The sequence below is a fragment of the Heterodontus francisci genome, chromosome 17 (genome assembly GCF_036365525.1).
Source record: "Heterodontus francisci isolate sHetFra1 chromosome 17, sHetFra1.hap1, whole genome shotgun sequence".
NCBI lineage: Eukaryota > Metazoa > Chordata > Chondrichthyes > Heterodontiformes > Heterodontidae > Heterodontus > Heterodontus francisci.
Genome location: NC_090387.1, coordinates 44,192,315 through 44,255,448, shown reverse-complemented (window position 1 = coordinate 44,255,448; position 63,134 = coordinate 44,192,315). Strand labels below are relative to the sequence as shown.

General features: G+C 42.9%; 1 protein-coding gene across 3 annotated transcripts; it reads left to right on the top strand.

Moving 5' to 3' along the window:
* Positions 1-2,721: 2,721 nt before the first annotated feature.
* vstm2b (V-set and transmembrane domain containing 2B) lies at positions 2,722-41,512 on the top strand. 3 transcript variants are annotated; one of them, XM_068049904.1, is made up of 6 exons: positions 2,722-3,553; positions 4,261-4,445; positions 5,987-6,019; positions 6,641-7,007; positions 12,782-12,816; positions 40,500-41,512. In XM_068049904.1, exons 1-6 carry the CDS (start codon positions 3,481-3,483, stop codon positions 40,548-40,550), a joined length of 744 nt encoding a protein of 247 aa, XP_067906005.1. In that variant the 5' UTR covers positions 2,722-3,480; the 3' UTR covers positions 40,551-41,512. The 3 variants fall into 3 exon arrangements, with proteins under 3 accessions (XP_067906005.1, XP_067906004.1, XP_067906006.1); XM_068049903.1 differs by having other exon boundaries at positions 2,723-3,553; positions 12,782-12,811; positions 40,500-41,511; XM_068049905.1 differs by lacking the exon at positions 12,782-12,816 and having other exon boundaries at positions 2,725-3,553; positions 40,500-41,510.
* Positions 41,513-63,134: the final 21,622 nt, after the last annotated feature.

Sequence of the window (63,134 nt, the reverse complement as noted above, 5' to 3'; positions counted from 1 at the left end):
TGTTAAACAGATCAACTGTGGCTGGAAAAGACATTGACATACTAACAGACAGTACTTGTGGATACAAAGGACCATTCCCTGACACATTCAACCCACAATGGGCTTTGGTTGCCAGACATTGAAGGTGAGGAAGCTCACATTCCAGGGTGACTGCTAAGATGGCTGAATCCACAAACAGATGTGGTCAAACCAGCTAGTCACATAACTAACCTGCTGGGCAACCTGAGTTTTTTGAATTGTACAAACAGTTTGAATGCAGAAAGACTGTTTGCTTTTGGACTGAGAAGACTTTTCCTGTCTGCTCCCATTTCTTTCTCACGGAACTCCAAACCCACTGAAGACACATTACCCTCAAGAGAGAAAAGTCTCCTACATTAAACAAGGTTTAAGAAGAATACTGGGTCCCAATGAAAAGCAAGACCAACCTACAATCAAGGACCCTACAGCAAGCTCTAAGAACAGTAACCATCTTTGGATATTGCCTCAAACTTTTCCACTTTATTTCTTCTGTTCTTTTCTGTCTCTATCTGCCTGTGTGTATCGTGTATGCATGCTAGCGTGGGCGTGTCACATATCCATAGGCATTAACCGAATTAGAGTTTAAGTTGAATGAAGTTCAACCTTTCTTCTTTAAACATAAGAAAACCTGTTTGGCTGGTTTCTTTGCCTTACAATTGGAAAGCAGTGAACAAGGATTCACCAAGGGGGAGCTAAAAACACGGTGTGTTTGAAATTAAACCCTGTTCCGGTCAGACCAGGTGAAGGATGTCAGGAAACTCTAGGTCCCTTATCACCTGGTCGTAACAGTTTCTATTATCGAATTTATACTCATGGGATTAGTTAGTATGATATCAAATGGCAATGCAACGGCCTGTACATCAGCCCATTATACTTCTCCCGACATTAATTCAATCGAAGTCCTCTAAAGTCATAACCCTCCAGGGATTATCAAAAGATTATACTCTCTCGCATATAAATATAAAGTACCATGAGCTTTACGAGGGGGGAAAAAAAGCAAAACAGCTTACTTCAGAGCGTTTAGTTGCAGAACTCCCATTGTATTGATAAATCGCAGCAATTCCAGGTTAACGTTAAAATAACAGGGGTACAGTCTGCTTCCAGCACGATTCTAGACATCAAGCGGCACAGTGGCGCAGTGGTTAGCACCGCAGCCTCACAGCTCCAGCGACCCGGGTTCAATTCCGGGTACTGCCTGTGTTGAGTTTGCAAGTTCTCCCTGTGTCTGCGTGGGTTTCTCCGGGTGCTCCGGTTTCCTCCCACATGCCAAAGACTTGCAGGTTGGTAGGTAAATTGGCCATTATAAATTGCCCTTAGTATAGGTAGGTGGTAGGGAAATATAGAGACAGGCGAGGATGTGGTAGGAATATGGAATTAGCGTAGGATTAGTATAAAAATGGGTGGTTGATGGTCGGCACAGACTCGGTGGGCCGAAGGGCCTGTTTCAGTGCTGTATCTCTAAAAAAAAAAGCTTGTCATGCTTTGCTTGAGAAACATATTTAGACTGAGCTGAAATAAAAGCAAGAAAATGCTGGAAATACTCAGCAGGTCAGGCAGCATCTGTTGGAGATGACCCGGTGTGATGTGAGTTATTATTGGACAAAGCGTGTATGCGGAGTCTCAGCCAGCAATGTATCAACCACTCAAATAAAATGCAGCCAAGTGCACCCAAAATGTGAAGCAAGTCATTGATGCAAACTAGTAGCAAGATTAAGTGGGAAAGGAGCTCTTTCCAATTGAACAACTTCTTCCTTTTACATGCAGAAACTTCTCAATGACGTTCCCGTGTGATGACGAGAGTAACATTTGTGACATTATTATAGTAATGGCTAGCCCACTCCAAAATAATCAGATATTCCGTTATCCCCTTAGATCTCATTGTGGTTCAAGACTTTTGAAACAAAGAACTGGGAAATGAGCAAGACGCCCTACAAATAAAGTGCGGTTCAAACGGGAGGTTTGTGGAGACGCACAGTACATTCTCAATATTTTTAAAAGACGTATAACTGGCATCATGCACTTTAAAGGAATGGGACGTGTTTAGAACATAATATTGCAGTTTGGACAGTGTGATATGTAATGGGTCCAGACACGTACAATACAGACCATGGGCAACTAATTGTATGGACCACCGCCCAGGGTACATGGCTAACAAGTTGCGTTCATTAGAAAAAATGCTAGTATCAGAATGGTCTGTATTATACAGTACTAACATCGTTTAACCTGAAGCAGCATTTTAGCGGGTATCTGATAACTGGGAAAGAGTTGAGACTGTCCAGTGTGTCACCAAGATGCAGAAATCACACATATTACACTCACCGGCTTGTGGATTGGGGACAATTTCCTAATGAGTGTTGTTTGCTATTTTCAAACGCAATATAGCTGTCTCTTAACACTACTATCCAAAACAAAAATTCTCCCTCTTAATCCTTGCAGCTAAATTAATTTACGATTTTAAAAACATCCAGGCGGAGGCACGGGTCTTATTTATTATCCCCTGGGGCTATCTGATTACAGGATCCCTAATGCATCACAATTCAGGATTCACCTTTCCAAGCATCTGTGTATTATATACCACCCCTCCCCCCATGACTGAAGGATATTTACAGTGAATGTGGTGCTTGCTTGGGGCGTATGGCGCAAGCGACAAAATTGGCAAACTCGGGCTTTCTTTGGGCTATTTTGCTGGTTGATCCATTACGTGAGACGTCAGTTGGACTCATTGTCCCGACAGGTTCAGGAGGGTGTTGATGTGGGAGCCGATGAAGCTTGTTTGTGTATGTGTGTTTTCCCCCTTCCTGCCCGTTGGCTGAGATTGTCCTGCCCTGTGTTTTGTGTTGCTTGGTGCTGTGTGGAAGCGCACGGTGCGCACACTGCCGCTCCTCCTGCTGCTGTTTGGAAATGCCCAGAAGCCCTCTTCGCCTCGCCTTCCGCTAATCCATAAAGTCACAAGCAGCAGCAAAAAAAGGCAAGATCTGATTCTGTTAGACGCACATTTCCCACAGAACACTGGAGGATACGCGGCTGTCTTGGTGAGCTTTTCCCGGGGATCAGGGGCTGGTTCACACGGGAATGGGTGCTCGCCAGTCCAGCCCGGAATCATTCCCCTCCCTCGTCCGTGCAGCCACTTCCAATCTCTTATTGTGTGAAAATAGCCGGTGCTCTGATCACACATATTTCTGAATATGAATTCAAGCAAGACGTGTTTGTGAGACTGGGAGGCATCTTGGTCAAATATCAGAGGCTGCGTTTTGCCACCAGGAGTAAATAGAAGGAAGGGGTCCGAAGTTGTCGATCGAGTTGTTCGTTTTCAGCCAGACAACAGAGTCTGGTGTTCCACATTTGTAACCTTGGAGAGAGATATTTGAAGCTCTAGCAACTGGGATGGGATTGCAGCACTCCAGAGGGCTCCAGATCTAACACTACCTGGCGTTTGTTCTGTACATTAAAAGTCTCTATGAAATGGAAAATCGCGGGATCGCCAATATTCTCTATTACTTGATGCTAAATGCACCACTTTTGCTCTGTGTTAACGGTGAGTGGTGTTTTATAACTGATTCAAGTGTCTTATAATTGTAGAGCTCGGTATCAATGGCTTTGATCAGGTTGAGGCCACGGAAACCACAACTAATTAGCCAAGAAGGAAATAAGTGGTCGTGACATCTGACTAAATGGTACAAATGACTGGCAAGTGTTGACTGCACATTTTACAGAATTATTAATTTCAATCTCGCTGCACTCGGAGCTGAGAGTGCTGGAGAAAGCCTCCGGAATACGTCGTCACTCAACATTCTCTAGTTTTCAGAGTTGCACCATGCCCTGTTTCTAACTGCTCAGGACTGAGTGATAATTCTATAATACTTCGATGATGCATCAATCATTTTTATAAGCATTTGACTTCCATTTAAAGTTGCATTTGGAAAAAAATGGAGCGACCTAGAGGGATTTGCGTGGGTGCCTTTCATTTTTAGTTATATCATATTGTGATTGTTTTTAAATGCCAGTAACGAAAGCTGATATATCTAAGGATGGATGCGCGGTGTTTAACTGGAATTGGGTGAATGGCGTGTCAGACCTGTTGTAGGCAAAGTCAAATTATTACTTAGATAGGAACAGAAATAAGTGTCACCTACACGATGTAGGCTTTCCATCAAACCTGCATGTTTCACTGAATTCAGGGGAAATTAGATGCGAAATCTTATCTGTTAACCATCGCTTTGTCATATTCTCTCTTTCTGCCAGCAAAATTTCTCGAAGTCCCCCAGGATGTGATTGCTAAAGAAGGGGACGACATTGAGATGTCTTGTGCGTTCCGAGCCAGCGGGACCACCTCGTATTCCCTGGAGATCCAGTGGTGGTACCTGAAGGAAGCCCCCCGAGAGCTGGCACACGAGCTGGCACTGGGCGCCCAGGGAAGCAGGGCCAAGGTGAGAACAAAACTGGACGAGGGGAGCTTGGCTGAGGGCCTGTAGGATATTTATGGAGCGTTGGCGCAAATGCCGTAACTAAAGAAATGGTGAATCTATGTGACCGTCAATGATGAGAAAAGATGAGAACTAAAAGATCATTTTCAAGGAGTCGGCAGCAGCCAGTGTCACATAACACAACACTGAGAGGAAAAGGATTTGGGAAAGCTTATGGTAGAGATATTCCGTTCGAAAACCAAAAGGCAAAATTCAGAGCAAAGCAACAGAGAAATGCAACAAGTGCTGAAATAAATACACGAAAGGCGACATTTCCAAGTCCCAATAGAGATTCATTATAGGTCAAGGTTTGAACTGACAAGGCGATATCTGAAAGACAATCCCTAGTAGCACCGTTCTAGAGTAAAAGTAAATCCTAATGATGAAGACTAGGTGATGTGAATTCTAGTCGGGTCAAGTTGAGGGTTTCTTGTAGAAAATCGAGGTAGATGGGAATGTTCTTGGGTAAATAATCAATAATTAGGGAACAGAACCTGATAGGTTTTCAAACCCAGTGCAGGATATATCTGCCACAATCGGCTTAACACTAAACTGGGACTGAAAGGTGTGCGGCGTAGACCTGAGGAAGTCAAATGCAGACCGCCTCGGATGGGTGAGATAGCAAACAAGGCGTAGCGTGGAAAATAGAAGGACTGGGGTGCACTCGCCTTTTGTCAGGACAATTCCTTGGGTTGAACTGGGGAATCAATAGCATCTGAATGGAACTCTTGGCTTTGATTCCGCTCCTAATCCTACCGGGCGTAGTCATCCTGAAGGTGCCCTGAGGACAGAAGGGCTTCCAGGTAAGAGTGCCCCACACAAGGTGCCAGGAGTAAAGTAAGTGTCGACTCGGAATGGAATCTCCCGTTTGATTCCAGTGTCAGTGCAAATGCATCACCTTTGGACAAAGAGACAGGGACCACGTTTGGTGGGGACTTTGGGACAGAGGTGTTCCAGTGAGAGGCACGGGGTGTGGGACTGATCTGTAGCACGGCGTCGTCAGTCTAATCTCTTTCATTTATTTTTCTACGATGGGAAACCTGCCACATGTACGGTGTCAGATTCCTGCAGATCCGTATTAATCATCCACACACCGAGTACACAGTGAAGGGTAACGCTGTCTGTGACACTGTAATACATCAATTATACATTTATAATTGTACCAATACATTGTTACATGTTATAGAATTGATGGCGTCAGTTGATAGCGGATTAATAATGTTTTCAATGTGCTCTGAGTCAGGTGCGTTAATTACATTATAAGTGCTGACGTTATAGCATTCTAACTCCAGATGTGGCAAAAAAAACATAGGCTGGAACCGAAACACGAGTTAAATGCATAATTTATGACCCAGAGCAATCCGCACTATAAGGGAAAAAAATCAAGATCAAGAAATGACATTCCACTCTTGTTTCTAATAACCTTTTCCTCCTGCTGTTAGCCAGGTTTGACTTTCACAGTGGCTTCTTTGGGGAATTTGATACAATCTCTTTACTTGTTTCAGGTTCCATTAAATAAGGATGCCACCAAAATAAGCGTAAGTGCCATTTTCCTCTACGTGTTATTAATAAACAAGACCTTTCAATATGAAGCAAAAATTGTCCTAAAATAATGTGGAGGCGAACGAGCCACATCATCTGCTCTGTACTCCCTTCTCATCGTAATCCCTAAAATGCTTGATTCGCGAATTTACAGAATTCCGCTATAAATTCCGCCCAATAGAAACGATAGCGATATACTTCAAAAGAGAAAGCTTACATCCTCGGGCACTTATATTTCTTCGGCCACAATTGTTATTATTTCCCTTAATTAAATAATTGCATGTTTGGCATAATTAATCCCATTCATTATTTCGCCATTATTTTGTACTATTATAAAAACTATTCCATTACCTCTGGCCTTTTTTTGTGAAAAAGCACACACATATATAGTTTTTTTTACAATGCTTCAATTCGGATTATTAATAGTGTTGGCACTGTAGCTTTAATTGTCAATTTACTTTTGTTTCCTGCTCTGTCCTCCCATTCTTCATGTTGACTGGTTTATAGTTTATAGTTTCTATATGTTTCAATTCTATCATTTCCCTGTTCGTGATGCTGTTCTTACTCTGGTGTATTTGGAGCCCCATGTTCTGAGCCAGTCCTTTCCGTGTCTGCAGACTGTCCGGGTGATGGGCAATGACATTTCGCATAAGCTGCGGCTCTCTGGCGTTAAGAAGGAGGATGAGGGTATTTATGAATGCAGAGTCACCGACTTTATAGACGACGAAACTCAGGAACATAAAGCCCAGGCCACCTTACGGGTCACAGCCCGCTACAGCCCAGAGATGCAAGCGGCCGAAGCTGTCTCCCACATTCAGAGTAACGGACCCCGCAGGAGCAGCGTGCGCTCCACCCCGGTGCCCGGCTCAGACAAGCGGCGAGTGGCAGAAGCAGGCTCCGGCAGCGAGGCAGGCTCCTCACCCATCCCCGCCTCTGTGTCCCCACCCCCGGGCAACGCAGCCATGATCGGACAGCATACCTCCGGTAAGTGGGGCGACATTGCCACCGTGTGGGCAGTCAGTGGGATGTACAGGGCAGGAGTGTGTGCTGATCAAATCAATTTATACTATAGCCAAACACTACGGATGCTGGAAATCTGAAATAAAAATGGAAAATACCAGAATTACTCAGCAGGTTAGGCAGTATATGTGGAGAAAGAAACAGAGTTATCACTTCAGATCGGTGATCTTTTCATCAGCATCCGTTTATATCCTGGACAAATAAACGTTTCCAACTGGGGTTTTTTTTTACAGGTTTTACGATGTAGCCTTACATTTCCATAATAATCAACTCACTATCTCACAAGTTCTGCTACTATGTCCGGAGTAATCGGGATTGATCAGAGTATATCTGAACAGTTTGCTGCCGGTTACTTAAAAAGGTCTTGCGTTTGTATCACACCTCTCACAACTCCAGGACTTCCCAGACCATTCACAACTAACAAAGTGCTTTTGAAGTATAGCCAGAGGTGTAACGTATGAAACGTGCACAGCAAGATCCCGCAAACAGCAAGGGGATAATGAATAATTAATCTGTTTTACTTATGTTAGTTGAGGGATAAATATTGGGCAAAACACTGGAGAATTCCCCTGCTCTTCTTCAAAATAGTGCAATGTGATCTTTTACATCCACCTGAGGGGCAGACTTGGCCTCAGTTTAACATTTCAACAGAAAGATGGCATCTCTGACAGTGCAGCACTCCCTCAATACCGCACTGATAGTGCCAGCCTAGATTGTGCTCTCAAGCCTCTGGAGTGCGACTTGAACCCAGAAGCCGTCTAACTCGCAGGCTGACACCTAATCGGTAGTTTGTAAATTTGCCATTGATTAATTTGCATTTAAAAGCATGAAATATAGTTTCCACCAATGATAATCACAGTTTGCAGTTTTGTACTTCTCTATAATGTCAACATTTGGAAACTTGCTGAAATAATGTGTCAAATTTTTATCATGTATATTTGTAGAAAACATCTGCTTATATTGAAAATCCTCCAGGAACTGAGACTGGATAAGAACGGCAAATTTCCTTCCCCCCCAAAGACTTGAATGAACCAGATGGGTTTTTACAACAATCCAGTAGTTTCATGGTCACCATAACTGTTAGTAACTTTTTATTCCAGGTTTATCTAATTACACAGCTGCTATAGTAGGATTTGAACTCATGTTACTGGACTACCACTCCAGTAACAGAGCCACTCTGCTACCAAATGCCATAAGGTAGGGTATTTTTATGAGCTTCTGTCATGGAGGAGGAGGGGCAGCAGCAGCACAGGTTGGAGCTAAGGAGAGACAGGTACCATTTCAGGATGATGCAGCATACTTGGTATTCCCTACTCCCACCCCAGTGAATACGCAGGCAGCAAAGTTCTTATCAGAGTCTTTCCTATGAATTGTGCATAAGTAATGTGCATTTCAGTAAAGAACCAATAGATCAACTCTTTCTGCTGCAGGATGTGCTCAAGCCCTTGAACGCTCAGTGGCTGTGAAGGTGGCACAGGATCATTGCAGGCAGCCACAGAGGATCTACGTAATATCAGACAGCATACATTACAGGCATGAATTCGTCTGGGCACTGTCACGAGAGCAGGCCAATTTGGCAATATAGCAAGACAGCAGCGAGAGAGAGCCATACAGTTTTGCGGGTTGCTGACTTCCTCAAAATACAGGATCGAATCAATGGCGCCCACATTGCTTTGAGGGTGCCGACAGAACACCCAATCAACTATATCAAGAGGAAGAGCTTCCACTACCTCAATATGCAAACCACATGTGACAACAATGAGAAGATTCTGAATGTCAATGCTTGATATACAGGAAGTTTTCCTGATGACCTATTCTTCACAATTCAGCCCTATCTGGCCTCTTTAGGGAAAAGAATCAAATCAATGGATAGCTTCTGGATGGCAACATCTACTCTGCTCCCATGGCTAATGACCCCAGTAACAACAACAAGAACAACTTAGATTTATATAGCACCTTTGACATAATAAAATGTCCCAAAGTGCTTCACAGGAGCATTATAAAACAAAATATGACACTGAGCCATATAAGGAGATATGAGATATTAAATCAGATGACCTAATGTTTTGTCAAAGAGGTAGCTTTTAAAGAGTATCTTAAAGGAGGAAAGTGAGGTAGACAGGCGAAGAGGTATGGGGAGGATATTCCAGAGGTTGGGGCCTAGGCAACTGAAGGCGCAGCCAACAATGGTACAGAAAGGGACATTCTCTCACTCTACTGCCCATCCCACCACATGACAGCACATCAGCCTATTTGCCCTGATATGGCCAAATTAGTGATAATCATTGGAGTAAGTCAGCACTAAAGGTATGCATCCTTTCCTGTATGACTAACCTCTATGAATGCCAAAGCACCATGTCAGTGTATAGTCTATTTTAATATAATAGTTGAAAACGCATACAATAATCCAAACAATTCCTAATGCTGTACTTCCCCTGGGTGCTTACTAGTGCCTTTCTATATCTGTTTTCATGCTTTTGCTGAGTGCCACCTCAGGGCCAGGATCATGGGTGAAGGTTGACTCCTCACTCTGTACAGACAACTGAGGTGGCCCTTGTCTCATGTCAGTTTTCTCTTTGTTAGTTTGGTGTCACCTCCCATGTTCCATTGGTATAGTTCTGTGAGGGAGTTCGCTCTGAGGTCTGGTAGTATCCTGTGACTGTGATTGAGGCGGCTTGATCCTCATCATTTGCTTCATCATCATCATCTCCCTATGCCACTTATTGCTGTGATGGATCTGCAGGAAAGAAGAGCAGAGCTAAAAATGTGTGTGCATTACCCTTTTGGGATTAAGGAGATTTAAAAAGAGGTGGAAGGTTTTGGCTATATGGAATACCAGCATAATATGGTAGGTGCTCAGTCCATAATATAGCACTGCCAAGATGCTGTCAACCTCGCCATCTTCCACAGTAAGAGCTGAGTACTTCCTCACAAGTAAGGGGGTGCATTGCCTGTGGTAGGCCTTTTGCACCAACTGGTCCTGCATGAATATCTAGTATAGGTGGCATAGGGTAAGGCTCAGCAGTTAAGGAATCTGTGAGAAGTGGCATGGGAGGTATGACATAAGGAATGTGGGGATATGAGGCTGTTAGAGGGAAGATTGTGCAGATAAGTTAGAGCCCTCCTTAAAGAGGGAGTATTGTAAAGGGTTAGTTGTGCACATATTGCTTTAAGGTGGTGAAGAGTGTGTTGGTCTCCAGGTTGGGCAGTGAAGGAAAGGTAGTGTCTGATGTATTACCTTGCCTGTCCTGCTGAGGATGTGGAACTTTTGGGGGCACTGTTCTGCAGTCTTGGAGGTGAGGGAGTTGGCACTTAGTGCCAGTGCAATCTCTTTCTAACTGGCATAAATTATATTTCAGTGTTGTTTGGTGGCACCCACATCCAGGGGCCTGTTCTTTTTTCCTTCAATCCCCTGTCAGAGGGGTTGGAGGTTTGAATGAAGTTTTATGTTCTTCTCTGGCTTGGTGCTACAATCAGCTGCTGGTTTTAGTCCAGTTGTGATGTTGTTATACTTCTTGAAATGTATAATAAAAATCTTGATAAGACATGAAGTTATGTGAAAGAGCCAAGCACTTACCTGGTTGTCCCCCAATCTGCTGCTGAATTATGCAGGTTAAAGTACACGTAAGTTTCTGGGAAATAGGACAGTACAGGACTTCCCTACAGCTGAAACACCATACAAATATTGACATTTTGGATACATTTCTTAGCTCAATAATTTATTCCAAATTATTTTAATTATTTGACTTGCTATTTTATCTATGTAGATGTTAACTCCATAACAGTTGGTCCATTGTGCCACAAATTGATCACAAAGTTGATCATTTATTTTCAAATGTAATTAAATTCAACAAAATATCCACAAATCTATGGAATTACTTGCAGTCTATCAACAGATGAAAATAGATTATTAATTGTTGTTGCTAGCTAAAGAAATAGAGTCATCAAAGGTAAGAGCTGATAGCATACAGCACTGAAACTGGCCCTTTGGCCCACCGAGTCTGTGCCGACCAACAACCACCCATTTATACTAATCCTACATTAACCCCATATTCTCTACCACATCCCCACCATTCTCCTACCACCTACCTACACTAGGGGCAATTTTTAATGGCCAATTTACCTATCAACCTGCAAGTCTTTGGCTGTGGGAGGAAACTGGAGCACCCGGTGAAAACCCACGCAGACGCAGGGAGAACTTGCAAACTCTGCACAGGCAGTACCCAGAACTGAACCCGGGTCGCTGGAGCTGTGAGGCTGTGGTGCTAACCACTGCGCCACTGTGCCGCCCCATTATTATTAGATTTGTGAGGGATATGAGTAAACTGTCTTTGAAAAATTCCTATGCTATTCAGTGTGGGGTCAGCATAGCCGAGCCCAGTCATTTCCTCACCTGATGTCCAGAATTGCTTCTTTTTTGGCAAGTGTTGCTCAATATTGACCCTTGCTGATTTTTCCCCCTTCCTAGCCCAGGGGTGTTGAGGCCAATTGTGACAGCTGTATTGTTGCCCTGGCTAAGATCAGTGGAGGCCTGGGATCAAATGTGGGGTGTTCCTGAGCTGTATGACTCAGTTCCACATTAGCCACAGATTTACCACCAGGGAATTTAAAACAATGCTTTTATTTGCTAGAGTAAAATGTTATCTGCAAATGTTTGATATAGCTAGCAGCTTAGAACTTTGATACTGAGGGCTTTTTTCTAAATATTATCATGACTACAAGAAAAATTGAGATGCTCTACATTTATTTATGTTTAGCTTGAATCTTGTGAGACCATTGCCCATTCTATCGTTTCTCTACTTTACATTGCCAAATTGGTTCCCTCATCTTGGCAGCAGAATCGTGGATCTACATTTTCATGAATCTACAATTCTGCCCTCAGAATAAGGAAGCTGGTTTAGCAATGTAAATGCTGCACTTGTGCCATCCAAATTAAACAAGCAGAAATGCAGAAACACTGTCAGATAGATGGAACTTGCTGTGGTTTTGAGAAAAAAAAGTTTGCTGTGAGGCCTAGTCCTTTGGCGGCTGAGATAGCTCCATAGCAACTTTTATGCTAAAGTTAACAATTTTCACTGGAAATTATGTAGCGATTGTTTTACATGGCTGATAAAAAAAAGTGATTTAATGGGTTAATGCACTGTTCTTTCTCCTGATTTCTCCTGGATTTGAATCCAGCCCAAGCTGATGGCATGATAGTCTCTCTATGCTAATTATAATGGCCCCTTAATAAAATGGATTTCTGAAGATTATAGGCCCACACCACAAAACTGTGCACAATCCAGCATTAATTAGCATTAAATTGGCAATCACACTCAAAAAGGCCATAATGACGATTGTTGTGAGAAATTGAGATGTGTTGATGAGGTAGGATTTTTCTTTTTGCTAGGGGTAAGGAAAAATAGTTGAATTAAAGTAGATGGAGCTTTACTCTGTGTCTGACAATATTCGACCTCAACACTTGACCATGTGTGCTTGATACTGATAAGTAAAATATAACAACATTCCACTAAAACTCCTCCTGCCCCATCCTACCCCAGTCTGACATTCTCTACGAGAGCAAAACTCACCAAAAAGATTAAGGAAGAGCATTTGCATTTTTCAATATTGCTGTACTCAAAATGGAAGGTATTGAATATGGAAATCTCGAGGAAAAGGAAGAGGAACAATGCAGCTCTGAGACAGTCTGAGAACACAACAGCTGCTTAAACATTGTCATGCATTTGCTTTTCATACAGGTGGGAAACCAACGCAGACACTAACTTCAGGTAAGGTGAATAATACAAAACTGTTTGATTTCTTTGAAAATAACATTGTCTGAGTTTAAATCTTTTCGTTTACCCCAGCCAAAGTCAGTAAATGTTTTTCCTTCATTTCTCTGCTATGGCGTTGTGTAGCCAAAAGTTACTGACTGGGTCTTACATTTTCAGTAAAGCAAAGTTAGTCCTTTGGGACATCTCTGTGTAGGCACATGCTCATGTCTGTATGTGTATGTGTATGGGAATGTTATAGAAACCTATTCATTTTCAGTCATTAAAAGATTTTTTTAAACATTTAAAACATTACATTCTTCTCAACTGAGGTAATTTTCTTTGTTTTCTCAACTTTGTCTACTTTTCAAACTCTCTTCCACTGTCTCCCCATTGCTACCTTTTCACCTGCAAGAGAATAGGGAACTCTAAATCAGAGTATCCCTCATAGACATATCTCTTTCACATAAAATGGTGCGGTGCTTGCCATCTACAACTAAGAGCTGTCAAAACTGTAAAAATTTGCTCAAACCGGACAAGCAAATTAAGAACATTTAACCTCAATACTAAGATTCATACACATGATGCTCAGTGTTGGGAACTCAATGTTCTTCCCTTCAGTCCTACCTAGCTACCTAAAAAGATATTTTCTAAATCAAGAATATATCGTTTATATTGGGATTCCTGGATTTTTACTGTTGTTTCATGAGTTTCACATTGTGCAATTCCATTCAGTTTTTATGAAAATGGAAAAACTGGTCTTGCCGATAAAAGTCAAAGGGTTGCTCTTTCCTATAATTGGAGCCACTGGTTTATGATAATTAAGTCACATTCCATTTTGGAATTTTGGGATTGTTACTCGTGTTTTGGGAATCACATTCCACAATTCCATCCATTCTCCACAAAAACAAAATAAAATAATTGAAAGAATGACATTTATGTGGCTGCTTTCGTGACCTCAGAACATCCCAGAGTGCTTTACAGTCAACAAAGTACTTTTAATTTGCAATCACTGTTGTAAAGTAGGAAAATATCAGTTGCCTTGGTCATGATGAGCTGTGAAACACTTTTTATTTTTAGGCTGATCCAACACCTCAAAATTAACGAATTTACCAGTGAGTTATGGTCAGCCTCACCATTGGGAATAACATGTTATTCAGTGCTGTCCATGACATTCTCTTTCTGACACTTCTTTGGACATATATGGGGGCAAATTTTCATCCATCATCTCTGTCACAGAGGTTTCTATTTTGAGAATTTACCTCTTAAATTGTACATCCTGTCTAGGAGTGATCAAACACATTTGCTATGCAGAGTGTATTGATGCCTAACAACTTCTACAATGTGATTAAAGCTGGACCCTTTGCAGGAGTTGTCTCAGCTGTTTAGATGGGAGGTGTAGTTCTTATTAACTGAAGAGTAGATACCGTTGACTTGGATCTGGCTGGAAGAGTTTGTGAATTCAGAAAAATGTGAGATGATACATTTTGAGTACGAAGAATGGGGAGAGACAATATATGCTAAATGGCACAATTTTAAAGGGGTTGCAAGAAGAGAGAGTCTTGGAAGTGTTTGCACGTTAATCTTTGAAGGTGGCAGGACAGGTTAACAGAGCAATTAATAAAGGACTTTATAAATAGAGGCATAGAGTACAAAAGCCAGCAGGCCATGCTAAATCTATATAAAACACTAATTCAGCCGCAGCTGGAGTATTATGTCCATTTCTGGACACCACACCTCAGGAAGGACGTGAAGGCTTTGGAGAGGGCACAGAAGAGATTTACTAGAATGGTGCCGGGGATGAGGGATAATAATAATGTGGATAGATTGTAAAAGCTGGGATTGTTCTTCTTAGAGCAGAGAAGACTGAGAGGAGATTTGAAAGAGGTGTTTAAATTCATGAAGGGTTCAAAGAGAATAATTAAAGAGAAACTGGTTTCAATGGCTGAAGGGTTGATAACCAGAAGGCACAGATTTAAGGTGATTGGAAAAGAACCAGAGGTGACATGAAGAAAACATTTTTACGCAACGAATGGTCAGGATTTGTAATGAACTGCCTGATAGGATGGTGGATACAGATTCAAAAGTAACCTTCAAAAGGGAACTGGATAAATACTTGAAGCAAAAAAAGTTACTGGGATATGGGGAAAGAGCGGGGGAGTCAAACTTACTAGATTGTTCTTCAAAAAGGCTGGATGGGCCAAATGGCTTCCTTCTGTGCGAGTAAGAACATAGGGCTGAATTTTATCAGCCCTCTAGGAACAGGCAGGGAGATAGGGGGGTCCATAAAATAGCAAGGAAAGGCGGGCGGGGTGGGGGGGATGGTATGTAATGCCCGTTTCTTTCCTGACACCATTCAATTATGTCAGGAGTGGGAAAGGCCGAGGACAGCTTTTCCACCCAAAAGTCAATTGAGGCCCTTAAGTGGCCAATTAATAGCCACTTAAGGGCCTCTTCCCGCTGCCGCTGGCATCTTACCAGCAGCAAGGGGGGGCCCTCCGCCACATGGGGAGGCTGTCCAGTAACACCATTCGGCCTCCCTGTGGGCTTGCGGAGGGGAATGGGCCCTCTTATTTGGGCAGTCTGTGGCCCATGGAGGGCCCCCGGCAGCAAAGGCCGTCCCTGCACCAACACCCCTTTCGCCACCCTTTTCCAGGGCCTGCCTGACTGACCCCAGTGAGTCCACCCCACTTACCTGTTCTCCAAAGCTTCATGGCTGCTCTTGGTCCCGGGTCTACTGCAGTCGCAGCAGTGGCCAACACTCCTGGTGGTGCTGCTAGGACTACTGAGCTGCCAGCCCTCTGATTGGCCAGCAGCTCTTGGAGGAGGGATCACCATCCTTAAAGGGACGATGATCCCGGCACCAGGCAGTTAACTGTCTGAGTGCCATAAAATGCAGCCTGGGGTCTCTAAAATGGCCGACGCAGGTTCCTCTTGCCTGTCTAGCCCGGTGTTGGGACCCCCCACCACCTACATAAAATCCAGCTCATAATATAAGAACATAAGAAATAGGAGCAGGAGTAGGCCATTCAGCCCCTGGAGCCAGGTCTGCCATTCAACCATATCATGGCTGCTTTGATCTTGGCCTCAACTCCACTTTCCTGCCTATTCCCCATAACCCTTGACTCACTATAGTTCAATAATCTCTCAAGGGCTGAATTTTATCAGCCCCTCAACATCGTGGGTTGTGGCAGAGGGGCCCGTAAAATACTTGTGGGAGAGGCCTGCCACGACCCTTGACGCCGAGAAGGCCCCGCTGCATTTTACCAGCAGTGGCGAGGCCTCGGTGCGGCCCACCACCACTTGGCGGTGGGGCCTTCATTTAAATATTACAATTAATTAAATAAAAATACAAATCAACTTACCTGGTCCTGGTGGCCGTCCCACGCCGATATTATGCTTGCCTGCTGCAACTCGCGCGCCTTTGGAACTCCGTTCGGAATTCCAAGGCGAGTCACTGGTGGGGAGGGTGGAAGAATGAAATTAGCAGGGTGGGAGGGGGGTAGGGGGGAAAGCATTTTTTATTGCCTGTGGGGATGGTGGGAAGGGGTTGAAGGGCAAAGAGTGCAAAGTTTGGGGTTGAAAGGTCAGGACTGTCAAAAATGGTTTTTCGGGGGGGGAGAGGGAAATAAATATATTGTTTGATTATTGGGGGAGTGGAAGAAGGGCTTTGATGTTCAGTTTAATGTTTTTATTGACATTTTATGTGCTGGTCTCTTTAAAATTTTATATCCACTGTTGGGGCTTGATACTCTTTAAAAATGGCGCCGGATGCCATTGCCAGGGACAGAGTGGCCGCCCCCTCAATGTCATCGGGGGCGCCATTCCGCCTCCTCCATTTAAATTAACCCCCACTTGTAATATCGTGGGGGCTCAGCGACGGAGAAGTCGCACATGATACGTGCCTTTCTTCAAGGTTGCCGCCAAGAATGGCAGTGAGCGGGTAATATTCAGCCCTCTCTCGCAGCCTTGAATATATTCAATGACTCACCCTCCATAGCTTTCTTGAGTAGAGAATTCCAAAGGTTCATGACCCTCTGAGTGAAGAAATTCCTCCTTATTTCCATCTTAAATGGGGGAACTCTTATTCTGAAACTATGCCTCCAGTTCCAGATTGCCCCATGAGTGGAAACATCCTCTCAGAATTTACTCTCAAGCCTCCACAGAACCTTATAGGTGTTAATAAAATCACCTCTCATTCATCTAAACTCGAATGAATATAGGCCCAACCTGCTCAACCTTTCCTCATAAGACAGCCCTTTCATCTAATTCTAAATGAGTGTCTTTTTTTTTAGTTTTTTTTTAGGTGCAGGTTATCTTATTGCTTCATGGGAATTCGGATAGGAAAGGAAAGAAGGGGGATATCAGTCAAAGATGTCTTGGAGTAGTGGAGATATTAAGTCTCTGTTAAAGAGGCAATACCTTAAACATACTGAGGGAAAGAGACAGAGAACACCTTTGGTGCATAATGATATCAATACTTTAGGCATTTCTTTATCAGCTTAATTGTTTGCATTTGTTTCTTAATTATAGAATAATTATTCACCATGCTGAGAGTGATTAGTAAACGAGGACACAGTTTCCATGTCCACCTCAAAGGTAGCCTGATCATTATCCAGGCATGAGTTGAGCAGGGCCTAAATAATATTTCACTCACTGCTGATGTTAAACCCCTTTGGACAAACATGGGAGATTTGACAACGTGTTTGAAGTGTGACTGAAATTTGCAATAAAGCCTTTCTAGACAAGTTATTTCTGGGAGAAAGGAAAGCCATCCAGGAGGGAGCAGTCCCATATCATTCAAGCATATCTCCTTGTGGTATTAGTCCAACCGAACCATTGGCCAGTGCCCGTGAGGTTTTATTTTGACCTGCTGCAAAGAACTTTGCACATTTGGAAGATGACTTTGTCGGCTTTTCAATTATATTTTGTTACAGTTATATTCAGTGTTATATTATTTGCACAGCTGGAACAATCTAAGAGGAGCAATGTTGCTGTCACATTGTAAATATAATCACTTTCAAAAGCATATGTTCAGTAGCTCCATTAGTAAAAAGACAGTGAGGACCAAGCTTCTTATTTTCCTGGATAAGTTGGTTTAACCACACCACTCCTTTATTAATGACTGAACAAATGTTTTATGTTGTAGAGTTTCCATTTGTTCTGTTTCTAAATGTCAGAAGTATTGACCGAGCCCCACTCTGAGCCAGTTTAATCTAGGTATACAGGAAAGTTTCTTTTTTACTGTACACATTCACCGACATTAAAAGCAAACATAAGAAAGTAAATGTATTCTGCAAGGTTTCTTTGGACCAATCCAGAATATTAGAAAACAAACTAAAAAGTGTTTGTTCAGATTGAAATGAGATAATGGTTGATTATGGCTGTGTAATTCTAGGTCTGATTCATGCCATCAGTATGTCGTGAAGGGGGAAGAAGACTTATTGTCCTTATTTGGATGTGAAATGCATCAGGGATCATCACTACTTCAGTGACTGTGTGGTCATTTCTTATTTATTTGTTCTTGGGATGTGACTGACAATGGCAAGGTAGCATTTGCTCAGAACAGGCTCGAAAGGATGTAAGACCTACTCCTGCTCCTAGTTATATATTTATTGCCCATCCCTAGTTGTCCTAAGGACATCCTGGGCTGCATTTTAAGAGACCATCGCCAAAGTAGGCGGCGGATGTAAAACAATTCTGCCCGCCTGCAATGGCACCGCGTCACGGAGCAGCCGCAATATCAAACACAGTGGCTCATTAGCATGGCCGCGGCGCCTGCCCCCCACGATGATGTGGAGGGGGCGGGCGAGCCGCCACAGTCACCATTTTTAAAGGGCTTAGAGCCCTCAATGCACATTTAAAATTTAAAGGGACAGGTAAGTTTATGTTTCCTAAAACTAAATAAAATAAACATACCATGCACTCTCCAACTCCCCAGTGGCAAATCACAACATTCCTGCCCTTTTTCCTCACGAAATACAGATATTTAAAATTTGACACCTTTGCCCCTTCCCATCACCACCCACCCCCGACTAATCTGCAGCGTTTTAACCCCGCTCCCCACTTCCGCACAGAGAAAGAAATCCTCCTCTCCACCCCACTCCCCACAGGTGTCGTGCCACGTTTCCCTGAACGGGGATTTGAAGGCGCGGCATTGTCGGCCACCCGAATGAAGATCAGTATGGCGATTAAGGAGGCAACAGGGCCCTCATTAAATCAGGTATGTAAATTAGTTTACATATTTAAATAGGGGTCCCATCGCTGAGCGGCAGAGCGGCTGCCACGAAGCCTCACCGCTGCCGCCAAGATCGGCACGGGGCCTGTCGCCATCGGGGTCGGTGGTGGGCCTCCGCTGCACTGATGTTCATTGACCCTCTCCCCCGCAAATGTTCCCAATGGCGGAGGGACTTTACAATACAGCCCCTGGAGTCAACCACATATTGTGTGACTAGAGTCACAGGTATACAAGGCTGGGTAGGAGTGGCAGGTTCCTTCCCCTGAAGGACATTAGTGAAGCAGCTGGGTTTTTTCAACAATTCACAGATTTCATGACCATTTTTTCCTGGTGCCAGCCTGCAAATGACTGGAATTATTAAAGTCAATTTAACAACATGATGGGAGTTGATCTCTGGGTTGCTTGTTCCGTAGCATTGACACTGAGGGCCACTCAGCTCCTGGCCTCATTACAGCCTTGGTTCAAATGTGCACAAAAGAGCTGAATTCAAGAGGTGAGATGAGAGTGATTGCCCTTGACATCAATGCAACATTTTACCGAGTATGGCATCAAGGAGCCCGAGCAAAACTGGAGTCAATGGGAATCAGAGGGTAAAATCTCTGCTGGTTGGAGTCATATCTAGCGCCAAGGAAGATGGTTGTGGTTGTTGGAGGTCAATCACCTCAGTCCCAGGACATCACTGCAGGAGTTCCTCAGGGTAGTGTCCTAGGCCCAACCATCTTCAGCTGCTTCATCAATGACCTTCCTTCAATCATAATGTCAGAAGTGGGGACGCTGAATCCCCCACTATCAACATCCTGGGAGTTACCATTGACCAGAAACTGAACTGCAGTAGCCATATAAATGCCATGGCTACAAGAGCAGGACAGAGGCTAGGAATCCTGCGGCGAGTATCTCACCTCCAGACTCCCCAAAGCCTGTCCACTATCTACAAGGCCCAAGTCAGGAGTGTGATGGAATACTCTCCACTTGCCTGCATGGATGCAGCTCAAACAAAACAGCCCACTTGATTGGCACCCTATCCACAAACATTCACTCCCTCCACGACCGACGCACAGTGGCAGCAGTGTGTATCATCTACAAGACGCACTGCAGCAACACACCAAGGCTCCTTAGACAGCACCTTCCAAACCCGTGACCTTTAACACCTAGAAGAGCAAGAGCAGCAGATGCATGGGAACACCAGCACCTGCAAGTTCCCGTCCAAGCCATACACCATCCTGACTGGGAACGATATTGCTGTTCCTTCACTGTCGCCGGGTCAAAATCCTGGAACTCCCTTCCAAATAGCACTGAGGGTGTGTCTACCCCACATGGACTGCAGTGGTTCAAGAAGGCAGCTCGCACCCTTCTCAAGGGCAATTAGGGATGGGCAATAAATGCTGGCCCAGTCAGTGATGTCCATATCCGAGGAATGAATAAAAAAAAGGCTGACAGATTCTGGAGTACACAGGGCAAAAATGAAAACGGAAGGCAGCGATTAAGGGGATTAAAGGGATTACTAAGAAGGTGTAAATTGTATTAATGTAAGGTATAAAATAAGTAATCACCATTGAAAGGCGAGGGGATATCTGAAAATAGATTTAATAATGCTTAGAAAAATGCCAAAGTATAAAAAGAGCAAGAGAAACTCAGCAAATAAGAAGGAATGGAAAAAAGCTGATAAAATGATATTGTCCAGTAACTGTTTTAATCCACAAGGAGCGTGGGGGAGGGATGCTGAGATGTTATACCCATCATAGTGGAGGGAGCATTGCTTGAGTTGCTACACTACAGCACACAATGCTGTGCAGGCTGAGGATAGTCACACATCTTGATGGTACTGCCAAAATGCCTCTTTCCAATGGGAATTCAGTGAGCCCTCTCCCTCTGAAGTTTGCACTAATCATGTATTTGAATTCTGCATTAATTACGCTTTTAGTTTTCACATTTTGTTCTGTTGTTTCCAGCTGAGCAGATACGTTAAGCAAAATCATAAAAAAATTAGCGAGATTATTTTGATTATTAAGGTGCACATTCATGGGGAAATTGTGCCCAAAGTGTGCTCAAAATCACACTGGTTAGGTTACAGTTCAAGTTTCTGATAAAATTCATTTGCACAATCACAAATATAAAATCTTGCATGAACCAGCACAATCAAGAATTATTCCTTGATATATTTAAGAATGGTAACCTGGTGTAGTTTTATTAATAGAGTTGAAAATGGGTTCATCACCAAAAATAAGCATTTTCAATAAAAGTGTCCAGTCTTGCACCTGTGAGTAAGCTGATTTAAAATCATTGAAAATGTTTTTTTTTAAACCATTTAATAGTTTTATTGGTTTACACTAGTCAGTTTTTTAACTTACTTTTAATATTAATTTTTTTTTTAAACGTGTCCACCAGTGCACCTAAGAAAATTAGTACAATTTGAAGGACTTCCTGACCCAGCAGTCAGTGGAATCTCGCAATTTTGATCTGGTGGAATGGCCATCTTTGTGGAAAGGGCCTGATCCAGGTGAATGAAATCTTAAATCAGCATAAAAGATCATGGAAAACCATAAACATAAGTGGTTTTGGGTGTACCACACACTTACGTTTAAAGTTCTTGGATCTTTTGTGCTGGTTCAGAAGATTTTGCCCAAATGGTGTTGATGTTACTCACAAGAACACAAGAACACAGGAAACAGGATCAGAAGTAGACCATATGGCCCATCGAGCCTGCTCCGCCATTCTTTTTTCTAATTTATTCATGGGATGTTGGTGTCGCTGGCCAGGCCAACATTTATTGCCCATCCCTAATTGCCCTTGATAAGGTGGTGGTGAGCTGCCTTCATGAACTGCAGTCCATGTGGGGTAGCTACACCCACAGTGCTGTTAGGAAAGGAATTCCAGGATTTTGACCCAGCGACAGTGAGGGAACGGCGATATAGTTCCAAGTCAGGATGGTGTGTGACTTGGAGGGGAGGTGGTGTTCCCATGCATTTGCTGCCCTTGTCCTTCTAGTTGGTAGAGGTCGCGGGTTTGGAAAGCGCTGTCTAAGGAGCCTTGGTGTGATGCTGCAGTGCGCCTTGTAGATGGTACACACTGCTGCCACTGTGCGTCGGTGGTGGAGGAAGTGAATGTTTGTGGATGGGGTGCCAATCAAGCAGGCTGCTTTGTCCTGGATGGTATCGAACTTCTTGAGTGTTGTTGGAGCTGCACCCATCCAGGCAAGTGGAGAGTATTCCATCACACTCCTGACTTGTGCCTTGTAGATGGTGCACAGGCTTTGGGGAGTCAGGAGGTGAGTTACTCGCCACAGGATTCCTAGCCTGTGACCTGCTCTTGCAGCCATATGGCTACTCCAATTCAGTTTCTGGTCAATGGTAGCCCCTAGGATTTTGATAGTGGGGGATTCAGCGATGGTAATGCTATTGAATGTCAAGGGGAGATGGTTAGATTCTCTCTTATTGGAGATAGTCATTGCCTGATGGTCAATACGATCATGGTTGATCTTGGGCTTCAATTTCACTTTCCTGCCTGCTCCCCATATCCTTTGATTCCCTGTGAGACCAAAAATCTATCTATCCCAGCCTTAAGTGTATTCAATGATGGAGCATCCACAACCCTCTGGGGTAGAGAGTTCCATAGATTCACAACCCTTTGAGTGTAGTAATTTCTCCTCATCTCAGTCCTGAATGATTGTCCCCTTATCCTGAGACAGTGTCCACATGTTCCAGATTCCCTGACCATTGGGAACAATTTCTGAGGGAAATGAGTGGAAACTCAACCTCACCATCTTTAGCTAGAGATGACACATTTGAGGTAATCTTAACCCCAAAAATGGGTAGGTTTGGAGAGGATGGGAAGTTAAAATTTTTTAAATTTCAAACCCAATCCCAACACTCCTCAAAACTTCCCACTTGTGGTTTTAATGGAGGCTGGATTGAAGGCAGACGACCAACCTGCACTCAGGAGATGACTCCCTCATTTAAATATTAATGAGGCTCCAGCCTTTCCAGTACTGCATGTGGGCCAGGAGGAGCAGGAGTGCTTCCATCCATTCCCCCAAGCTACTTTGTTAGAATCCCCCGCAATCGCACCCCCACCCCCCACCTCTCACCCTGCCCACCACAGCAATCGGATGACCTTCCGATATCCTCTCCAGCCTGCATTCTCCTGCCCCCCAGACTCCCTCCATAGCCTGCGATCTTCTCCATGACCCTCTGCAATCTTGTTTATGACTCCTCCCCCAATCTCTTCAGACTCCCCAATGATTTTTTCCCCCTCCTCCCCTGACCTCTGAGCTGTTCCCCCACCCCATGTCTCCACTGCATTCCCCCAATCTCTCCCTCCCGGTACCTGGCTGCAGCCTGGTGCAAAAGGACTACCCATCTGACAGCTAGCCAGCCTCTCAATCTGTATGGCTGGCTGTGACCAGACAATGGATTCGATAAAGGAACACCCATACTTCCAGATTTTCTTGGCTGCTAAACTGCAGATTCCTATTCTGGGATTGAAAAATTACCCCCCAGAGCAAAGATTCAGCCAAGACATATTTGTTCTGGAACAGACTATAAACAGCTGCAAACCCATTTAGTACGAATGGCTGTGTTTAGTGTTCATCTCATTTTCTTAAGTATTAATCACCAAGAACTTCAAAGAAATTAACTATAGTGATTTCATAATTGAGTCATCTTTAGCACTAAAAATATTTGAATTATCCAGTAATTTGAATTAAACAACAAAGATCCCTGCTGTGGGAATGTGGGAAATTGAGTTATTAGATCATTTATTTGATGCATCTTTGCATTGAAAGGATTTTTGTTGGTCTGAGAGAAGGTCCAATATGTTTGTGGTACTGCACAAGCCTGTACTGTCGTCAAAATAATATTTACAATGAAAACAAGGAAAGTTCACACTGACAAGCTGGAATAGTCTCCATAAGTGCAGATAAGGTTAAAGATTGCTTTCGTACAAAGTGGCTTGTCTTTGATCAGCTGAACTGTACTGGTGTTGAAACTAATAATAAACTGCACACAACCCACCCCGATCTCCACTCTGCTCCTTGTTTTAGTGTTGATGCCATATCTGAGCTGAAGAGGTTCTTATTCATTAGAAGATGACTCGTAAATGACACTATGACTCTATCGCAGGGGAGTGGAACTGACTGGATAGCTCAATGGAGAGTTGTCATCGACTTAATGGGCCGAATGGCCACCTTCTGTGCCGTAAATGACTCCTTGACTCTATGACCCTAAGATGTAGGAATCACCATTTGCAGATTTTATTATTTGGTTGTTTCTTTCATCCAATTAACATGTAGGGAAACGAATAAAACGGAAACAGGTTTTGTATCCTCACTAATACCATCATCCCTGTTTACAAAGTTACAATGATCACATTTCTCAAATTGAAATCAGCTAATGGTCTGTGTGGAACGTCTGGCATTGTTACTATTAACCAGATGAAAATAAGAAAAAAGCTGACCTTAGAACCTGATGTTTTTAGTTTTTAGAGATACAGCACTGAAACAGGCCCTTCAGCCCACCGAGTCTGTGCCGACCATCAACCACCCATCTATACTAATCCTACACTAATTCCATATTCCTACCACATCCCCACCTGTCCTTATATTTCCCTGCCACCTACCTATACTAGTGACAATTTATAATGGCCAATTTACTTATCAACCTGCAAGTCTTTGGCATGTGGGAGGAAACCGGAGCAACCGGAGGAAACCCACGCAGACACAGGGAGAACTTGCAAACTCCACACAGGCAGTACCCAGAATTGAACCCGGGTCGCTGGAGCTGTGAGGCTGCGGTGCTAACCACTGCGCCACTGTGCCGCCCTAGTTAACTCCCTAGTGGGGGTCATGCAGCCAGGGGCTGAGGCAGACAGCAAACCATCCAGCTGTCTGGAACTTGGGAGTCACGACAGCTTCCCCATGCAGGTCTCGGGTTAAAATTGAAGTCAGGGTCTGATGTCTTTATCTACATATTTACAGAAGGACCCCACAGCTTTCCAGCAGGTGTTTTTCTCACCTGTTCAAAAGAGCAGTTTAGAATTACAGCCAGCAGGATTGGAGGCAGTAATTTGTTGTGGTCATTTTAACTGGCCACATGTCCAGTTTCCACCAAGCTGGCTGGGTTAAAATTGGCCTTGACGAAAGTCATATCTTTAATTTCAAATCAAAACTTGGACTTGTTTGGAGATTAAGATCGATTCTTTCAAAGTTATTTTGATAGTTTTCTCAAAAAATTATATTTGGAGCATATGTATTTCCTCCGGCAATCTCTGCACTTAGCTCCACAAATAACAAGAAACTGGAAGAAATGCCATTCTTATGTGGAACCATGAAGTTTTACTGTGGTTAATGTGCTAATGAATATTATAGATGTAAAATGCAAATTGGTGATTTTTCTGATTTTATTAAGAAAATGTGCAGCATCCTACGCTAAATAATTTCTAACTATAGTGCGAGAAGACTTATATACTTTGTTAATCAATAAATGAGCCTTGTATGTTACTGCACAGCCGACTGAGAGTTTAAAGATTTGAGCTTTGTAATTACACTTCATGCATAACCTTTTGTGGATTGACCACTGAAGTATTTTTGCAGCTGTCCAAAGTAACAGGAGGGGGGTGAAATTTGACTAGGGCAGGATGCAAAATGAACCACCTGATATTCAATTCCGGAACTGAATTTTGGGCAGGGTACATAACCAGTGTCCAATGGGATATCACTCATCTTATATTCCTGCCCAAGTTGATTTCCATCCCCAAGATCATTAGTTTGCACTTGTGAGTAGGAGGCTCCATTGATTGTTCAGTGGGTAACAGCTTTTTAAAGAAAAGGAACTTGCATTTCTATAGCACCTTTCAAGACATTCCAAAGCGATTCACAGCTTTGGTTACTGTCATAATCTAGGGAAATACTGAACAATACACAACAGAAAGGTACCAAATTGGATTTCTTACCTATGATAAATTAATCTAATCTCAGTTGGAGCAGCAATGAGTTACTACAATTAACTGCAATCTCTCCAGAGTAGGAAAGGGAAGAATTAGTAAGGTTCCCACTCCTAATTATTGTCAAGTGACTCCCGCTTGAAGCTGTGCACTTGTGAATGTTGGCTGATGGCAGCAACAGGCTCAGCTGTGATGTCCCCCACTGTAAAACAGTCCACCAATGCTTAAACATATACGTGACAAATGGAGAACTGGCAGTGAAATGGAAAAGTGCCCTTGAACCATGTCCCAGCATAAGGCAGCACCCTGAGGAGAGGAGAGAGAAAAAGGAGAAACGGCAAAAAGTTGTGGAAAAAATATGGGATGGGCAAAAGTGTTATGTTTTTAGGAACCAAAGAAAGCCATCAGTGATGTAAACATTAAATAGTCCATCTCAGCAGTGCATCTCCCAGATAATTTACAATTCTTAACAGAAGAACAACTAAGAAGTAATTGTTCTTAGATGAAAAACAGTATACCTTAGCAGAAGAAAAACTGCATGCTGTCTGAGGTTCCTTGAAGCAGGTTCTATAGCAATTAATCCTCTGAGGAGTGAGCCTCCTTTAAAATCTTAAGAACCTGCTTGTATTTTAATGCATTCCATCATTATTTCTTGCTATTTCTCTATAATACGTTTGTGTATTCAGGCCACCAATCCAATAAGTCATTTTAAAAACATTAGCATATAAATTATTATTTGCATTATTAGCGTACGAAAATTAGTATTCTCAAAGCACATTCTGCTCTATTCTTTTAAAATAGCTGAGAAAAGAGCAAGAAATAAAGAATGTGCATAAATATAGCAGATTATTACGTGTCTCAGGTTGTCAAATTTTATTTGATAATGATCCTGTGAGGCACCTTGTGATATTTTATTATATTAAAGGTGCTATATAAATGCAAGTTGTTGTTCATGTTGTCCCAAACTGATTCGCGTACAAGGATTTATTTTTGAGGTGTGTGCAGTCACTATTGCTTTGTGAGTGCACAGCACAATCCCCTTCGCAGCAATGAGATGAATGGCCAGTTAATTTATTCATATTGGCGTTGGTTGAAGAAAGAATATTATTCAGATAACTGGGTGGGTTTGCTGATCTTCTTTAAATAGTAACATGGGGTCTTTAACGCATCGATTTTACCTCTCACTAGAGGAAGAGCAATTTCAATCCACAACCTCTGACCCAAGAGGTCAGAAGTGAGAATGTCACCAACCGAGCCAAGCTGCAATGAGCTGAGAGAACCAGCTCATTATTTACACTCCCGCAGGCAGTCATTTCTAGGCTAGTGCTTTGACTTGAAAAGCAGTATTATTTGCTATTGCATTGCAACCCATCAACAAATGAATCTAGCGCACCCTCCAAGTTCAATTCTGGAATAGGAAATATAAAACTTGCCTGAGGAGCAAATTATCATGTTATGCTTTAAACACCTTTCTCTCTCTCTTTCTGTGTCTCTTGCTCTGTTCAACATTTCAACGTTGAAACTGTTGGAAACTGCAGTGTAAACAACATTAGTCAGAACAAATGCTCAGACCAACTTGCAAAACATTTGGTTTTATCCTGTATTCTCTGAATAGTATTATATTATTTTCATCTTAATGCAAAAATGTTCAGCCTCAAGTTGTTCTTGTGCTAATGGAAATATTTCTTTAGAATCAAACCGACTGCTTTCTTTCTGTAAATGTCAAACATGATGGCATTTGAATACAGCTAAATTTTGTGCTGTCTCCTGTAATGTTCAACTAATATTGGAGCCACAGAGAAACACATATTTTAATTTGGCAGATGTAAGTTCAATACTATGCAGATTCGTTCATTACAACAAAACAGTCTCTCATATTTGGGACAACGTCCCGTCATACACAGATTGATGATAATGATTTTATTTATTCTTAGATCAATATTAATTCAATAAAATGGAGCCTTTGCACAATTTAATTCTACAAAAACCATTGTAACTGTAACATCTTCCACCCACGGTTTTGGACAATAATTCAAAAGAATTCTGCACAGCCTATTAAGTTACAATTCTGACTAAACGCACAGGGCACCGTCATTTCATAGAACATCATGCCGACAAGTATAAGGAAATAGAAATCTGTTGTGGTACTACATCTCTCATAATAAATGGTTACAAGTGAATTTCAAAGTAGTTACACGGGTGAGAGATTCTGATAGCATCATGAATCACAGCAGCATATCTTAAGCAGTTTATGCCATGAACCTGGGATTTGTGTGCCCCCTTTGAACTTGCTCACTGCCATTTGTTGTTTCATATACAGTTTGATACAGATCAGTGACTTTACTTACAAGCTTATTACTTTTTGTTTACTGAAATCATTTGCATCCATTCTGTACAAAGGCCATTGGGGTTATTTCTGTCTGAGTGGCTCCAAGGCCCCGCCACATGGAAAAGTAAATCTGGATCTATACGTGAATTTTCCATGTCACTTAATATGATTTATAGATTTAAGTATTTAAATTAACCCCTTTGCAGGAATTAACTGGGCTTCCGGTGTCAGTAAAGTTAAATGGAAAGAAGGGGCTGGATCTTAATGTACTGACATGCTGGGAGTGGGGTGCAGTAGTGGTGGGGGGGTTGGGTGCTGCTGATAGCGCATGTGACGCAGCAACCTCATTATCATTTTATTTCCGGGTTTCCCGTCCAATCAGTGGCAGCAGGCGTGATGATGACTCCAGTGATCTCAACTCCAGAATTTAAAGGGGCAATCCAAACATGCAAGTCGAAGCAGTTGCAGTTGGGAAGGAGAGAGTAAGAAGCTTTGCAATGGAAGATAGATGGTTAAAAGCTGCGCCCTGTTTCACGGACGCCTCCCTCAATGTGCAGATGGGAACTGTGAGGAGTAGGAGGGAGATACTATTCCCCAGAAATGGATAGAAGAAGCCTGCTGGGAAAACCAAGAAGGTTGGTTGGAGGTGGGAGAAAAGGTCAGCTGCAGGAGTGTGGTGCCATACTCCTGGATCCAATGCATGAAGAAGTTTAATGATCTAGCTAGGGCAGGAGAGGTGAGAGCAGTGACACATTTATCTACATCCACATGTGTGTATCACCCCAATCGCATCACTCTGACTTTTCAAGCCTACCGCAGTACATCATTCCTCACACCCACTTACCTTGCAGGTACACCTGTTCCTCTTTGTCCGTGCATTTCCTTACATCTCCATCTATCCATCCACCATTGATGCACTTTCTCATCCTTATGCAATGTCATGCCTCTCCCACATAGTCACCTTCAACAAATGTTGCCCATCCATCGAACAAACACATGCCATTGCTCTCACTGATTGATTTCTTCTTTCCTGCCTTGCAGGAAAAAAGAGCTGAAAACAGTAGGGAGGAGCAGGGAACCAGAGGTGGCCCTCCACAGATCTCACAACTCACAAGTGCAGAGATCAGCGGAGCGTTTGCATGCCTGGCCATCAGAGATGGGGAGATGTGGGCACCCAGATACCTGTTGACTGAATTAAATATCACACAGCGATATGGTGTACAACACTCAGTCATGTTGACTTGATGTCAATAGTGAGTGAAATATGATTATATTCATAATAACTTCAAACATTCTTACCTTGATAATACTCATTCATGTTTATGTTTTATCTCCCACAGGGCCTTTAAGCATCCAGAAGGAGGTGGCGAGGTTGCTGACAACTACTCCTCAGAGGAACTCAATCCCCCTGAGGGTGCATTGTCAAAGGACTCATACGGACCTTGCACAGCTCAGATACTCAGAATTCTATGGGACAAGTTAGTGAGATCATTGGGTTTTCACATGGTGACTTGCACTTCACAAGTGAGCAACAACAGATAGTGGAGTCAGGGAGAGTAGTGGAGAATCCATGATGGAGGGCATAGGCCTCTGCAAGCTCTACTTAGTTGGATACAGATGCTGTCCCCTGAGGATCATCGATGAAAAGGATAATCATTGAGGACCAACAGAGATTGTGCGATGCACTGACAGGCATTCCAAGCAGACTGTCCCTGATTGCAGACAGATTGCAGGGGCCTGCCCCTGCAAGCATGAGTGGGATGATGTCACAGGCCATTGCAATGATGTCTTCTTCCATGGATACAGGGGCCAACTCCATGGAGCATCAAACACAGCAATCAAATACAAGCAGGCCTTTGACAAGGGCCTGCACACTCTGGATTCCACCTTAAGTAGGATGACCGATACTTCAGCCTTGACCTTTCAGTGCCCCACTGATCTGTGGCAAAGTGGTCTTCAGCAAAGTGGTAGCAATGATGTCAGGTTGGACCATGAGAGGGATGATGGCAAAAGGGGACTTGAAAATGGACACTCTGCTAAAAGTGCTTCCACTCCTCATCCACTGCACCCCCTCGCCCCCCACCCCTCAGTTAGTACCCATCATGCTGCCTTGTGTCCCAATGGCCAAGTCTGCTTCTCACAGGTGCAGGTGGAGCAATGTTTGGCAATGTTTGGCAGAGCCCTTATGGGCTCCAAAACTCAGAGGATGTTGACCAATTGCAACACCATAGTCAGAGCAGGGATATGAGCAGCCTACCACTACCTCTGCTGAAGCCACAGGGGTCGTACCATGTAGAAACAGTAGAAAAAGCAAGAATGAAGACTTGCAGTTGCACAAGGACATGCAACTAAATATGTATTTTATATTAAGTGTATTTGAAGCATATAAATATTAATGTTTTGCACCACTTTCCCGTGTTGCCCATTCTTGGTTGCTGGGCGGTTGACAAGAGGGCTATTCAGTTGTTGATGACAAATAAAAAGACTTGAATTGATGATGACCAGTGTTGGGGAGGGGGGTGGGAGTTGGTGGAAGGGGTGGGGTGCTGTGAAAGGGAGGTTTGCCTGTTTAAAGGTCTGCTTTGTGTTAGTGGCATTGTGGTTGGAAAGGGGGCAAAAGTGAGTTTTACATTAGTTTGGAAGATGGGTGCACTGCCTGAATCTAAGTGAACCTCGCAATAATCATGGCATCCCAGGCAGAATGTGCACCCCTAGTGGTCCATTGCCCCCCTCAGCTTTCACCTCTTCATCTTCCTCCTCCTCCCCCTTAGCTTCCTCCCCCTCCTTGGACTCCTCTGAAGTGGCTTTGCGCTCTGCACCTTTGTCCTCCTGCAGATCCAAACCCCGCTTCTGGGCAATCTTGTGCAGAACGCAGCACACCATAACCATTCTGGACACCCTGGCTGTTGAATGCTGAAGGTTGCCTCCAGATCTGTCCAAGCATCTGAAGTGCCTGTTCAACATGCTCATGGCTTGTTCAGTGACACATCTGGTTGTTATATGGAATTCATTATATCACTCCTAACGCTTCTCAATCTTCAGGTTCTGAGAGGTGTCATAAGCCACATTTTAAGTAGATATCCCTTGTCTTCCAGAAGCCACTCATTAAGTCTGCTTCCAGATACGAAGAGTTCAAGGAGGGTGGAATGCTGTGAGATGAAAGCGTTATGGCAGCTCCTCAGGAATCTTGCAGACACTGCCATAAGAACCTGTTTTTGGTTGCACACGAGCAGCATATTGATGAAGTGAAAGCCTTTGTGGTTGAAAAACATGCCGAGGTACTCTGGGGGTGCCTCAATTGCCACTTGTGTGCAGTCAGTGATGCCTTGCACCTATGGAAAATCAGCCAGAGCCGGAAATCCAAGTGTCCACTCATTCTGACTGGCATCATTGCCAGAAACATTGACATAATTGGTCGTCCTGGCAAATAAACCATCAGTTGCCTGTCCTACGCATTTGTGTGTCGCTGACTATGCGATTCTGCAAATGTCTACAGCAGATCCCTGGAAGGATCCAGAGGCAAAAAAGTTCAGGGCGATGATGGCTTTGACAACCACTAGTAAAGTATGGCCACCGGGTCCACTTGGCAGCAGGTCATGTTTCAGCAAGTGGCAAATGTTTGCCACCACCTAACGTGACAACCTGAGCTTCCTGAGACACTGGTGTTGAGGAAGCTGATCCTCCACCTGTACATCCTGTATGTCAGCTTTGGCTTCCTGAGAACTGCACCTCTCTCCTGCTCCCCTCTCTCCTGTAGAGCTGCAAGTCTGTGAGCAGTCTGGTACTGCTGCTGCCATTATTTCTGGTGCATCTTGCTACTGCTGCTGGTCATCTTGGGTCTCATCTGAGATCCAATCTAAGGCAGCAAAAGCAAAAACCTTCCTGATCTGATAGATCAAAACTGCAAAGTGCAGGTCAAACCGCCAAACCTCCAAAATGTTGAAGAAATCTCCAGGGTGCATAAAATAACCTTTCAGCACAGGCACTGTGAGCAAACCCTTTCCGTGAAGTAGATAAGAAAGCACCTGTGAGTACTTATTGGCAAATTATTGGCATATTTCCCTGAGATTGGTTCAGCCCCATTAGTTGCTGCTGTGTTTTTACCTTGCTTTCACTGAAAAGTTCCACAAAGCCCAAAATTGAACCAAAAAATTCATATTAATATCACTCTAATTGAGCATCTGACATATTATTTGACAACACACCTCCCCAGAAGGTGTTGCTCGCATGCAGTCTAACACGATGCACTAAAACCTGGAAGTCAGTTAGTTGGAGCCAATTTCCCGACAGGCTGTCAATTTTGCCAGTTTTAAACCCCTACCTGCTCCGAAACCCACACACACCTGCAGATTAAAATCCAGCCCTCAAAGCAGCACAGAATAGTTGGGCTGGATCCATCTTCAGAATTAAAACAAATTGACATTGCTCAAACAACTGGATCCCTGCTGACTGGAGACTAGACAATTGACATTTCCAGAGCTCTGTTTTAATCTGAAACTAAATTCCAAACACACTGTGCATTATTGCAACCTCAATGAAGTTGCCCAGCTTCATTAGTGAGTTTATCCACTGAATAATTGAGCCATACAGACCAGTATATTCCAGATCCTTAGGGCTGGATTTTAAGAGCCTGTCACTGCTCCCAGCGACGAGTTAAAAAAATAGCGGGCTGCACACCTAGGAGCCGCCGCGATCTCCCACATGGCAGCTCATTTAAATAGTCGAGGTGGCTGGCCCCCCCTCAATCACATGGAGGGGGTGGGTTGTCTGTCACCAGCAATGGCGTCAGCTGCCTGTGCACAGGTGCTGGCGCCATTTTTAAAGGGCAGTCAACCCTGGCGGCAAATTAGAATTTTTAAAGTGAACCGCCCCAAAATTTACAAACTAAAATTGTAACACCCCTCTCCAACCGCCCCCCAAGAAAAATTATGATAGGTATTTGCCCTTACCACCCCTTCCCCCTGCCCCCCCCCCCCCCACCCCACCCCTCCAAACACTTACCTTTGAATTCTGACCCTCCTCCCCCAGGCTATACAAGTTGAAAGTTCACCCTTCCCACCATGCTCTATACTCATAACGTTTGTTTGAGCCCGTTTACCCCACCCCCGCACTGAAAATCCTAACTCTCCCCCCTCCCCACCAGTGTCACGCCAGTTTCCCCAGACAGGGAATTGAAGGTGCGGGAGTGCCAGCCACCACACTGAGGATCGCAGCGGGCCCAGAAGATTGCGGGTAAGTTGATTTAAATTTATTATCATTAATTTACATATTGAAATGGTGTTCCCATCACCCAGCAGCAGGGGGGGATGCATGGAGCCTGGCCGACGCCGGGAGAACTGGGCCAGGCCCTTCCGGCGTCGACCTCTATGGTGGGCCTGTACCAGACCCAGCTTCTGCCACCCCACCACTCCGCCATGGAGCATGACATCAGGGGCTTGGTAAAATCCAGCCCTTAGTCCATGCTGATCTCAGCTGAATGGCGTTAGGAGATCTCAGTGCTTCAGTGTCCCAGGTTGGAAACAGAAAAATTGAGCAAATATCTGCTCATGGTTCCAATCCAACATTCCCTCCTGTATGGATGGATGTCAGGTGAGGACAGAGTCAAGCTGTGATGCCCCTCATGGTTGAATCACCTGCCAACACTCACTATCAATATTCATAAATAATGTGCATTTGGCAAGGTACTGGAGGGCGACCAGAACCAATGACGTCAAGGCAGCAGGGGTAGAAAAATTACCAGTGAAAACAATTGCATGTCCATTCTGGATTGAATTTAACACCATAGGAAATCAGTAGCATGAGGATTTCCATCAATTCACACTCAATTTACATTAAAAAACCAAGAGTATTAATCTCTATTGGCTTGCACACCGTGGAGGAAATGTACCATTTCACCACCTATGTGGTAATGGAGCAGAACAGATTATCTACTCGTTTTAGAATTTGCTCAAGCTTTGATTGTAACGGGATGTAAGTCGGGCGAGTTTTTTAACAAGCAGGCCATCACTCTCACGTTACCACCCAGGCAGTGAAGTTGAAAATTATTCACAATATCTGCAGCCAGTTAGCGCCAATGGAGCAATAAACTCACCTTCATCTGGAAATGGACCACATACTGGCACAAACAAAATAAAGGGATCTATTCTGTGATGCGTTTTCACATAAGCAAGCATATATTACTGATTGTTTCACTTGTAGGAGAATGTTACAAACTAATCCTGAGATATAGTGTTGTTCATTATATCGTATGTGCCGTACTATTGGAAAGCAGGTAAAGAATAGCTTGAAGTTCAAGTGTTAGCCTTGAGTAAAAAACAAATGTATGTGGATCTTATCTGCTTCTATGCCGAAAACATAAATTATTCAGAACACAAATAAGACAATATATAATTAAATAATGTCCTCCTGCAGGGAAACGGGCAAAGATAGAATATGTATGAGAAATTAAAGAATACTTCATGAGTTTTAAATCAATATCTTTGCCAGAATTCTTAAACAGTAGAAGAAAAAAATCAGTATTTAATGCATTGTTGCCATTGAAGATTTACTTAATATATGTGGAAAGAAAATAATAGAATGTATATTCTGCTATACAGCATGATAAAGAAAGAATAGTAGTTTGACGTAGGACTGCAAGGAAGATGTCTTTATGTGTGTCCTTTTTTTATTCAGTTAGTTTATAAGGATCAGTGATTTTTCGTGTCCTTTTCCTGCAACATTTCATTATGGGGTTTTTCTTTCTACATCATGAATGAAGGAAACATTCTGCTTGTGAAATGTATAAAACAAAATAAATATTATGTGCTGTTAATATTTCAACTCAACTCCACTCCATTTACCTCAACTCCATTTACCCTCCTTTGCTCCATATCCCTTGATACCCTTACATAACAAAAATCTATCATTCAGTCTGAAAAATTTCAATTGACCGCAGCCTTTTTGGGGAGAAGGTTCCAGATTTCCACTATCCTTTGTGCAAAAATGTTCTTCCTGATTTCACTCCTAAATTTTCTAACTTTAATTTGAAGGTTGTGCCCCCTTTGTGCTTGCTTTCCCTGCCAGAGGATATTGTTTCTCTGTATCTACCCTTTAAAGACCTCAAATAAGTCACCCCTTAACCTGTTAAACTGAAATGAAGACAAGCTAAGTTTCTGCAACTTGTCCTTATAATTCAACCTTTTAATACATAGTTCCTGAGGTTCAGTTTGGCAGTTCATTCCATGGTAAAAGTCCCTATTTGTTTTCATGTTTTTTGCTATGTCATCTTGGGGATCTACAGTCTACATCATGTATACAGACAGTAAAGGACTCTACAGTATGTATTAAGTAGAGGATAATAAATTTATTTATGTTATACATATGTTGAACAGTCAAAAATGAATATAGTGACAGCAAGTTCCTTAGATGCCTATTGCCTCTCCATTTTCTCTTCATTTGTGTTTGTTCTGTGTTTTTTCCAACTTTATAAAATTAATGTATTTATAAACAGAATCACCTATCTAGTAATAATAACAAGAAATAATGATATTTCATGCTAACACTGTCCACTGTGGTGACTAAAGTACTTGGTGCTTTAATCAGCTATTTGTCCTCTAGTTCAGCATGAATCACATGTTACTGACACAGTAATCTATGGTCATGTAAAATCTAAGATTTTGATTGCATTATGAACAGTCAATAACTCCTAATAAATTTATGGAATCAGTGAACATATTCTAAATTCTTTATTAAACAGACTGCAGAAGAAGAAAAAGCAGCATTCAAAAGAAAATTCTTAAACCAATACCAGAACAGTCAAACAAAAATGCTCAAGCAAACTATAAGAGTGGCTCATCATGAACCATGTTCCTGTAATGGCTGTGGTGCATATTCAAGAAGGTTTATTGCTGTCATATCAAAACTTTGAATTATCTAAAATGCTAAGTTCTCAGCTGGTACCTTACTGTACTCTTCTCTACTCCAGCATGAAACCCACTCATGTTGGCTGGTTCTGAGTGTGTTGAATCTTTGACTATGACTATGAATTTTTTTTTTTGTTCTTTACTTAAAATAGCTAGAAATTGTATATAATTCTAAAAATACAGAAGTTATGCAAATGGTAAGTTTAAGGCTGAAAACCTGTATGGGTTAAAACGTAATTCTATTTTATGGCATTAATCTGTATGCTGACAGATCCTATTCTAAATCAGCTAAGTAACTGGTTTGATTTGAGTTTGTAAGAATTATCTGAAATTGGCAAATCATGTTAGGATTATTGATAAAAGATGCTTCAGGTTTAAATCTAAATGTGTATTTGCCATTTCTCACAGGGCTGGGGTAATTTTGTCTTATTTGTTGCAACCTTGTGTTTCAGAATGATTAATAGATTGGAATATGAGAGGATTAGAGGGATGGTTACTGATTTCTAGTACTGTGCCAATCCATTAAATTTCTATGTGAACAGAGAATATTTAGTATATAATCTCATATAAGTATTAACTGTATATTATTACAGTAAGGATTTAGAGCCAGGCCTTGACCTCTGACTGTTATTGTGCTAGATGATCATGCAGATCGAAAAGAAATGATACAAGCAATCCACAGCTCATTCAGATTAAATCTTTTCTGCAGTACAGAGTCTATTGCTTGGCTAACAATCTAAAGATTAAAAGTAAATATCAGAATTGCTTGTTTTATTACCGAAACAATTTCAACAATTTGCTCTCTGATAAGATCTGAAGGACCAGATCATCTGTATTCTAATCGCTCTACCATTAGTAGCCATGCCTTCAGCTGCCGGGGCCCTAAATTCTGGAATTCGCTCCCTAAATTTCTCCATCTCTCTACCTCTCTCTCGTCCTTTAAGATGCCACTTAAAACCCACCTCTTTGATCAAGCTTTTGGTTATCTGTCCTAATGTCTCCTTCTGTGGCTCGGTGTTAAATTTTGTTCGATGTGAAGCACCTTGGGACGTGAGAAAACCTTCTTAATACACCACTTCCTGAGGTGTTCAAAATTGTGAAGGAAATATAATGATCCATCAGTATGCATTGTCCTATATTTTTTTGATTGTACATTATTCACCAGTTGAGTTAATATGGTTGTTACAAATTTGGGTCTTGCTTTAAAATTCTCAGGTACCGCGGTACTAGACACTCCCATTAGCGGTCTGTTCTAATTTTACATTTACTGGTGTGCCTTTACTGCCTAATTTCTAACTATGCAATAGCATAACCCAAAGATGTAACAATAGTGACCCCCTTATGATCTGAACCAGACATTCATGTCTTTCAGACATGCCCTCTCATGCTTCTCCAATCCTCTTCAAGGTGGACCAAGAAAACACCTGGTAAGATGAGGCCAAATATCAATTTTTAAGCTGTTTTATTTCACAGCAAGAGAACAGTTCTGATCAGAGTCACTTCATAAAATCAGTACAATTTATCCTCATGTAATAATACAAAATAATGAAAATACTGTATGCCCCCATGTCAGTGGATCATATTTGTTGACTTAAACAAAATAGGGTTGCAATTATTTCTCGTTGCGCTTTACTGGCATAAAATGAGAGACAATTTTGGGGACCAATGTCTCATGCCCATAGAATTCCTGAATGATGTCTGAGCCGATATTAGATCGAGCTATTTTCCAGGAATCCTTGGCAGCCATCTAAAGCAGTCATTAGACCCATACATTCGACCAAAGATCACCCAATTAGCATTAAACTTTGTTTAAATAGTAAGGGTTAATGAAATTATTTGGAAAACAACTTTGCAAGAGTTACTTGAGGCCATTAGTGCAAGGGAGATGAATCATTTTACACAACTGGAATTACATGACTAAAGAAGAGTTGTGTATGATGTATTGTGATTTTCTTGCTGATGGTATTTCAAATCTTGCACCCAGGCCTCCCAGGCAGCACATTGAAAACAAGGTCAATAGGATGTCAAAAACAAAAAGACATTGAAATTGAACAGGATTCCTACAACCACTTGGAATATCATTACGGTGAAACCCACTTTGTTTTTTTCTCTCAGCCATTTTCTTCCCCCGTCCCCTGCCCCTCACCACCATTTCCTGTCCTGATGGTATTGACTCCTTGGTGGAGTTCTATTCCCAAATGCTGGGAACTCTGAAGTATCTTGCCCAAGTATTCATGTGTAAGTTGTGTTAAATGGATTAGTCAAACATGGGGGCATCACAGCCTATTAAAGCCATTTTTAAATGTCAGCCTATAAAGGTAAATACAGCTCAATTTAATGCAAGAAAATAATTTAAAACAATTCTTTGACCAAGTCTGGACTAAAGTCATTTTCATTCTGAGGAGCAGCTTATAATACCAATTCCGGCACAATGGATTTTTTTTCCACCCGGTGGACTTTATGTAGAAATGGTTGCAAGCATAAGCACCGGGGAAAGCAACAGTTAAGTATTTAAATGGTATAAATAAAAGACAATCAACATAGAGCAGGAGCTGAACCCTGTGTCTATTAGAGAAGAGCTTCATTTTCAGTAATTTCCTGCATTAGTAAGCCTGAAGACAGCACAGGCTATTTGGTTTAACAGATGAATTGGTACCTGAGATAGCAAAGTTTAAATAACCTTCTTCCAACTATCTCTCTGAAGGTCAGGCTGAGGAGCTGTTGGTTTTGATAATAAGAACCTGAAGCAGTTTCTCTAACAAAAACCAAATAGATAGACAGAATCTTCAATTAATTCCGTCAACATATATTCCATGTATAGAGCTAAATGAATCCAACATGAATTACAAAAACTAGAAGGAAGGAAATTTGATTTCCAACTCTCATCTCCTTTTAATTCAAGCTGTGGAACATGTGTGAAGATACTGCACATTTTTCCTATATTTACAGACTTGCGTGTATTATTGCTGTTTTAAAAAATTGAAAGAAGAGATTGTTAGCATATAAGAGTGTAAATTACATACTTAGGAAAAGTTTTTCTGTTTAGTGTGTATTCACAGTCATAGGAAAGTTGCTGCTGGCTGCAATGTGTTTAGCCATAGATTACAAATGTCGTACAGTAGTTATAACTGCGAAAAGAATCTGGCTTTGCCCGGAAATCAGGACACTAACCCAAGTTATGTAGTTCTGCTTTGTCATTTGCAATGGAGAAATCCAACTCAGTGATGGATCTTATCCTGCAATCAATTGGAGGAGATGGTAGTGTACTGGTAATGCTGCTGACTTAGTAATCCAGAGGCCTAGGCTGATGCCCTAGAGGCCAGGGGTTCAGATCTGACCATGGCAGTTGGTGGAATTTAAGTTTTACTAATAAATTCAATTAATTAATAAAAATCTGGAATGGAAAGCTATTCTCAGTAATGGTGCCATGAAACAATCATTGATTGTCATAAAAGCCCATCTGGTTCATTAATGTCCTTTAGGGAAGGAAATCTGCTATCCTCACCTGGTCTGACCCTTAGCAATGTGGTTGGCTCTTAAACTGCCCTAGCAAAGCATGCAGTGTCAAGGGAAATTAGGGATGGGCAACAAATGCCCACATCCCATGAGAGGATAAAAAAAATGGAGGAGTCAGGAGTATAGAACCTTCCCTTAAGCTGCAACTATCTCCAGCTCACTACATACTTAGCTTCCTACATTAAAACAGTGAAATACCTTAAAAACATTAAAATACTTTAAAAGTATTTCCTTGGCTGTAAAGTGCTTTTGGATGTCCTGAGGCCATGAAAGATGTTATGTAAATTCAAATCTTTTTTCTTTTCCTTCATGTGTATCAAAATAGCATTGTAATAGTTGCACAAAGAGAAAGTACTTTTGTATGATGCATTGACCAGAAGGGACGTCTAGCAACTATAAACATATCGCCAATTAATTTTAATTGGTGTCCTGTTCACATGACCATAAAATAGTACGAGTTTAATCACATACAATAATACAACTCTAATCCAAACAGAGCTATTCTATTTCTTTACCAATTACTTGTTTATTATCAGAATTCAATTATATTAATGTTTATTCTGTTTATAGCCCAGTACTTTGGACCTGAATTGATGAAATTTGGTTTAGAATATTTTGAGGATAAAAGCTATTTTCACGTTCCATGTAAATCAGGTGGGCGGTGAGTGGGGCATCGTGGGTTAGTATCAAACCTCATTTTGTACATTGATTGCAATGATCAGAAAATGTCATTAATGACTATTCAAAGTGAAGTACTGTACAAATGATCTCTCATTTTTCCTGCAGGTTTTGAACCCCTTTCTGCTACACACCCATTCCTGTTTATCTCTCTGCTAATCTTACAAAGGCTCTGCACATATTAGTAAACCTTTGACTGACTTCTCCAAAGTAACCTTTCTCAAGCAAACTAAGAAAATGTGCAGTGGAGACAAAAAAAGACTATGAAGAATGAAGAATTTAAAAACTGGTTCGATCAAGCTGCCTTTCATAAATTGCAAAGGAAGCACTTGAAGGCATGAGAGCGAAAATATTCATGTGAGAACGACCTTCAAATATTTTCAGCAGTCCAATGTTGCACATTCTAAATGTTCACGACGTGGTAAATTCATTTCCCACTAAATGCAATGTAAAGCCTTGCTCTATATAGCATGGTAATTGTTATTAATAAGATTAATTTCTTTGTAACAAATTCCACCTGCTTGTTTTCTGCACAAATTGTTCCATAGTCACCTATCAGTTCTTGATATTCTAAAGTGATATTGCAGGGTCAGTAACCTAATTAAATTTGAATATTTTAGATTAATCTCTTCATTCATTCTCTCATTTTATTTTATGGTATTTAGATTTGATTCCCTTTCTGAATTTTAAGTAGATACAACACCTCAAATCATTAATACTATTTAGCATCAACAATATTTATTTTTAATAAAGATGTGAATTAAGGTAAGACATTCACTTATAAACTGTATTGATATATTGCTGAAAATAAGTTGGAATAAAGAATTTTCAAATAATGTCTTCAATATCTACTTTGCTGTGCATCTCAATCTTAGCACAAAATATGGCAGATTCATTACAATCTTTTTCCTTGAAGTTATTGGTCCAAAGTTACAAATGCACGCATCTGGTGTGGTGTCTCAGCACCAGGAGCATATAGCAGGAAATTCCAGGTCCATTCCTGTACCAGTTCATATAGCTGTGGAAGAGATGGCACAGTAAACTTTTTAATATTCATGAGACCACCATGGCGGGGACAAACAACAAAATTCAGTCACATTCAGGATTATGTAGGATGGAAAATTTTGAGCAGTGCATCTGCGATTTCCATACTCAGCCAGTTGACGAGGGTCTGTGCTGAAAGTGTACCTTCATAGCATATATGTTCAGTCCATATATCTCTGGTACAAGTATACTTGGTATAGGTGTGTCTGTTATACATATGTCTAGTACTGCTATGTCTGGTGCAAGTACATCTGGCGGAGGTATGCCTGGTAAACAGATGTCTAGCACAGATATGTCTGCAGTTGGTGCTTTTGTTACAGAACTATTTATATACCCATAACTTGGGATAAGATGTCGGCCCATCCTAAATCAGTGCATGGTTATGCTATACATCTTTACTGACAATTAAGAAAATTGTTCTTGATGAAAAGTATTTTGTATCTTTTTCTGTACATTTTGTGCATAGAATTAGGCCATTATTTTTCCAGTCTTGCAAGTTAGATTATGCAGAAGTCACAAAAATATTATTTTGTCCTAAGCATCTAATATTTTGCAGCCCTGCTTCAGAAGTTGATGATAATACTAAAGAATATGTATAAAGCTGTAAGATATATTGTGCAGTGAATAACTCATAACTGCAAAAATTTTGTGAAAGCATTCACGTTGTCACAAGATCTAATTGTTCAGCAGTTATATCTTAAAATGGTGTAATATTGTCTTAGTGATATGATCCTTTAACTGCATTTCAGATCCACTATCCAAGAGAATCATTGGTTGATGTACAGAACGATACAGGAAATCAGGAGGATGCTTTTCTCTTTAATAAGTTTAACTCATACAAGCATCTTAAGGATAACTTCCAGTTAATTTTTGTAAAGTTAGCAGAACATTTGTTATTCTTTTGTACACCACTGCAGAATTCTATATCAGTTTAGAACTTTAAAACAACTCTTTGTGGTCTTCCTGCCTCTGTTATTGAAGGAGCAAATCTGTGTCCTTAGGCCATCCCCAACAGTGAGCTAAGCCAGAAAGGGCTCAATATCAGCTATGCATACTCTCCTCTCCAATGTGGCAGCCGCCTCTGCTCAGCAAGGCTTAAATCAGGAGTTTAGTAGAGGGAATGAAGGATACATTCATCCCAGCAACTGTGAACTCTGATCTTCAGTCATGGTTTCAGGAAACCAAAGGAAAGAAAATAAGTGAGTTCAGGTGGGGAGCTCCCCACCATTTTTTGCCTGTTTGGTTGAATCAATCTACGCGAATCTCATTTTCATCATTAACTGATTTACTCAAGGCTGTTTTTTCTAAAAGAAAAAATAAAATCTTGAATGGAGCATGGGAGAAATGAGCACTCCTCGATTAATTGTTATTTATAATGTTTCCTATCAGCTAGCTATATTTGTAATTTATTACCATGTTAAGGAAAGAGTCATATGAATGCTATATTTCCATTAATTATATACCCATTTTGTTAATTACTTCATATTTTTACTTGTACTAGCTACATAGGCAACTGAAGTAAATCAACACAGCTTTAATTACAGTATGAGTACAGTCTTTATTTCTAACTTCTTCCAGATAGTCAATGATGATTTGAAATCCAGTGGTCACATGGGAATTCTTGAAATCATTGATCAACTCAATAGGAATTGATCGATCATCAAATGAGAATCTGACTCCCATTTCCATAATTCTGTTTTTTACAGCTATTGACCCTACATTCACTGTACGGTCATGATCATAATTCTCTGCCTTCTCAATGAGAACTTTGTCACTACAACAAGAATAAAAATGCATGACCGGGAAAATGTATTAAATGCAATGCATGTTAAGGAAAGATTGAGAATGAAATGTGCTGAAGTCAAACTGTGCTTTGAATTTCATCCCAGGTCTAAACGTCACTACTTGAGTACCAAATATATGATATATTATTAGATTATAAGAACATAAAAAATAGGAGCAGGTGTAGGCCATACAGCCTATCAACCCATTCTCTGCCTCTGTCATTCAAGAAAATCATGGCTTGAGGCTTTATATCCCCATATCCCCTGATTCCTTTAGTGCCGAAAAGTCTATCGATCTATGTTCTGAATATACTCAATGGCTAAGTATCCACGTTCCTTTGGGCAGAGAATTCCAAAGATTCACAACCCTTTGATTCAAAAACTTCTCCGCATCTCAGTCCGAAATGGCCTACCCCTTATCTTGAGACTATGAACCCTAGTTCTAGACATTCCAGAGGAAACAGTGTCCCACCATCTATCCTGTTAATTCTTCTAAGAATTTTATACATTTCAATGAAACCACTTCTCATTCTTCTAAACTCTAGAGAATATAGGCCCATTCTACTCAAACTCTCCTCATGGGACAGCCCTCTAATCCCAGGAATCAATCTTTGTTGCACCTGTGCCAAGACAATCATATCTCCTTAAGAAAGAAGACAGATGTGGTTTCACAAAAGCCCTATATAATTGTAGCAAAGCTTCCTTATTGTTATGTTCTAACCCTCTTGCAATAAAAGCTAACATACATTTGTCTTCCTAATTGCTTGCTGCATCTCTCATCTTTTAAAAATTATTCTGCTTCTCTATTCTTCCTACCAAAGAGGATAATTTCACACTTCCCCACATTATACTCCATCTGCTGCTTTCTTGCCAATCACTTAACCAATCTTTGCAACCTCTTTGTGGTCTCCTCACAGCTTACCTTCCCTCCTAGCTTTGCATCACCAGCAAACTTGGATATATTACACTCAGTTCCCTCATCTAGGTCATTGACACAGATTGTAAATAGCTGAGGCCCAAACACTGAACCCCACTAGTTACGCCCTGCCAACCCAAAAATGATCTGTTTATTCTTACTCTGTTTTCTGTTCCTTAACCAATCTTCAATCCAAGCTAATACATTACCCCCAAAACCATAAACCATAATCTTGTGTAACAATCTCTTGTGTGCCATCTATCAAAAATATTACATCCACTGGTTCTTCCTTATCTCCTCTGCTAGTTACACCCTCAAAAAACTGTAATAGATTTTTCAAACATGATTTACCTTTCATAAAACCGTGCTGACTCTGCCTAATCATATTGGTCTGGATTTTATGGTTAGTGGTGAAGGGACGGCGCTCGCCACTGACCTCGAAGAAAAATGTTACAAAGATTTTCCAGGCTCTGGAGTGTAGATTTCTGATGTCACTTTGAATTCAGTGCCATCTTTACCGAACACAGGGGATTTGTGGTATACAGCAACAGGGCAGGCAGCAGGCAGGCTGATCACCCAATTGAAGAATCTTAATAAACAGCAAACTAGCAAGTAGAAAGCAAGGAATATTATTCACAATTAATACAGAGTACAGGAAGTGAAATAAAAAGTCAGGACATACACATGGAATTAAGAAAGAAGATTAAATATCGTAAAACAATCTTTAAAAAAAAACATGTTTTTTAAATTATACATTTCACATGTTCTTCTTAGGGAATGAGACTCCACCCTTGCAAAATTGATTTTTTCAGGGCCAGAGAGGTTGTTCAGCAGTAATTATGACTTAGTACACAATTAAAAGCTTGGTTAACCCAATTAAACAAAGCTTAACATTTTTATTGTTTTTTACAGCAAGAATAGTGCATAAAAAGTTGATGTTCATGACAAATCAGTGGGTTGAGTTATACCAGCCCTTTGGAGATGGGTTGCAAGGCAGGAAGGCTGGCAAAATGGCACAGGAAGGCATTGGGTGGCATGCCCATTATCTTCCTGGTGCTATGCCATTTTGCCAATGGTGGGAAAAGTGGCAGATTGCCCACCTGCCTAGAGCCCAATTGAGCTACATAAGTGACCAATTAAGGGCCTCTTCCCACCTCCGCTGGCATTTTACCAGCTGCTGGGGAGGCCCACCTACACATGAGGAGACTGCCAGATAAACCCTGCTGCCCTCCCAGTGGGCTCAGGGGAGGCCCTCATTTTTGGGCACCAGTGGCATTGCCCAGACCCTTGTCAATGGCGCTGCCTGCCCTCAGCAAAAAACCCCAACCCTTGCCGGGGCCTGCCTGACTGACCATGACACCCCCAGACCCCGCTTACCTGACTTTGAGGGGCCATAGCCATTGATGTGCCCTCATCATCCAGGTGCAAGCCAAGCATTGGCCACCGCCAGCAGTAGCACTGCCAAGGTTGTTGAGATGCCAGCCCTCTGATTGGGTGGGCAGCACTTGGGGGTGGGCCACTGTCCTTAATCAGGATGGTAGCTCCAGCAGCAGACACTTATTTGGCTGCCACCAGCAAAATGCGGCCCTGGGTCCCACTGCCCACCAAAGCAAGGCCTCCCCCCACTTTCAGCCCCGGTCACGGGACCCCTGCTGCCTACGTAAAATCCAGCCCAGTGATTCTGTATAGATTACTACATCTGCAGAGATACAACAGCAACAGCATACCCTGTGGAGGAGCAGAGTATCTCTGACAGCAACTTCCAGATTTCTGCATTTAATGCACATGTACAGACACCAGAAGTTGCTGTCTGTTTTACACAGTAATAACGGCAAGCTATCACTACAACCACAAATTCTGGGCTATTGTGATTTTAAAACAGCTCTGCTGCCATATCCGTAATAATAGATTCTGGCATTTTCCCCACTACGGGTGTCAGGCTAACTGGCCTATAGTTCGCTGTTTTCTCTCCCTTTTTTGAACAGCAGGATTACAGTTGCTACATTCCAATCTATGGGAACCATTTTGGAACCATTCTTGGGTATGGTATCATAGCAGGTATGTCACTGAGCTAGTAATCCAGAGGCCTGGGACATATGTTCAAATCCCACCACGGCAGCTTGGGAATTTAAATTCAGTCAATTAAATAAATCTGAAATAAGAAGCTAGTATCAGTAATGGTGACCATGAAACTACTGGATAGTCATAAAATCCATCTGGTTCACTAATATCCTTTGGGGCCAGAAATCTGCCATCTTTACTTGGTCTGGCCTAAATGTGACTCCTGACCCTCAGCAATGTGGTTGCCTCTTAACTGCCCTTTGAAATGGTCTAGCAAACACTTAGTTATACCAAACTGCTACGACAAAGCAAACCACACAGACTGCAGCAGTTCAAGAAGGCGAATCACCACCAAGTGCTCAAGGACAATTAGGGATGGGCAATAAATGCTGGCATTGCCAGCAACACCCACAGCCTCTGAACGAATTTTAAAAAAGAATCAAGGGAATGCTGGAAGATCAAAACTAACGCATTCACTGTCTCTACAGACACCTCTTTTAAAACCTTAGGGTGTAGGCCATCTGATCCAGGGAGTTTGTCAGCTTTAATCCCATTAATTTCTCCAGTACTTTGTCTTTACTAATATTAATTACTTTAAGTTCACCACTCTCATTAGAACCTTGGGGCTGGATTCTCATTCCGGGGTTGGGACCTCGAGGCCTGGATAATTCCCGGTCTCGTGCTGCGTCAGCATAGCTAGCACTACTGTATCTTCAAATGTAAATGATCGCATTGGGCCAGGAGTGCATGTGGCACACAATCAGCAGTGCCAGGACTGGCATGGAGGTGGGAAGCCGCTTATGACTACATTGTTGAAAGGCAGATAATGGTCATGACAGGGCTCGCTGTTGCCTTGCAGAATGGCGCAGGCAGCAGATCAGAGGGCCAGCAGCATTACAGTGCAAACAAGTGGCCCAACGGTGGACCGAAAGGCAGGTGAAGCACTATGTTTCAATCACACTTTCGATTTCATTGAATAATTATTGACCTCAAACAACGTCCAACCGCATTGCGCCTGACAGCTAATCACTCACATTCATTTCATTCATTACTTCATTCCTCCCACTCTCCCCTTTGAAAATTCCTTTCTAGCAATCCCCAGCCTGTTAACAAGCTCCTCAAGTAGCTTAACAGGCAGTTAATTGGAGGTGAGTGAGTTTCTGGCTCCCCACATCCCACCTTCTCTTTGAAAATTGCAGCACCTTCTGAAGGCATCAGGAATCAGGAATACATTCTTCAATTTGCTCCCGCACCCATGCTCGTCCGCAAAGCGCTTTGAAAATTCAGCTCTTGGTTTTGTACAATTTCCACTATGTTCTTTGTGTCTTCTACTGTGAAGGCAGACAATTTTTTTAAAGATCTCTGTCATTTACTTATTTCCCATTATAATTTCTCCTGTCTCTGCCTCTAAAGGATCTGTGTTTACTTTTGCTAATCTCTTCCTTTTTGCATATTTGTAAAAGCTCTTACAATTTGTTTTTATATTTCTTTCCAGTTTACTCTCATACTCTATTTTCTCCCTCTTTATCAGTTTCATCATGCTTTGCTCATTTTGGAAGCCCTCCTAATCCTGAGGTATATCACTCTTTCTGGCAATATTGTAAGCCTCTTCTTTTAATCTAATACTATCCTTAATTTCTCTGGTTAGCCACAGTCGTACCACTTGTCCGGTGGAGTTTTTATCCCACAAGGGGATATATATTTAAGTTTTGAACTATTTCTTTAAATGTTTATCATTGCTTATCTACCATCATATCTTTTAATCTAATTTCCCAACCTACCCTACCAATCTGTTTTCTCATACCTCCATAATTGGTTTAAATTTAAGACTCTAGTTTTGGACTTACCCACATCACTCTCCAACTTAATATGATATCCTATTATATTATGATCACACTTGTCCAGAAGATTCTTTACTATAATATTACTAATTAAACCTTGTCCCGTTACACAATACTAGATCTAAAATAGCCTGCTCCCTAATTGGTTCCTCAATATATTGTTATAAAAAACTGTCTGGAATGCATTCCAAGAACTCATCCTCCAAGCTAGTTTTCCGATTTGTTTTGCCCAGTCTATATGATGATTAAGATCCACCAGGATTATTACATTACACTTGTTACATGCTCCTCTAATTTTCTAATGAATCCGCTGTCCAACATTATGATTACTGCTGTGGGGGGGGAGGGGGAGGGGGGAAGGTCCTATAAATTACTTCCACTGTGTTTTCCCCCCTTTGTTATTTCTTAACTCCACCCATACTGATTCTACATACTGAATGTCTGGCCTAAGATACTTTCGCCTTACTGGCTTGATCTCATGTTTTATTGTCAGGCTTACACCATCTTCTTTTCCATTTTCCTTTCCATTTGCCCTATCTTTTCTAAAAGTCACTTACCCTGCCTTATGACCTTGACTTTCTCTTCAAATATAAATTTATCCTTACCTGAACCTTCCCCTCCCCTTTATTAGTTTAATGCCCTAGTTTTTCAATTCACCATGACATTAGTCCCAGTCCAGCTAAAGTGGAGTCTCTCCTAACAGAATAACTCCCTTTTCCCCAGTACTGGTGCCGCTGCTCCATAAGCTGAAACCCCTGTCTCCCACACCATTCCTTCAGCCACACATTTAAACCTGTAATCTGTTTGTCCCTAAGCCAATTTGTGCATGGCTCAGGTAGTAATCCAGAGTTTATTACCTTTGTGATTCTTCTATTTAATTTGTACCCTAGCTTCTTAAACTCCCTCAGCAGAATCTCATTCCTAGTTCTACCTAAGTTGTAGGTTCCTATCTGGGTCACAATAACTGGATCCTCCCTCTCCTCCAAGTTCTCCAGCTGTCAGGAGATGTCCCTAACCCTGGCATTGAGCAGGCAACACAGCCTTTGGGACTCCCGGCTGCGGCTACAGAGAAGAGTATCTATCCCGCCGACTATATTATTCCCTACCACTACCACATTTCTTTTTCACTCCCCTCACTGTGCCAAAGTTCAAGTTGCAGATATTTACTGCAGATATGGTTACCTGTGATCACACTGCTCTCAGCAAAATTTCATATGCTGCAGATGCAGCACACCTCCTACTGGGCCATCTCTATCTCACCTTGTTTTATAAATGCAAGTTTTATGTAATTAGTTCACTTAATCTATTTTTTTTAAACTAATTAATTTACCTCATTTAAATATTCAATTTAATAAAGTAGTAGTTATAGGTTCCTAATTTAAAATACTTCAAGCTTCTTTAAAACATTGCAAGTATTAAAAAGCAAAAAGGAGCACCTCTTTCCTCCTCTTCACTGAATTTCCACTCTCACAAAATTCTCAACTTCTAACTCTGTTTATGATGTACTCCGTTAACATTGCAATCAGTGGTTGTGCGCTCTGTCTTATGTCAAGGATTCATTCGTTTTCAAATTGGAGGAAATTTATGAATAACACCAGGAGAAATAGATGAAACAGCTACATTATTGGAAAATAAGTAGAAAAATTGTCTGGTTTCAGTGCTTCCTCTGGTTTATTCTTCAGATTAAAAATTCTACGCTTCACATTTACTATAAATGTAAAAGCCACCGTAATTTTTGTGGAAGGTTGGTGGATACCCTGTTCGTACAATAAAAATGGGGTTTCACCAAAGTTACGGCTGTCAGTCAGGAAAAAAACCAAAAAAAGTTCCTGGCCAACATTTTTATCCTTGGTTCAATATTATATGAAAATTTGAATATAAAATCACAATCGTTTGTAGGTACAGATATCAGTTACTTTTTTATATGTGTTATTTTGGTTTCAGCTACCTTACATCTATCTGATCATTTTTTCCAAAAGTTCAATTTCTAAATATTGACATAGGTCTTTCATTATTACATTCACTGCAAGCTCACTCTGTGGGTCGGAGAAATGTTGCATTCTGTGTAACATGGATTCAATCATACCCTAAAGCTCATCCTGGTCTCTAATCATCCTTTGATAATCCTTGCTTCAGTGTATGCTCACTACTTTTGAATTACAATAACCAAACACTTAGATCATTAAATACAGTGGGATTGGTGAAAGTTACAGAGTGGCACAATAGCAATGGAAAAATTGGATGTGACAGTATTTTGCTCCCACCCTCCTTGGTACTAAATGATAGGTCTTTTGGGCTTCCTTGGGGAGAGAATCACACAGCAATTATACTGGCCAACTTACTGCACTCTGTAATGCAATACAACAGCCCATGATTATAAAGTAAGCTTTCCATCAATACTAATCTAAAGTGCAATATCAAATTAATTCTGCATTTGACCTTCGGTGCATTTCATTTCAATTGCATTTTGATAAGGTTTTATTGTGCCACAGTGTATCTCATTGTTGTGACATGCAGGAATACAGCAAACCTTCATTCACCTGATATCTGTACAATGGGTAACATTAAAAAAGCACTGTTTCATATGGAAAACTAGAGTCTAAATGTAGAACAGCTCCCACTGAAACTGTCGGCTTGTCATATGCTGCAGAAGTATTTTTTACCATTGCAGTTCTGCAAAGAATTGGACACCAATAACTTTCGTCAATGATACTTGACCATTGAAAGTTTGCTAAGGGTGTCTGGCATGCCAAGGAATTTAAATGGAGTTAATTGTAAAGAACAAAGAGTATGTTACAACTTTAGTCTGTGGCATTTATCAATTTATGAGGCCTGCTATTTACGTTTTACTATTGTATCCATGTTCTTATCATGAATGCCATTTTTTCCTTGCAAGTACTGACCATTGCTGTCATGACTGCCAGGTTTTGTTGTGTGGTTTTTCCATCATGTGAAAAAAAGAGAGGGATTTTCAGCTTGATTAAACTGGACAGTTTATAACAGATTTAGTTGGGAGGAAAACAGTGTTTTGCTGAAAAATAATACACTTATATTTCTCACATGTAATGATCTATATTTCCGAATATTTTGCAATCCTATTGACAATGACCATGTTCGTCATCATTATTCTGTGAAAATGATAGGAGATTCTGGTGTCCACACATGCGTAGTTAAACGCAGAAATCCAGAAGCTGCTGCCATTGATTCTCTGATTCTCCACAGGGTGTTCTTGAATTCTACACCGATGGAAATCAATTTGAAATCACTGAGTTGATGTGAAATTCCACTTTTAATGTTATGGGCACAAAATTGGGCAGGGCCCGAAACCGGGCACGAAGATCATGATGCAGGATGCAGGCAGCGCACAAACTTCATGCTGCCTGCTAATTTAACTGATTATAGCATGCAGCCAGCAATTAGGGTGCTGTTGAGTGGATGTATGCTTAACCAGGGAGCACAAAATCGTGAGAGGCTAGCACAAATTAAAGTTAGCCTGCACTACTTAAAACTAGCCTCTACCTCTTTATGGTTGGAATAGGTGATTTTAACATAGGCACAGTGGCGCAGTGGTTAGCACCGCAGCCTCACAGCTCCAGCGACCCAAGTTCAATTCTGGGTACTGCCTGTGTGGAGTTTGCAAGTTCTCCCTGTGTCTGCGTGGGTTTCCTCCGGGTGCTCCGGTTTCCTCCCACATGCCAAAGACTTGCAGGTTGATAGGTAAATTGGCCATTATAAATTGCCCCTAGTATAGGTAGGTGGTAGGGAAAATTTAGGGACAGGTGGGGATGTGGTAGGAACATGGAATTAGTGTAGGATTAGTATAAATGGGTGGTTGATGGTCAGCACAGACTCGGTGGGCTGAAGGGCCTGTTTCAGTGCTGTATCTCTAAATAAAAAGAAACACTCAATAATGACACAATATGGCAAAGTGCGGGCTCCAAGATGTTCCAGTGCTGCAGTGGAGGCCTTGGTGCAGGAGAGATGTCATCTATCCACAATGAGTCAAGAGGCCCTCTAGAAAAACTTTGAAAATGCAGTGGAACCAGATAGTTGTGGCAGTCAATGTCAGCAGTCAAGCCGAGAGGACATGGATGGAGTGCCATAAAAGTTTAATTTTTTTTTTTATTCATTCATGGGAAGTGGGCATCACTGGCTATGCCAGCATTTGTTGCCCATCCCTAATTACCCTTGAAAAGGTGGTGGTGAGCTGCCTTCTTGAACTGCTGCAGTCCATGTGAGGTAGGTACACCCACAGTGCTGTTAGGAAGGGAGTTCCAGGATTTTGAGCCAGCGAGAGTGAAGGAACGGTGATATAGTTCCAAGTCAGGATGGTGTGTGACTTGGACGGGAACATGCAGGTGGAGGTGTTCCCATGCATCTGCTGCTCTTGTCCTTCGAGGTGGTAGAGGTCGCAGGTTTGGAAGGCGCTGTCTAAGGAGCCTTGGTGCGTTACTGCAGTGCATCTTGTAGATGGTACACACTGCTGCCACTGTGCGTCAGTGGTGGTGGAGGGAGTGAATGTTTGTGGATGGTGTGACAATCAAGCGGGCTGCTCTGTCCTGGATGGTGTCGAGTTTCTTGAGTGTTGTTGGAGCTGCACCCATCCAGTCAAGTGGAGAGTATTTCATCACACTCCTGACTTGTGCCTTGTAGATGGTGAAAAAGGCTTTGGTGAGTCAGGAGGTGAGTTACTCGCCACAGGATTCCTAGCTTCTGACCTGCTCTTGTAGCCACGGTATTTATATGGCTACTCCAGTTCAGTTTCTGGTCAATGGTAGCCCCTAGGATGTTGATCGTGGAGGGTTCAGCGCTGGTAATCCCATTGAATGTCAAGGGGAGATGGTTAGATTCTCTCTTGTTGGAGATAGTCATTGCCTGGCACTTGTGTGGCACAAATGTTACTTGTCACTTATCAGCCCAAGCCTGGATATTGTCCAGGTCTTGCTGCATTTCTACACGGACTGCTTCAGTATTTGAGGAGTCGCGAATGGTGCTGAACATTGTGCAATCATCAGCGAACATCCCCACTTCTGACCTTATGATTGAACGAAGGTCATTGATAAAGCAGCTGAAAATGGTTGGGCCTAGGACACTACCCTGAGGTACTCCTGCAGTGATGTCCTGGAGCTCAGATGATTGACCTCAACAACCACAGCCATCTTCCTTTGCGCTAGGTATGACTCTAACCAGCAGAGAGTTTTCCCCCTGATTCCCATTGACTCCAGTTTGGCTAGGGCTCCTTGATGCTATATTCGGTCAAATACTGCCTTGATGTCAAGGGCAGTCACTCTCACCTCACCTCATGAGTTCAGCTCTTTTGTCCATGTTTGAACCAAGGCTGTAATGAGGTCAGGTGCTGAGTGGCCCTGTTGGAACCCAAACTGGGTATCACTGAGCAGATTATTGCGAAGCAAGTGCTGCTTGATGGCACTGTTGATGACACCTTCCATCACTTTACTGATGATTGAGAGTAGGCTGATGGGGCGGTAATTGGCTGGGTTGGACTTGTCCTGCTTTTTGTGTAAAGAACATACCTGGGTAATTTTCCACATTGCCGGGTAGATGCCAGTATTGTAGCTATACTGGAACAGCTTGGCTAGGGGTGCGGCAAGTTCTGGAGCACAGGTCTTCAGTACTATAGCCGGAATATTGTCAGGACCCATAGCCGTTGAAGAATCCAGTCCCTTCAGTCGTTTCTGATGTCACGCGGAGTGAATCGAATTGGCTGAAGTCTGGCATCCGTAATGCTGGGGAATTCAGGAGGGGGCCAAGATGGATCATCAACTCGGCACTTCTGGCTGAAGATTGTTGCAAATGCTTCTGCCTTATCTTTCGCACTGATGTGCTGGGCTCCTCCATCATTAAGGATGGGGATATTTGTGGAGCCACCTCCTCCAGTTAGTTGTTTAATTTCCACCACCATTCACGACCGGATGTGGCAGGACAGCAGAGCTTATCTGTTGGTTATGGGATCGCCTAGCTCTGTCTATTGCATGCTGCTTATGCAGTTTGGCATGCAAGTAGTCCTGTGTTGTAGCTTCACCAGGTTGACACCTCATTTTGAGGTATGCCTGGTGCTGCTCCTGGCATGCCCTCCTACACTCTTCATTGAACCAGAAGCCAGGTCTCCTGGCTTGATGGTAATGGTAGAGTGGGGGGATATGCCGGGCCATAAGATTGAGTACAATTCTGCTGCTGCTGATGGCCCACAGCGCCTCTTGGATACCCAGTTTTGCATTGCTAGATCTGTTCGAAATCTATCCCATTTAGCATGGTGATAGTGCCACACAACACGATGGACAGTTTCCTCAATGTGAAGGCAGGACTTTGTTTCCACAAGGACTGTGCGCTGGTCACTCCTACCAATACAGTCATGGACAGAAGCATTTACAGCAGGCAGATTGGTGAGAGCAAGGTCAAGTATGTTTTTCCCTCCTGTTGGTTCTCTCACCACCTGCCGCAGACACAGTCTAGCAGCTATGTCCTTTAGGACTCGGCCAGCTCGGTCAGTAGTGCTACCGAGCCACTCTTGGTGATGGACATTGAAGTCCCGCACCCAGCGTACGTTTTGTGCCCTTGCCACCCTCAGTGCTTCCTCCAAGTGGTGTTCAACATGGAGGAGTACTGACTGATCAGTTGAGGGAGGGCGGTCGGTGGTATTCAGTAGGAGTTACCTTGCCCATGTTTGACCTGATGCCATGAGACTTCATGGGATCCAGAGTCGATGTTGAGGACTCCCAGGGCAACTCCCTCCCTACTGTAGACCACTGTCCCGCCACCTCTGCTGGGTCTGTCTTGCCAGTGGGACAGGACACACCCAGGGATAGTGATTGCAGTGTCTGGGACATTGTCTGTAAGATATGATTCCGTGAGTATGACTATGTCAGGCTGTTGCTTGACTAGTCTGTGGGACAGCTCTCCCAATTTTGGCACAAGCCCCCAGATGTTAGTCAGGAGGGTCGACAGGCTCGGTTTGCCATTGTCGTTTCCGGTTCCTAGGTCGATGCCAGGTGGTCCATCCGGTTTCATTCCTTTTTATTGACTTCGTAGCGGTTAGGTACAACTGAGTGGCTTGCTCGGCTATTTCAGAGGGCATGTAAGAGTTAACCACATTGCTGTGGGTCTGGAGTCACATGTAGGCCAGACAAGATAAGGACAGCAGATTTCCTTCCCTAAAGGACATGAGCTCCAACAACACTCAATGACCTTTAACAAGTGGTCAAGGTCAGTGAATGTATCGTCAAATGCCATATTCCACCAACTGCACCACAGGCCTCACTCATTGCTCAATGCACCACTCACCTATCAAGGGCGGCACAGAGGCGCAGTGGTTAGCACCGCAGCCTCACAGCTCCAGGGACCCGGGTTCAATTCTGGGTACTGCCTGTACGGAGTTTGCAAGTTCTCCCTGTGACCGTGTGGGTTTTCGCCGGGTGCTCCGGTTTGCTCCCACCGCCAAAGACTTGCAGGTGATAGGTAAATTGGCCATTGTAAATTGCCCCTAGTGTAGGTAGGTGGTAGGGAATATGGTATTACTGTAGGGTTAGTATAAATGGGTGGTTCTTGTTCGGCACAGACTCGGTGGGCTGAAGGGCCTGTTTCAGTGCTGTATCTCTAAATAAATGTCTATCAATCATGACTCATATCTCACATTCATAACTTCACCTCACCCTCACATACTTAGCACTGCTGCAAACCTCTCACCCAACTGACAGCTTGCACACACTGCCAGCTATTCAACCATTGCTATCACATCACCCAAACTCATTGCACCACAGGACATGGCGATGCATAACTGGAAGCAGCAGGATCTAAGTGGTGGAGGACCGGCACGGCTACATGGAGCCCCAGTGGAGGAGACAATGGTCATCATCATTGTGGCAGCAATGACTGAGGCCATGGCTAGCAGCAGGGTTGAAACCATTGAAGATGACAGTACGCTCATACCTAATCCTCCTTCTCAAAATAGCACTTTTCGCCTTTTTTCTCATCCTACAATATCTTCTAATTTACAACTTGCAGATTTTGTAAGCATGCACCATCACAGCCACTGGCAATGCTGTTCTTGCCCCACTTGGCAGTTGTGGCTGCATCAGGTGGAAGATTTCAATGAGGATATCTTTCATGAAGTGAAGATGTCTGACACACCGGGCAGATTTAGTGAGGCTATTAGGAGCGGGAATGGAGTGTGGGGGCCAGTAAAAATGACAGACACACCCACTTGGAAATCCGATGTTGCGACGTTGCTTCTGGATTTAGTCAGAGGCAGGAAAGCTCTACGGTGGCATCGCCACCCCGACGTGATGGGACTGCCATTTGAATTATTGAACAGGTCGTTGTAATTCATTAGCATGCAATTGACCGTGATTCAATGGGGGGTTGGAATTAAGTGAACGACGGGCGGCTTCATGTGCCTTCGGATCCCCAGCCATTGAAAGGTGATGATGCCAAGGCGAGGCCTCAGTGCCGCAATGGAAAGGCAGCCATGATGAGTACTGTGTCGGGGAAGAGGTGGGGAGTTGAGGCTATCGTCGGCCTGCAGTGCTGTACACTCTGCACAGGTGGGCTTAGTCTTGGCAGGACCAGGATTGATCTGGTAGAGCCCTACAGTATGCCCCAAAGAGGATCTTGCATATCACGGTGGTCTTCTGTGCTGTGCATAATCTAGCACTGCAGAGTCGGGAGGCCTTACTTGAAGAGAACATGATTGATTACCAGATTGCCAGTCCTCAAATGACAAGGAGGACAAGAAGGAGGCTAATAAACAGGCAGTGCTGAATGTTGAACCCCTTGCACTGGAGGCCAGGCAGATTGAGCGATGGACCAGGCAGGCAAGAGGCAAACTCATACTTACCTGCTTCCAGCCACCATGATAGCTTCTCAAAGTTAACTCAATAAAGATTCACCTCAATGGATTCAGTCTGTCACATCTGTTCTATCTGGATTACGTGTCTAGCACCCAGCTTAGCCACACGCTCTGGCACATGTGAGATGCTTACCAAAGGAGGGCTGTGCCTATACTGGAAGCCCTATGAGGAAGGAAGGGTGAAGGCATGAAAGAATAAGCATTTTCAACAATGAATGTAAACTATAATAACGATAGAACTTTATAACACAATACAAAGGGCAAATGTCAAACACCTGTGAAACCCTTACTGTGGTTTTCTTAACACATTTACGAGTGCTTCTATGAACTGTGACCCCTGCAGTAGCAGTTGGACTGGAGGCATGCTGCTGATCAGGCTGCCCTTGGCCTGGGATGACTTTGACGGCCATTTCTGACTGCCTGAGGCCTGGAAGGCCCCGGCTGCCTGAGGGTTTCCTGCAGAGGTGCCGGATTCTCCTCATGTATCGTGGCTGCTGGAGCTGGGCTCGCTGGCAGAGGGGATGAGGAACTGCTGACCACACTCAGAGCACCCTGAGGGGAGCCTCCAGCTGTGGAGGTCAGCCTTTCCTCCTCCCTTTCAAAGATCACTTGAACCTCCCTGCTGTCCAGAGAAGGCCGAGAACTGGAGAAGACTCCAGGCGCTTTTCCCTCTTCTTGCCTTGTCACTGCTGCCTTGAGCTCATGGCCAAGGCAATGGTGTGCAGGTCTGTGTACATCTGTGGGACTTGGCTCGCCGAGACAGGCGCCAATCACTCAATGGAGAAAGCCATGCACTCACACGCCTGAGACATGGCAGCACTTATGGCATGGATGGACTCCTCCATTGTCCATTCATGACTGCGCATTGCCTCTGGCAGCTCTGCCAGATGTTGTCTTATGTCTCCTTGCACCTCTAGCGTGTCCTGTGTTGCCGGCAGAGGTCTCGTCATCATCCTGGGGTTTAGCATGGGGTGGCCTCCCACAGTCCTCTGACTGTTAGAGGCCTCGGCTGTCTCAGCCTCACCTGCTGCTCGGGTGCATATGTGGTGCTCTTACCAGCTTGTGGCCCTGATTCTACAACCAAGCGCAAACCCAACAAAGTGAAAGTATCTGTGCTGGTGGAAGGTGCAGGAGGCTCATGTGATGGTCCTTCCTCAGACTGCTGCTCCTCCTCAGAGCTTGACGACTGCCCACCCGCCCCCCCCCCCTCCTTCAGCTGGAGCCTCCTGCAAACAACGACCTGCATGAGAGAATGCAAACAGCTGTGGACTAGGCTGTGCAGATTCGGTCATGTCAACCATGTGTGATGGGGATCTCCAGAAATGTGGTAGATGTCAAATGAAGACAGTCCTCACTCTCTTGCGTGGAGACTCCAGTCTCACTATCTGCTATTGAGTGGCCGCCTTGGGCCCCTGCTAGCTCCCGTGCCTCCTCCTCAGCCATGGAAAGAGGCCAGATATCGGCAGTTCCTCCACCAGGCCACGAGGTCTCCCTGGCATTACGGGTCCATTTGTCCTGCAAGTGGAAAGAGGGAGATAGACTTCACAGCAAGTGCAAGAGAACATTTCTGCTAGTGGTTGGAGTTTCCTACATTGTTCCTCCCAACGTCCGCTCTCAGGGGATATCATTAGGCTGACCTGTGAAAGAAGAGGACCTGTCGCCGAGATACATCCATGCACCTGCCAGGATGTGGTAATGCCTAGCCCCTTGCCATCGCCTTTGTGGTGACTCCGTCCCCATGTCACATTTACTCCTGAGTAGTCACATGCAAGCCCCGAAGAGGAAAGAGGTATGGAGCACTCACCTTGGCAGAACAAAGTAGGTCTTTGACTTTCTTGCTGCTCTGGACCCAGTTGTGTTGGGTGGCCCCACAGCTGCTGACCTCCTCTGCGGTCTCCATCCAGGTTCTCTTGGTCAGTTGGGTGGACCTCTTTTTGCCATCCCTTGGAAAGAGAACTCCTGCCTTTCCCTTTCAGCCTGGAGGAGAATCTCCAGGGAGGCATTGCTGAATCGTGGGGCCACCTGATGTCTTCTGCCTGACATGGTGCCTCTTGGATTCTGAGAGGTCCTGGTCTTTTGAGGCCTTGGCCAGTAGCACAGTGACTCCAGGCAGGGGGTCAACAGCACAGCAGTATAGCAGCAGACTGTCTCTAGGCAGGGGTTTCAGCAGCACAGCAGCAGAGGGACTCCAGGCAGGGGGGCCAGCAGCACAGCAGTGCAGCAGCAGAAAAAATACTCAGTGAAACAGCAGTTTAAGCAGGGCTGGCAGCACTTTAAAGCTGATGTGTCATTGTGTCTCACCACCCATCCTCATCCTTCAATGGACAGACCTCATGTCTCCTCAATTTGCATGACCACAGTTGGCTGGCTGTACATGTGACGAGCGGCGATGGCACCAACTTCTCAGTCCCCTATTTCTCAATGAGGTTCAGGTAGGACAATTGCTCGCTGAACTCCCTGGGTGAATATGGCCTCCTGCTGAGAGCCCTTCTTCCCCTCCTCCTTCTCCCACTTTCAGCCGCTCGTCCTGCCCTGTGTCCCTGTCATGCTGTATTTCAAGGGTGGGGGCTACATACTACTGCACCCACAGTGGAGTTTGTGCATCAGATGGTTTGTGCAGAAATCTTGAAATCAGTCCTTCAGCATGCCACTCCCTGTAGACTTCAGCAACTTTAAACAACTCTAGAAACCACAAAATACTTCTACTTTCAGCAACAGCCATTAGAAATCAATCAGAAACTAGCCTGAAAATAGTTGATAATCTCCTTAAATATCACCGATGGGTGGTCCTTGCTGCTGCATGTTCAGCTGTGCGAGGATAAAGGAGGGCATCAGCTGGAGTGTTGAGCTCCAAAATGGCAGCATTGACATCGAATCAGCATTACCCACTAACACCCTCACCAAACTGCGTCCAGCAAGGCTAGCAACAGAAGTATGCGCGCACATCGTGGATGCCATTTTGGAGGCAGAATTGCACTCATAGTGCCGAAAAGCTAGATGGATAGGAGCCAAATTTACAACCTATTAGTCTTGCTGCAAAAGTCCTCGAAAATGTTACACCTCATAGAGTGAGGTATAACTGGGTTTTTACCAGTGTACTAAGTCATATTTACTCTGAACAACCTCTCTGGCCCTGAAAAGCTAATTTTATATTTCTGGAATGTAAAATTACTCCATTCTGCCATAAAATAAATTTTTTAAAAGTTTATTCATGATATTTAGGCTTCTACCTTAATCCCATGTGTATGTCCCAATCTTTATCTCACTTCCTTTAAAATCATAAAAAATAAATGATAAAAACTGCTTTTTTTATTCTTTCACACGATGTGGGCATCTCTGGCTAGGACAGCATTTATTGCCATTCCTAATTACCCATGAGAAGGTGGTGGTGAGCCACCTTCTTGAACTGCTGCTGTCCATGTGGTACAGGTACACCCACACAGTGTTGTTAAGAAGGGAGTTCCAGGATTTTCAGCCAGCGTCAGCGAAGGAACAGCGATATAGTTCCAAGTCAGGATCGTGTGTGACTTGGAAGGGAGCTTGCAGATGGTGGTCTTTCCATGCATCTGCTGCCCTTGTCCTTCCAGGTGGTAGAGGTCACGGATTTGGAAGGTGCTATCAAAGGAGCCTTGGTGAGTTGCTGCAGTGCATCTTGTAGATGGTACACACTGCTGCCACTGTGCGTCGTTGGTGGTGGAGGGAGTAAATGTTGAAAGTTGTGGATGGGGTGCCAATCAAGTGGGATGCTTTGTCCTGGATGGTGTCAAGCTGCTTGAGTGCTGTTGCAGCTGTACCAGGCAAGTGGAGAATATTTCATCACACTCCTGACTTGTGCCTTGTCGATAATGCAGGCATTGGGGAGTCAGGAAGTGAGTTACTCGCTGCAGAATTCCCAGCCTCTGACCTGCTCTTGTAGCCACAGTACTGATATGGCTAGTCCAGTTAAGTTTCTGGTCAATGGTAACGCCTGGGATGTTGATATTGGGGGTTTCAGCGATGGTAATGCCATTGAATATCAAGGAGAGATAGTTATATTCTCTCTTATTGGAGATGGACATTGCCTGACACTTGTGTGGCATGAATGTAACTTGCCACTTATCAGCCCAAGCCTGAATGTTGTCCAGGTCTTGCTGCTTATGGACACGGAATGCCTCGGTATCTGAGGAGTCACAAATGGTGCTGAACATTGTGCAATCATCAGCAAACATCCACACTTATGACCTTATGATGAAGGGAAAGAGGTAACCTGAGAGTTACTTCCTGGTTTGCTGTCTGTGAGAACTCTTCAATGTAATTGGCTGCTTAGCCTGCTTGATGACATCACTATTGTTGGATACCAAAGATTCTCAATAGCTGGCACCAGAATGAAATTGAGATCGAGAATGTTCAAATCCATACTCCGAAAATAACTAAATTTTTGTGGGCATCTTTCTTCAAGGTCAGCAGCAAGCAGCATTACTTCGCAACTGACTGCAAATTTCGGGTCAATATGTTCTGTGTTGTTAGAGGCCAGTAGACAGCGAGAGAGAGAGACAGCCAAGAGAGAGACTTGCTTGTTCCAGCTTCAGTTGCACACTGACTTCTGAATTCAAATTGTCCTGTGGCTAGTTCAAAAAACCTGGACCAGCCAGTTAATCATGTGGCTAGCTGGTTTATCCAGTCCTGGCTTTGTGGATTGTATCATCTTAGCAGGCCCTGGAATGCGCTTCCTTATACCTTCAATATCTGATCAAAATCCATTTGGATTATTTGGAGCAGGGAATAGTCCTTTGTCTCCATATGCAGTGTCTCTTAGTATGCAAATGTCCTTCCAGCTCAGTGTCTGGTGATCTTCAAACAAGTCATTTCTTCACTCCAGCAACAGTTTAAAATCAATGTTTATATGTCAAAATTAATATGCCTCATTCTTGGCTGGTGGGGGTCTGCATGACACCAGTTACAGAGCTGTGTGAGAAGCCAGCATCACCAAGGCTAACAGTCATACTGTTCTCAGAAATGGGCTTGAACACCTAAAGGAAGTAGAGCCCCACTTCTTAACAGCAGGGTGTAGATTGACAACACTCCATTTCATGAATTAATAGCATGAACTCATGTCTTATCATTTGATACACAGCTCACAGGTAATCTTTCAGAATGAGTAGTATGGATCTAATAAGTCTTTTCATTTTTGCCATCGCTTCAAATCAATTTAGTTTCTCAATGTTACAAGATTATCAAGATACAGCCAAACGAGTACACTGTTATATTGAGGAGCAGCAACTACTTGAGGTTTTATTAGAAAGATAAATCATTACTCCATCTTTTATTGCACTCTTAGACAATACTGTCTGTATCTGTTAGATCATATTACCTTAATGCAAATAACAAAGTCTTTCAGGAATATTTTTGCAATGGGTTATTCTTTTGTTATCTTTAATTGGAAATAAATGTACAGTTCAGTTGGTGATGTCTGTTATATGAACCTTTCAAAGACTTGGCAGAGAATTCATGCTGCATTTTGCAGTAAAAGCTGTCATATCACCATGGCAACAACTGAAACCCATTAATAAAGTACTTTGAAAGTAAGTTCATGATTTTGGTTGAGAACTGGCATTTTGATCATTGTAGAATATCTTTGCTAAAGCTTATATGTAAATGCTGAAGCCCACATGTACAATTATTAATAACTAACAGGTCTCTTGTGGTATTATTCATTAGCAGTTGGACGATATATGTGTTCTTATGTGATGTTTATACCTCAGTAAAATGTTAGAAGGCCTCAAAGCCTGCAAAAATTATCAGTTGCCAGCTTCTGAATACAAGATGAGACCCTTAAAAATCCATGGCCCAGCTGTAATGCTCTGGACATAGCTGCTCAATTGGCAGGGAACCAGATACTGTAGATCCTGGCTTTAAGCCCTAATTTCTGGATTGGCAGCAGAGCCGACACACACATCCCATCATCATAAGGGGCAGGGTCAGAGGTGACAATCCTGTTCTTCAGGAATTCCAATACACCAAGGCCTCAGACTGAACTAACATGTTGTCAACAGCAGTAAGTTTGGTCAGACTATCATGGGCCCCACTGAGATGGGTCAGAGGCGGGAGAGCCCATAAAATTGCGACAGGTGGTGGGCTGAGGGTCCGTCGCCTCCCTGTCACAACGTGATTTTGTTGGAGGTGGGAAAGGCCGATGACAGCCTTCTCACCCAGAAGCCAACTGAGGCCCTGAAGAGGCCTATTAATGGCCAT

Coding starts and splice junctions, on each gene's coding strand:
- vstm2b (XM_068049903.1), top strand. CDS start 3,481: ATGGAAAATCGCGGGATCGCCAATATTCTCTATTACTTGATGCTAAAT. Junction 4,446..5,986: donor CCCAGGGAAGCAGGGCCAAG/GTGAGAACAAAA, acceptor TACTTGTTTCAG/GTTCCATTAAATAAGGATGC. Junction 6,020..6,640: donor AGGATGCCACCAAAATAAGC/GTAAGTGCCATT, acceptor CCGTGTCTGCAG/ACTGTCCGGGTGATGGGCAA.